Source organism: Aquarana catesbeiana, linkage group LG12, assembly GCF_042186555.1.
Source record: "Aquarana catesbeiana isolate 2022-GZ linkage group LG12, ASM4218655v1, whole genome shotgun sequence".
Classification (NCBI taxonomy): Eukaryota; Metazoa; Chordata; class Amphibia; order Anura; family Ranidae; genus Aquarana; species Aquarana catesbeiana.
The window spans coordinates 65,636,162-65,708,250 of NC_133335.1; the positions used below are offsets into that span (position 1 = coordinate 65,636,162).

The 72,089-nt window shown below is 43.2% G+C and overlaps 1 protein-coding gene across 2 annotated transcripts; it reads left to right on the plus strand.

The window, feature by feature from the left end:
- The first annotated feature begins 27,724 nt into the window (after positions 1–27,724).
- TNS4 (tensin 4) lies at positions 27,725–53,219 on the plus strand. Of its 2 annotated transcripts, none has more exons than XM_073607972.1 (13): positions 27,725–27,985; positions 32,791–33,348; positions 38,464–38,851; positions 39,031–39,419; positions 39,585–39,671; positions 40,099–40,212; positions 41,834–41,926; positions 42,029–42,106; positions 45,016–45,081; positions 46,710–46,878; positions 46,965–47,033; positions 49,888–49,914; positions 50,808–53,219. In XM_073607972.1, the coding sequence occupies exons 2-13, from the start codon at positions 32,826–32,828 to the stop codon at positions 50,947–50,949; spliced, it is 2,145 nt and encodes a 714-aa protein (XP_073464073.1). In that variant the 5' UTR covers positions 27,725–27,985; positions 32,791–32,825; the 3' UTR covers positions 50,950–53,219. The 2 variants fall into 2 exon arrangements, with proteins under 2 accessions (XP_073464073.1, XP_073464074.1); XM_073607973.1 differs by lacking the exon at positions 27,725–27,985 and adding an exon at positions 29,404–29,531.
- Positions 53,220–72,089: the final 18,870 nt, after the last annotated feature.

A 72,089-nucleotide genomic window follows, 5' to 3' on the forward strand; every position in this document is an offset into this window, starting at 1 on the left:
TGATCAGCCGAGTCTCATAGACTCACTGATCACAGAGCGTGTCGTGCACGCCCTGCAGGGGGCGCGCAGGCCGCTCGAGCATGGGAGGACATCTATGGACGCCCTCCTGGCAAAGTAGGTCCGTGCTGTAGCCGTCTTTCGGCTATATGCAGACGGGAAGTGGTTAAAATTGCACACTTCCAAAGAATGGCAACAAACTACAATATATTAAATTATCCATAGACAATGATTTAAAAGGCTTTACAGATTACCAATATGGAGTTACACAGGGGGTCTGGTGCTATAGTTATTGCTCTCAGTCTGATGTTCGCAACCATTCCTCACATTTGTGGCGCGATCACCGTTTACATATGCATGTAGGACGATGTGCACGTTTGCATTTGCACAGAGGGCTGGGGGGAGCTTTGAAGCTGAATTCCGGGCAATATTTTTTTTTCCCATGCAGTGGGGCTGTGCCTGCACTGCATGGGTTGGTTGCTCATTTTTGTCTAGGGGGTTGGAGAGCAGAGGTATATTCACCTAATCCTTTGACCCTTCAAACCCAAGACCGGTCCCTGCAACTAATGCTCCCCTCGGTCCAGCGGTCTTGGGCGGTGGAAAGTTCCTGACATCATTCCGCCCATTTGCCGGCTTTGAAGCCATCAGAAACAGTCTAACACTGGACATGGGGGAGCGCCGTTTTCCGGAGGATGGAAGGATCGGGTGAGTATAGGCTCTGTGTTCACCCCTGGACAAATCGAACAGTTAACAAAAATTTGCCCAGAGTTGGGCTTTAAAAATTGTATTTATTTATTTATTTATTTAAATGTATTTTTTTTTACACTGTTTCTTCAATTTTTTTATTCCACTTTATTGCTATGACAAGGGGTAAAGAACATTCCTTGTGATAGCATGGAGAGTGACAGGAACTTTTTTATGGAGAGACCCCTGATCACTCCTCTGCCCTCCAAAGCAGTCAATAGGTTTGATCGTTGATTGGCTACTTCACTAGCCAGTAAGGGCTAGTAAACAAACAACTGAAATTGGAAGTGAAAAATTCCTTGCTTCTTACGTCAGAGAAGAGATCGGGGCTTGGAAGTTCTTCTCACTCCTCAGTGCCTTTCAGATGCAACAGGTTGCATAGGTCCTGGACTCCACGGTGGAACAGGAGAGCCCTGGAACAAAGCCAGGCAGGAGCGTGGGAGGGCCTTCCAAGCTCCTTAAAATTGATCAGGCAGATATAGAGTCGCCCGGATCACTTTTACCAGATAGCCCATTGGCTGCTGAAAAACCTGACACCAGAAACTACATACATGACCCTGCTATAACCACCTCTCTTGGAAGGCCCTACGAGCATGTATATATACATACATACTTGTAGTTGTATTACTTGTACTTGTTGGTGGTAGACATGTGTTCAGACTTGTTTTATGGACGAAAATTTAATTTTTGGAGATTCAGATGTAATCGAAATTCTGAATAGACATATAGTAATGAATCCAAAAAAAGTTATAACAGAATTTTTGGATGCATTGAGAAGCTGGTTGTTAAAGAGCGGGCACTGGGCAGCCACCGCATCCTTAACAACCATGACTTATCTGCTGTCAAATAAGTCTGACTTATTTGCTGTCAGTGGCCGCTGTCAGCAGAATGTAGACAAAACAAGAGCCGGATTAAAAAAACAAAAGCGCGTGTCCCCCCCAATCCAGCCATACTAGGCCCCATTAGAACCACTATAATGTTTGATTCTCACATGATTGCATTCCCTGCCTGGTCCCATGTATTGATGAGCGCACACGCGTGAAAGGTACCACACGTGCAATGTGAGCCCCACCCACATGGCCTCTTGCACAGTTCCTGTCCGAGCACCCCTGGAAGTTGAGGGTCTGCAGGGGCGAAGGAAAGGCACAAGTGCCAAAGTGCCGACACTACGGACTGGAACTTGAGAGCACCGGTATCAGGTGAGTACAACTAGCAGTGCACCGTGGATGTGTCAAGTTCAGTTAAAGGTAGAGTCAGGTCCCAAGCCTGGTCTAGTAACAGCTGATCAGCAAGACACCAAGGATCTGACTTAGGGACAGGCAGAAGTTGGCATCACCTGGGCAGATTTACTGGGCAGAAGTTTGGTCAGTAGTCCAGTCTGAGGTTGAGAGCGGAAATAGACAGTAAACGTTAGCAGGCAAGGGTAATCAGAAAGCAGGTCAGGTAGAAGCTGGATCAATAACAGGATCGGGTAGAAAATCAGGATCACAGAAGCAAAACTGAAGACCATTCAACAAGGAGCTTGTGCGGGGTTCAGGTTTAAATAGTCCACTTAGCAGCAGTGAACGTGCAAGCAAGTCAGCGCCAGCACGTGTAGATATACGTGCATAACGATGTATGTGCAGCTATTTTATACCAGCAAATATGTGATGGATGGTACGTTGTTCCTGACTAGCAGACATGTTATACAACATACACAGAAGATTGCTCTCATAAACCCCTGAAAAGGTAAGTAAGCCATTATTTTACAGAGTGCCTTTGTACTATCTTTATTACAGAGGCACTTGGGTCTCTTTAAAGTCATTTATGATGTACACATTTTTAGATCCTTGCTCTTCCATGTTATTATTATTGTGAAGGTAGAGATTTTGACAATAAGAAATCTCAGCTCTTTCTTCATGCTGTTTGGCAACTTGCTGACTTGATAAAGATGACCGCTTTCCCTTTAGAAGAGAAAGACAGGGTGTGCCCCTCCTCTGAGTCATTCGGCTGTCTATTTTTAGCCCAACATCTGCAGCAAAAAAGCTGTAGAGAGAACTGCTGTTGTTAAATCAAATCTATCAGCCTTCTTGTGTCTACAGTAGAGCCATTTTGTTATTTATATGCTTTCTTATATTAATCTCTTCTTTATCAAGACAATAAATCTTAACCACTTGCTTACTGGACACCTAAACCCCCCTCCTATCCAGACCAATTTTCAGCTTTTGGCGCTGTCACTCTTTGAACGACAATTGTGCGGTCATACAACACTGTACCCAAATTACATTTTTATAATTTTTTTCCCACAAATAGAGCTTTCTTTTGGTGTTATTTGATCACCTCTGGGTTTTTTTATTTTTTGTTAAGAAAATTAAAAAAGACCGCAATAAAAAAAAAAAATACAAAACCATTTTATATTTTGTTAATAATTTTTGCAAACAGGTAATTTTTCTCCTTCATTGATGTACGCTGATGAGGCTGCACTGATGGGCACCGATAGGCTGTATTGATGGGCACTGATGTTCACTAATAGGCGGCACCGGTGGGCACTGATGAGATGGCACTGGTGGGCACTGATAGGTGGCATTGGTGGGCACTGATGGGCAGCACTGAAGGGCATTGATAGGTGGCCCTGAAGGGCACTAATAGGTTGCACTGATAGGTGGCACTGATGGGCACTGTTAGGTGGCAGTGATGGAAACTGATGGGTGGCAGTGATGGGCACTAATTGGCACTGGTAGGTGACACTGCTAGGCAGCACTGCTAGGTTGCACTGTTGAGGCACTGATTGGCACAACTGGTGGGCATTGATAGGTGGCACTTGTGGGCATTGATAGGTGGCACTGATTGTTGGTACTATTCTGCACTGGTGGGCACTGAGGGCACTGGCAGGTGGCACTGGCAGGCGATACTGGTTGGCACAGATGAGGCCGCTTCCTATTCAGGGCTGATGTCCCTTGCACAGAAGACGGTGATCTGCTTTTTTTTCTCCTCGCGCTGTCAGCGTGAGGAGAAAAAAAAAAAAACGATTACCAATCTTCTGTTTACATCACGTGATCAGCTGTATTTGGCTGACAGTTGATCACGTGGCAAGGGGCTGGGATAGACCCCTTACTCCAATTTGTGATCACCCGAGTCTCATTGACTCGGTGATCACAGGGGGAGCGCTGGGAGTGTACAAAGGGGAAGCCGTCTATTGATGGCCTCCCGGCAAAGTAGGTGTGTGCTGTAGCCGTCATTCGGCTATAGTGCAGATCTGAAGGAGTTAAAGAAGTTACTCCTCTCCAATCAAAAACAGCTATACCAACCCCATAGCTCCCAACTGTCCCTGATTTCGAGGGACTGTCCCTGATTTGGAACAAAGTCCCTCTTTCCTCCTCATCTGTCCCTTTTTTTGGTCTGATCTACTGTATATAGTTGTATATAAAATGCAACATTTAGCTTTCCAAAAGTGTTTCCCAGTTCATCCAGTTTCTAAAGTGCTGCAATTGTAAATTTCAAAGGCCAGTATAAAGGAATAGTAAAAAAAAAAAAAAAAGCACTTGTGGGTTAAAGCGGAGTTCCACTTAAAAGTGGAACTTCTGCTTTAAGGCCTCCTCTCCAGGTCCTGTTTGTGCCAAAACGTGCACTGAAAAAACACCCAACGCTACGTGTGTGGCAAATGAGGTTTCATGTTGATAAATGTAAAGTTACCGTATTTATCGGCGTATAACACGCACTTTTTTCCCCTTAAAATCAGGGGGAAATCGTGGGTGCGTGTTATACGATCCTGAGTTGTCAGGTCTAAAAAATCGCCGACCGCGATTTGAAAATGGCGCCGCCGGCGCCGAAATACACAGTACCGGTCCTCGGCTCTTCTCGCCCACTTTCGGCTTCACTCGAGCACCGCCCGAACCTAGCCGAGTGTACTCGGCTAGGTTCGGATAGCTCCGCTCACAGTCACGCCCATCCCGAGTGGAGCCGAAAGTGAATGAAAGCCGCCGAGAAGAGCCGAGGACCTGTGTCTCTGTGTATTTCGGCGCCGGCGGCGCCATTTTCAAATCGCGGTCGGCGATTTTGAAGCTCAGCGAGCTGCAAGGCTGCACTGGAGCAAGGCTGCACTGGGGTAAGGCTGGACTGGGACAAGGCTGCACTGGGGCAAGGCTGCAATGGACACTGGGGAAGGCTGCACTGACAAGGCTGCACTGACAAGGCTGCACTGACATGGCTGCACTGACATGGCTGCACTGGCAAGGCTGCACTGGGGCAAGGCTGCACTGAGAAGGCTGCAATGATGGGCATTTAAATGTAAGTTTTTTTCCCTTCAACTTCCCTCCTAAAAGTTTTTTTTTCCTTAAAATTCCCTCCTAAATTGGGGTGCGTGTTATACGCCGGTGCGTGTTATACGCCGATAAATACGGTATATACTTGGGGGCTTTAAACATGCATCATACATACTAGGAGGAGAACAGCTGGAGGAATCAATTATTATTATTATTATTATAATACAGGATTTATATAGCGCCAACAGTTTACACAGCCCTTTACAATATAAAAGGGAGACAATACAGTTATAATACAATGAATTACAAGAGGATTAAGAGGGCCCTGCTCAGAAGAGCTTACAATCTAATAGGGTGGGGCAGGTGGTACAAAAGGTTGTAACTGTGGGGAATGAGCTGTTTGAAGTGGTAGAAGATTAGTTGGAGACGTGATAGGCTTTCCTGAAGAGATGAGTTTTCAGGGATCGCCTGAAGGTAGCAAGAGTAGGGGATAGCCGGATAGATGGAGGTAGTGAGTTCCAGAGGATGGGAGAGGCTCTGGAGAAATCCTGGAGATGAGCATGGGAGGTGGAGATGAGAGAGCTTGAAAGCAGGAGGTTTTGAGAAGAGCGGAGAGGTCGATTTGGGTGATATTTGGAGACAAGATTGGTGATGTAGCTTGGGGCAGAGTTGTGAATGGCTTTGTATGTTGTGGTTAGTATTTTGAATTTAATTCGCTGGGTGATTGGGAGCCAGTGTAGTGATTGGAGGAGAGGGTTGGCAGACACTGAGCGGTTGGTAAGGTGGATAAGTCTGGCAGCAGCATTCATAATAGACTGAAGAGGGGATAGCCTATGGAGATGTAGGCCAATGAGAAGGGAGTTGCAATAGTCAAGGCGAGAGATAACAAGGGAGTGAATGAAGAGCTTGGTTTTTTCATTTGTTAAAAAGGGGCGAATTTTAGAGATGTTACGGAGGTGAATTCTACAAACTTTTGACAACGATTGGATTTGAGGCTAAAATGACAAGTCAGAGTCTAGGATTACACCTAGTACCCTGGCGTGAGGGGAGGGACTGATGGTTGCATTGTTGATTTTGATGGAAAAGTCATGGAGGGGGGCACGGGCAGGGGGGGGATTTTATTTAGCTCAGTTTTAGAGAGATTTAGTTTAAGGAAGTGGTGCGACATCCATGCTGATATGTCAGTTAGTAAGTTAGTAATGCGAGAGGAGACTAGGAGCGAGGTGAGGAGTAGACAGATAGATTTGGGTGTCATCAGCATATAAGTGGTATTGGAAGCCGTGGGCGGTTATCAAGTGACCAAGGGAGGAGGTGTAGAAAGAGAAGAGAAGGGGTCCAAGAACAGAGCCTTGAGGGACCCCCAAAGAAAGGGGCAATGGAGAGGAGTTGTAGGTGACACTGAAGGAGCGCTGTGATAAATAGGCAGAGAACCAGGATAGAGCAGAATCTCAGAGGCCAAGGGAATGTAGTTTATTGAGAAGGAGCGGGTGGTCAACAGTATCAAAGGCCGCAGAGAGGTCAAGTATTAGGAGTATGGAGTACTGGCTGTTGGTTTTAGCAGTTAGTAAATCGTTAGTGAGTTTTAGTAAGGCAGTTTCTGTGGAGTGCTGCGAGCGAAAGCCAGACTGTAAGGGGTCAAGAAGGTTATTTTCACTGAGGTAGGAGCTAAGATGGTTGTAGGCTAAGCGTTCTAGAAGTTTAGAGGTGAATGGGAGCAATGAGATGGGTCTTAAGTTGTTCAGGTTGGTAGGGTCCAGTAAGGGCTTTTTAAGAATGGGAGTGATCTGCGGATGTTTTAGAGGGGAGGGGAAGATGCCACTAGAGAGGGAGAGATTGAAGATGTGGGTGAGGGAGCATAGGATAGAAGAAGAGGGTGACCGTAGTAGTTGTGAGAGAACAAGATCCAAGGGACAATTGGTTAGGTGGGCAGCCGAGAAAAGTTTTGTAACCTCTTCAGTAGTAGCCAATTCAAAAGAGGAGAGTGTTGAATGTGCTGCTAGGCAAGGTATGTTGGGTGGGGAAGACGTATGCACAGTGGAAATGTCCTCACGAATTGCATTGATCTTGTCTTTGAAGTGATTGGCAATCTCTTGGGCAGCGAGTGAGTTAGTGGGTAGAGGGGGTGGGGGACGAAGCAGAGAGTTAAAGGTTGAGAAGGGCAGACGGGGACTGGATGACAAGGAATTAATAAGAGAGACAAAGTAGGCTTGTTTGGCAGCATGGAGGCATGAATTGTATTTTAGAATGGTGGAAAAAGATCTGGCTGTTCTGGTAGATCATAAGCTTAATAGGGGCATACAATGCCAAGCTGCAGTTTCCAAAGCGAGTAAAGTCCTTTCTTGTATTAAGAGAGGTATGGACTCCAAAGAGAGAGAGAGAGAGATATCATTTTGCCCCTGTACAAATCATTAGTAAGACCTCACCTGGAATATGCAGTTCAGTTTTGGGCACCAGTTCTCAAAAAGAACATTGGGGAAACTGGAGAAAGTGCAGAGAAGGGCAACCAAACTGATAAGAGGCATGGAGGAGCTCAGCTAGGAGGAAAGATTAGAGGAGCTGAGTTTATTCTCTCTTGAGAAGAGGAGATTAAGGGGGGATATGATCAACATGTATAAATACATAAGCAGGGCCGGCCCAAGACATTGTGCTGCCTGGGCCCAAGAATGAAATGCGCCCCCCCCAAAAAAAATCACGCCCACCAAAAGGCCCCCACATTCATTATTTTATATCATGATAAATAAAATTATTATTTTTTTAGAAAATCAGATTAAAAATTCCATAAATCTATTCCCTATTTTGTAAACGCTATAACTTTTATGCAAACCAATCAATATACGCTTATTGCGATTTATTTTAACCAAAAATATGTAGCAGAATACATATTGGCCTAAACTGATTAAGATATTTTTTATAGCCAATATCTATAGGAGGGGTTTCCACCATCTCTGCTAAGTTTCATTTTATACAGTTATTCAGGTGTGAATGTGACCTAAGGGTGCTTCAATACTCAAAATCCTTCCATATAACTTAGGCTGCAGTCACACCGAGCTTCGCATTTTTGCGTGTTTTTTTGGGGTTGTTCTGTCACGCATTTGAATGAATATTCTTGAGCATTTTTGTACAGTATTTTCCAAGCGTTTTGGAGCTTTGGTGCTTTTGTATAAGGCAGTAGAGAAAACTTTTGTCTGTTACATCATGTGTTTCTGCTTTCAGCTGGTTAAAAAATACACCAGTCTGCCCGAATTGATCTACAAGAGTATCTCCAAAAATGTTATGAGTTTTAGTGTCATCTTGACACTTTTGGATGCCCGTTCCTGTTCTGAGCACTGTGGTTCCAACTGATAAACCCTATGTTTCTACAGGACACAGTAATGACATTGAGACCTGAGAAAGGATCCACCGGGCACAGCGGAGGACCAGATAGATATCTGACACACCTAAAAGAAAAATATATCTATACAAAAAAAAAATGATATATATACATATATATATATATATATATATATATATATATATATATATATATATATATATATATATATATATATTATATATACAGTGCCTTCAGTATTCATACCCATTGAAATTTTAAACATTTTGTCATGTGATAGACCAACACAAATTGGCACATAATTGTGAAGTGGTAGAGCTTTGTAGAACCATCTTTCTCTGCTATTACAGCTGCAAGTCTTTTTGGGGATGTCTCTACCAGCTTTGCTCATCTAGAGAGTGAATTTTTTGCCCATTCTTCTTTGCAAAATAGCTCAAGCTCTGTCAGATTGGATGGAGAGTGTCTGTGAACAACAATTTTTGTCTTTTGTCTTGCCACAGATTCTCAATTGGATTTAGGTTTGGACTTTGACAGGGCCATTTTAACACAAGAATATGCTTTGATATAAACCATTCCATTGTATCTCTAGCTGTATGTTTAGGGTCGTTGTCCTGCTGGAAGGTGAACCTTCTCCCCAGTCTCGGGTCTTTAGCAGACTCTAACAGGTTTTCTTCTAAGATTTCCCTGTATTTGGCTCCATCTATCTTCCCATCAACTCTGACCAGCTTCCCTTCCCTGCTGAAGAAAAGCATCCCCACAACCTGATGCTGCCACCACCATGTTCACGGTTGGGATGGTGTGTTCAGGGTGATGTGCAGTGTTAGTTTTCCGCCACACATAGCGTTTTGCTTTTAAACCGAAAAGTTTATTTTGGTCTCATTTGATCAGAGCACCTTCTTCCACATGTTTGCTGTGTCCCCCACATGGCTTCTTATAAACTGCAAATGGGACATCTTATGGCTTTCTTTCAACAATGGCTTTCTTTTTGCCACTCTTCAATAAAGGCCAGATTTGTGGAGAGCACGACTAAAAGTTGTCCTGTGGACAGATTCTCCCACCTGAGCTGTGGATCTCTGCAGCTCCTCCAGAGTTACCATGGGTGACTTGGCCGGGGATGTGTGGTGAGGTCAGTTACTGGTGAGGCACTGGCTAGCATCAGAGCCAGATACACACAGGTTACATACACCGCGACCGTTAGAACAAGAGCAATAATTCTAGCATTAGACCTCCTCTGTAACTCTAAACATGTAGCCTCTAAAAAAATTTTAAAGCATCGCCTATGGAGATTAGAACCGAAGTTTGACGCCATGCTACGAGTGTGCGCAATTTTAAAGTGTGACATGTTAGGTACCTATTTACGTGGCATAACATCATCTTTCACATTATACCAAAAAATCAGGCTAACTTTAATTTTTTTTTTTTATATTTATGAAAGTTTTTTCAAGGCACTGTGTGTATATATATATATATATGTATATGTATATATATATATATATATATATATATATATATATATATATAAAGCATCACACAAAATTGAGTACACCCCTCACATTTTTGTCAATATTTTATCTTTTATCTTTTAACTATTTTATCTTTTCATGTGACAACACTGAAGAAATGACACTTTGCTACAATGTAAAGTAGTGTGTGTACAGCTTGTATAACAGTGTAAATTTGGTGTCCCCACAAAATAACGCAACACACAGCCATTATTGTCTAAACTGCTGGCAACAAAAGTGGGTACACCCCGAAGTAAAAATGTCCAAATTGGGCCCAATTAGCCATTTTCCCTCCCTGGTGTCTTGTGACTTGTTAGTGTTACAAGGTCTCAGGTGTGAATGGGGAGCAGGTGTGTTAAGTTTGGTATTATCACTCTCACTCTCTCATACTGGTCGCTGGAAGTTCAACATGGCATCTCATGGCAAAAAACTCTCTAAGGATCTAAAAAAGAGAATTCTTGCTCTACATAAACATGGCCTAGAGCCTAGGCTATAAGAAGATTACCAAGATCCTGAAACTGAGCTGCAGCACGGTGGCCAAAATCATTCAGCAGTTAAACAGGACAGGTTCCACTCAGAAAAGGCCTCGCCATGGTCGACCAAAGAAGTTGAGTGCATATGCTCAGCATCATATCCAGAGTTTGTCTTTGGGAAATAGATGTATGAGTGCTGCCAGCATTGCTGTAGAGGTTGAAGGGGTGGGGGTTCAGCCTGTCAGTGCTCAGACCATACGCCGCACACTGCATCAAATCGGTCTGCATGGCTGTCTTCCCAAAAGGAAGCCTCTTCTAAAGATGATGCACAAGAATGCTCGCAAACAGTTTGCTGAAGACAAGCAGTCTATGGACATGGATTACTGGAACCATGTCCTGTGGTCTGTTGAGACCAAGATAAACTTATTTGGTTCAGATGGTGTCAAGCGTGTGTGGCGGCAACCAGGTGAGGAGTACAAAGACAAGTGTGTCTTTCCAACAGTCAAGCATGGTGGTGGGAGTGTCATGGTCTGGGGCTGCATGAGTGCTGCTGGCACTGGGGAGCTACAGTTCATTGAGGGAACCATGAATGCCAACATGTACTGTGACATACTGAAGCAGAGCATGATCCTCTCCCTTCAGAGACTGGGCCGCAGGGCAGTATTCCAACATGATAACAACCCCAAACACACCTCCAAGATGACCACTGCCTTGCTAAAGAAGCTAAAGAATACTTATTTTAATCACTGTATATACACTGTAGATTTCCTGTGTTACTAAACCCAGGACCCTGCATTCACTATATCTGGTCTCCCACATTACACAGAACATGGAAATGCAATTATTTTTAGTAAATATAAACTGCTAAATACCTTTTATCATCAGCAGTATATAGCAGTCTTGTGACTTCTGTCAGTGTCCAGCTGAGCACTGGTTAAAGCTTGTAGGAGCAGTTTTCATTCTCCTCTGACTGTCCTATGAGGCTGTATCACCCCTGACTCTCCGTATGGACAGTGCTGATTGGCCCTGTGTCGATCACATGTACCCTCCCAAAAACCAAAAGAACCATAAAAAAACTCTCTAGCAATGCACACCAAACTGAGCATGTGCAGAGTGCCCCCAAGGCTCTGTTCTATCAGCAGAAGGATTGGGGCCAGTGGAAGAAGAGGAGGATCAGGGAAGACAGGCTCAAACAGCCTTTTTACACAATGCGGAGGATTAACCCCTTAGGTTCCACAGTGATTTTACTGTTGTGGGTTTAGTAACACTGTGACACCAAACTCTGGTTTAATAAGAAAAAATATATACAGTATAAGTATATATTTTTTAACTTTAAAAAAGTCCCTTCCATTGCTCACATCCTCTTCCAAATCTCCAATTTCCTTTTTTGCTGCTGTGAACGGACTTCCTGTTAAAGCGAGGCTACGTTTGTTCCCGATGGTCCCGCTGTATGTAGGAACGTAGCTATTCTCTCTTGCTAGCTCCCTGGATGGACTATGGGATGTGTAGTGCGCATAGAGCAGTGCACATGACCACAACTAACGTGCACTACTCATTCCAAACAAATGGAAGAGGAGAGGGTCGGGAGCTAACCAAAGTCATTACAAAGAGGCAGAAAAACACAGTAAGAAATAATTTAATGGACAATAGATTACAGGGCTATTAGGTAGTGGATGTGTATGGACTATTTCTGGAGAATACAGATATCATTTAGTGGAAGCATACAAATTGAAGTAATGAGCACATAGACAGTGTGGCGCATACAGGAATAATAATAGTGTGTGATTCAGGGTGCATACACAATGGCCACTGGACAAACATTGTGGGTGCATACATTGTTATCTTTTATTAAACACACCCAAACACTACACCTTCTAATTGACTGCATTTAGCACAAGTTATTCAGTTGAATATATAGTATTTCACTTGCCTTTTCTAAAGTTTTCTTTGCAGGAAGTCCTTATTTTACATTTTTTATTCAGTGACAGGATTGCTTGAATAATGGCTTAAGCTGGCAATAGATGGGTCACCATCTCTTTTAATAATTCCAGTTAAGCTGGCCTTACCTGTAGAATTTCATTAGAAAATTGTCTTTTTCAAAGCGTTCGTTTGATTACAGATGTAGCAATGGTGGACTATAATCGTAATACAGTATGTTTCCTCGTCATTCTCTACCTATAGTGTTTTTTTAATGCTGGGCTCCAGTGACTGTCATCATATTGGTGAGCCCAACCCAATGGATTGTGGGATTAGTAGTCTTTCTGACCAGCCTAACGATACACCGGGGACTACACATTCCAGGGATCCTTGCTACCACTTGAGGAGGTTTTGGGAAAGCCTATAAAGGAGATCAGAGCTCTCTTCTTCCAGGGCCTTGCGGAATGCATACCTCTCCATGAGAGAGAGGTTGCGGCCTACCACGTGGTGTCCAAGTGATTCCAGCCTGGCCTTGGAAGGCCCAACTCTGCTTGCTGTTCATTAGACATATACACGGCACCAACTCAGCAGCCCAACATCATGTTCATCCATGAGGTCATCGCTGGTGGTTCCATTGATGGACGTCTATTCCTAGGTCGCTGTCTGCAAGGCATCTAGTTTGATTCAGTCGTTGGTGAGAGGACAATCGCCCAGCTTCTGGTTTTTCTGGTTACTTAATTTGAACACTGTACACAGACACCTTTACCTACAACTATTTCAAGAATTACCATTAGCCTGTTTAAATCAGTCAGTCTGTTAATGCATCACTGTGCCTTATTGGATATAATCGAATGAGCTCCAACTGCCGGTGAAGACTATCAGGGCTGCACCTTGGACATTGCTGTTGTTACTATTTAAAGGGCCTTACACTATCCTTATTCGGTTTGATCTCTCTTTAGGATTCAAAGGCTTAATAGGCGGGCCCGGGGTTTTAGAGTGTAACAAACTGCATTCAACATTTAACCCTTTATTGTTCTACAGGTCATGCTTCAGGTGGTATCTCATTGTACATACGTGTGTATTGTATCCCCTTGCTGTTAAACTTTTCTTAAGCTGTATTTGGGGGAATTCTTCTACCGGGTCTGGGCTGTCATCCAGAACTCGGTTGATCTATTGCCCTTCAAAGGACAAGGATGAAAAATTTTTGGCAAGTCTAATGGAAACAAATTCATTTCTAATCATTCTATTAGCTCCTGGATGAGGAAAATCGAAACTAGTCTTAAGCACTCGTGCTAGACCATAGGCGTGCGCAGCGGGGGTGTCGGGTGTGCCTGGGCACACCCTAATCCCCGACATACTTGTCTACACCTGGATGAGAGGGGCAGCAGGCGGCAAATAGAACAACCGATGCTCTGCATTTTCTGCCCTACAACCGTTGAATGCCTCCCAGCACCCCCCTGACTCCTTCGTTCTAAGTAACTGCTGCAGGACCGCCCACCCAGCTTCTCCACGGCTCCGCTCATTGAATTTACAGCAGCAGGCAAATGGGGGCATGGCGTCCTGGGGACTGGAAGAGCCAGTTGATCAAGTAAGAAGAGCGGAGGAAGTCTCCACTGTGTGAGGAGATACGTGAAGCCGGCCTGGAGGGAGCCGGAAACACAGCAAACATGGAGTCCACACTGAGAGCAAGTGAGTGCCACCAATCCCATCCATCCCCCACCCAGCACTGCCACCGATCCCATCCATCCCCTGACCCAGTACTGCCACCGATCCCATCCATCCCCCCACCCAGCACTGCCACCGAGCCCATCCATCCCCCCACCCAGCACTGCCACCGATCCCATCCATCCCCTGACCCAGCACTGCCACCGATCCCATCCATCCCCCCACCCAGCACTGCCACCGATCTCATCCATCCCCCCACCCAGCACTGCCACCGATCCCATCCATCCCCCCACCCAGCACTGCCACCGATCCCATCCCCCCACCACACTGATGCCATGCCCCCCAGCACTGCCACTCATCCTATCTCCCCCACCAAGCACTGTCACTGATCCCACCCCTCCACCACTGCTGCCACTGATCTCATGCCCCTCAACACTGCCACTCATCCTATCTCACCCCGCCATTGCTACTGATCCTTCCACTGCCACTCATCCCCCCCCAGTACTGCCTCGAACCCCCCCTACTGCCACTGACCCCATTATCCCCCCCACCACAACCACCATCAACACCACTGATCCCATCAACTTTCCAACACTTCCACTCATTCCATCCCCCCACCACTGCCACTGATCCCATCAATCCCCTAGCATTGCCACTGATCCCCACCCCCCCACCACTGCTACTCATCCCACCCTAGTACTGCCACCGATCCCATTACCCCCCACCACAACTGCCACTGATCCCATCAACCCCCTAGCACTGCCACTGATCACCCCCCCTCCAGCACTGCCACTGATCACCCCCCCCTCCAGCACTGCCACTGATCCCATGCCCTCCAGCACTTCCACTCATTCCATCCCCCCAGCACTGCCACTGATCCCATTCCCCTCACCCCACCATCACTGCCAACGGATACCATCTCCCCCCTCTCTCGCCCCCACTTTCCCACTTTCTCCCTCTGACCAGCTCTGCCATAAGATGTAAAATGTATTGAAATATTAGAAATTGTTTTAACACATTTCAAAATGTTTGTTTACATTTATTTAAAAGTGTGTGTCTGTATATATGTCTATATATATACGTGTGTGTTTGAGTTTTGGGGTGCACACCCTAATCCAATAGGCTGCGCACGCCTATGCGCTAGACAAAGTTAAAGTGGTTCCAAAGTCAAACTGCTTTTTACCATTGGCTGCCACTCCATAAGCGCCGCCGGGGCGTCGCACCTCTAATCCATGTGCCTACATGCAGGGCCCTGGACGCATGGATTTTAATAGTCTTTTTTTGGATGGGGTAAGTGCAGGCTGGTGGGCGGACAGGCGAGCGGCGGGGGGGGTGTTCGCCAATAGACCGAGCGATAGGGGGAGGGGTTTGACCGAACGAGGGGGGGGTCATGTGGTTTGTTTGCTGTTATTCCCCTCCCCCAAACAAAAAATGGAGCATCAGCCACCACGGCCTTAATGAGTCCAGCTGTCCTATGGTGGTTTAAGTCTACATCTCTCTCACTTGGAAGAGCCTGGTGGATATCAGCAGAAGACAACCGATGATCTCTTGGCTAGGAGAGTAAGCAAACAATTAGTGACTTTGTGTAGAGATCTTGTGGGACATTCAGCAGTTTGGAAGTGCAGCCAGAAATTGAGGAGTCCTCAAGTTATCCAGTTCTACAGCTTTCAAGGTATCCCATGCTCCCTCTCCCTATTCCAATTCCTCATTCTCAACAAAAACCCAAAAAGAAACCCCTTGGCTGTTCTTTGGAGTCAGTGGAAGAATGCAGGAAATGCTGTGTGCCTAGCTGTGTGTGCTCTGAGGGGGAAAATAGGACCAACATTTCCAACGGCTCTTTGGGGGGGGGGGGGGTCACTACATATGCTACGTGCAAGTTCTTTTTTAATTGAGGAGCATGGATTTAGCTTTCCATTCCCAGTTCCCCATTTTCAGTGCATGATCAGTGTGTTGCAATTGGGGAATGTATCAATGTGCTTCTCTATCAACATATGAGAATACAAAGGCCCAGCCCAAGGAACTGTGGCTAGTACTGCAAGAGATTTTTAACCTTTAGGTGAACCCTATATATACAATATTCATTGTAACAACTAAAGACTGTTCATAGTGAAAATGCTATAAATAGGAAAAGAGAACTCAAAATAAGCCCAGTACAAGAAACTCCCTTACATTACAAAACGCCGTCATCATCATGCACAAGGGTGACCTTGTGAGCTGCTCTTATCTTTATAGTAAGAAGTAATGTATATTTTCTCAGAATCTTTATTGTGTTATTGTGGCTTTGTGTGTCACACTGTTATGTTGATTAGTGTTTCCAGGTTACCAACATGGCGTATATCTGATATAGTATTCCTTTATTATCTGTAGTTTTGGTGTATACGTGTCTCATAACAATACACTGCTCTGCTGTTATGAAGCTTCACTTTTGTTCTTTAAATGGCATCTTGAAGACATAGACTCAGGACAAGCATCATTCTACTGGGCCTCTGCCACATTGTAAAAATTAGATTATGAAGATATTTAGGGTCAAATAGTTCACATACATTATCATTTTTTGAAGATTGTAACCTTGTTTAAAGCGGGGGTCCACCTATCTATCGTTTTTTTTTTTTTTTCGAGTTCATTCACAAACTTTTCTTCTCAGCATTACATACTCACATATTGTGTGTAATATGTCCGCCTGTGTCAGATTTCGTCGGAAAGAATAACTTATATTATTCACTGCAGGCAGTTTCCATCTTCATTGTGGGCATTTGAAGCCCACAAGCATTTATTTCCTGGATGCGGTGAATGCTGTGCTCCCAGCATTCACTGCTCGTTCCCGCACATGCTCAGTGGCATCCTGGGAAGCCTGAGACTAGCTCCCAGGAGTCTGTGCGGAGTCTGGGAGATGCTAGAAACACGCCTACTCCCACGGGAGGAGAACCAGGAAGTGCAAAGGAGAATAGAAAAATAAAAGGTAATTACTGCGATTTAAATTTTTTTAAACGGCATGTCAGCATCTAGGCAAGGAAGAGAATACATACAGATATTGTTCAAAATTTGGGTGGAAACCCGCTTTAAGTTTAAGTGGAACTCCAGGAAGAAATGTACTTTTTGGTTCAGAGAAATTATGTGTAATACTTTGCAAAATGCATCCAGATGGCAGCTGTATTCTATTCTACCAAATATTAGCAGCTCCTGTGAGCTTTGGCTGCTCAGACCTACAGTTCCGACTCAAGTATAGTGATGATAATGGGTTAGATAATGGGTTCTTCAACTTGCCCATTCACAAAATGTCGTTGTCACATACCTGGTGATGGAGCCTGACATGGACAGAAAGGCGATCTCTTACACCTCTGGCTCGGTACCCCTGGTAAAGTAACAGGAGGCACAAGAGCCTGGCAGTTCTGGTGATGATCGCTGAGATGAGAGGTCTGTGCACAGCCGGATGCTGACTAAATTGTGACACAGGGCAGCAGGTACAGTAGGCTGGAAGACAGTTGGCAGACACTTGGCAGCTGGTAGGTCACAGGCAGCAAACACTTGGCAGGCAGGCAGGTGGCAGACAGCAGGTACTTGGCAGGCTGCAGGAGTAGAGATAGCCTCCACAGGCTGAATCAGGCAAGCCGGGTCGGTAACTAGCAGGCAAATCAGGAACAGAGCAACAGGCAGAAGAGTAGTCATGCTCTGGCAGAAGTTGGCAGCAGTAAGCAGAAAGGCAGAAGGTACAGGCAAGGATGTGGTGGAAGAGTAATGCCGCGTACACACGAGTGGACTTTTCGACCGGACTGGTCCGACGGTCTATCCGACGGACTTTCGGCGGACTTCCGACAGACTTTCGTAACAAACATACTTGCCTACACACGATCACACCAAAGTCCGACGGATTCGTACGTGATGACGTATGACCGGACTAAAATAAGGAAGTTGATAGCCAGTAGCCAATAGCTGCCCTAGCGTCGGTTTTAGTCCGTCGGACTAGCATACAGACGAGCGGATTTTTCGACCAGACTCGAGTCCGTCGGAAAGATTTGAAACGTGTTTTATTTCTCGGTCCATCTGACTTTTGGGGAAAAAAAGTCAGCTGGAGCCCACACACGATCGAATTGTCCGCCGGAGTCCGGTCCGCCGGACCAAGTCTGCCGGAAAGTCCGCTTGTGTGTACGCGGCATAAGCCAGGGGTCGGTTCAGGCAGAGTTCAAGCTTGGTCAGACAGATAGCAGAACGGAAACAAGAGATCAAGCACAGGAACAAGCAGAAGGTAGCAGAACGCTGCAGACCATAGGGCAAGGTCCTAGTGGTTTACTCACCCCTCCTCTTCTCTCAACCATTCACAAGTCACCTCATATTAAGTGAAAAGAGTACAAGATATTTTGAGAATGGATGAGGTGGAGAATGAGCAACCCACTAATATTACTGTGCTATGGTTGGAACTGTTGGTTTGCGTACACAAAGCTCACAGTGTGCTAGTATCCAGCAAAATAAAACAAAACTTTTAACATCCTCAGACACCATCTAGATGTAGTTGGCAAGGCATTACACATAACTTCGCTGCACCAATGGAATGCTCTCATTTTTCTCTCCCTTGGGGAATTGCTAGAATTGTGAAAGAACTGTGCCACCCCTGGGTGCAGTGCAGAGAGAAAAGTGGTGAATGGTGAAGTGGTGATATGAACATATCCATTAGTGGTTAGTGGAGAAGTCCCCTCTTAAACTGGTGGACAGTAGTAAAGAGCCCCTTACATTGGTGATCAGTAGTGAGTTGACCCCTTATGTTGATAGTCAGTAGGGAAGATACCCCTTATATAGGTGGTTATAGTGAAGTGCGTTGGGAGGTAGAGGTGAAGTTTCCCTTATGTTGATGATCATGGGCGCAATGCTCATTCCATTGGTGGTCAGTAGTGAAATGACTCCTTATATTGGATTATCAGCAATGAAGTTATGTTTGGAGTTGATGATGACGTTCCCCTTATGTTGGTGGTCATGGGTGCAGTACCCTTTACATTGGTGGTCAGTAATGAAGATCCCCCTTTTAGTAGTGGTAAGTGGAGAAGTTCCCTATTTCATTGGTGCTCAGTGGTGCAGTGTCCCTTACATTGGTGGTCATTTGTGAAAAGTGCCCCACATTGCTGGTCAGTAGTAGTTTAGCTACAGATCATTGGCCTGAGGGGTTATTTACCTGAGATAAAAGAAGCCCCATAGGCCACCCACAGCTGCTGCCCACTCTGCTATGTGACACAGGCATTGGAGTTATGCAGGTATCATTGGACAGGATGTCACTACTCACAGCTCATTTATATCTGAGTGTTAATAGACTCAGGGCACCAGGCTAGAAACCCAGGGCATGTGCTCCAAGTGCCCAGTTCTAGTAATGTCCATGCCTTCCCCTTAAACAAAAACATGCAAGTGACCCAAATGCAAACTTGGTTGATTGTACGATTGGCCAGAGGCTACATGCACAACCAACTTCTAGCATCTGCAGGAACCTAAAATTGTGATATAGTCAGCATAATCTATCGAGGGGAGATGGGCGGAGACACAAAATAAATCTGTTGTTGGGTCCTGAGCTGCTTAATTAAACTAAACTGGCCATATACTAGTAGATTTTCAAACAAATGTCCATACAAACATTCGTACAAAAATTCTCATCAGTACATTCGATGACAAATTTTGTTAGAAACAACTTAAAAAATGTTTGCTTATAACATTCGGTTTTTTGGTGAATGAACTTTCCCAAATGAAAATGACACACACTACTAAAATTTCAATCGCTCAAGAAAAATTTCCATCCTGCTTCTTTGAATTTTCTTGTTACTGCGGTAGAAAATGAGCATCCATTTGACCCCTACAATTAGAAAATTAAATGAGCATTCTTAAAGCAAACATTTTTTATTGCAATTCTACGAGTGTTTGGCCTGCTTTAATCCACATTGTAGGGAAGGTAAAAGTGTTGGTTTTATCAATGGCTCCCCATTAAAATAAATCATACTTTTCCATGCAGTCTTGAACTGCACAACCTCAAGGGTATGTAAACTTTTTCCTTTTTCTTCTTCTTTTTATAGTATGTTCCTTATCTGATCTCTCTGTTGTAAGTTTATAAAACAGTATTTTATTATACCATAATCCTTGGTCACATGTTTGAAAAAGTTGCATTATTATGTGAAATTATATTGCTATCATAGGCTCAGTGTATGCGACACAGTCACAATACTATGCTATATTATAAGACAGTGCCAGGACTTTCTTTCGGTAAATGACAGCAATGCTACAGTGTAATGTAATACTTTAGAGGTTAATTTCTGTAGCTGACATTGTCACAATGTTGTGCTATATTTCCTCACACTTGTGTGTAAAAGTGAATAGTTTGACAGCTGTGAACTACAGTCTTATCACCCAGGCTGTAATTCTCCTTTATGATGACATTTTGCTTTTACTGACGGAGAGAGCAAAGTGCAAAAAGATCAGGTAACTGCATATGTATGGGTACGTGGCTTTTGTGTGTTGATCATGGTCTAGTAATGGGATATTCAAACGTTATAAACATAGGGCCAGCACTCTATGTTTGGACTTTAGAGGGGTACAGACATTGGTTAGTGGGAGTTAAAAAATGCCCAGGCGTTTTTGTTTGGTGGGAGTATAAAATACCCCAGAGTTGGTGCCCAGTTAGAGTACAAAATGACCAAATACGTGAGGTAAGTGGGAGGAACAATAATGCTTCATTGTTGATATTTGTGGAAGGAATAGTGTCCCATCATTGGTATCACCAGGAGGAATAGTGCCCTACCATTGGTATCACTGGAAGGAATAATGCCCCATCACTGGTATCACTGGGAGGTATAGTCTCCTACCGTTGGTATCACTGGGAGGAATAATACCCTATCACTGGTATCACTGGGAGGTATAGTCTCCTACCGTTGGTATCACTGGGAGGAATAATGCCCCATCACTGGTATCACTGGGAGATATAGTCTCCTACCGTTGGTATCACTGGGAGGAATAATGCCCCATCAGTGGTATCACGGGGAAAAATAATGCCCCATCATTGGTATCACTGGGAAGAATAGTGCCCCATCATTGGTATCACTGGGAGGTATAGTGCCCTGCCATTGGTATCAATAGGAGAAATAATGCCCCTCATTGGTATCACTGGGAGGAATAATGCCCCATCTTTGTTATCACTGTGAGGAATAAAGACCCAACGTTAGTATCCCTGAGATGAGGTGCCTCATCACTGGGAGCAATACTGCCCCATTGTTGGTATCACTGGGAGGATTAATACCCAATTGTTGGTATCACTGGGAGGTATAATGCCACTTTAATGGTTTCACTAGGAGGTAAAGTGCTCCATCATTGTTATGACCAGAAGGAATAGTGCACCATTGTTGGTTATACTGGGTGGAATAATGCCCCATTGCTATCAATGAGAGGTATAGTGCCCCATCATTGGTATCACAGGGAGGTATAGTGCCACATCATTTTGATCACTGGGAGGAATAGTGCCCCATCCTTGGTATCACTGGTAGGAATAGTGCCCCATCCTTGGTATCTTTGGAAGGAATAACGCCTATTTGTTGGTTTAACTGGGCGGAGTAATGCCCCATTTTTATCACTGGAATTAATAGTGTCCCATCGATGGTTTCACTAGGAGGTCTAGTGCGCCATCATTGTGTAGCACCCTCTACATAGGTAGGTGCTAGATTAGGATTATTTTGTGAGTGTAGGTACATTTAAGCAGGCCTATTTTGGTTTGTGTGGGCTGGGAGTGGCTCAGAGTTTAGCAGCTGGTGACACACAGGCAGCCTCACTGAGACCTTCCTATTTTCTCTAGAGGATTCTAGAAGGAGAGGAGGAGAGGAGAGGTGAAGCTGCCTTGGGTGTTCTAAGGAGCCCTGACCCATCCCCAACCTAGATTGGCAGGGGGCAGGCCTTCTTATATATCCAGTTAGCCCAGCTGGGGGGAGTTGTCGGGTGTAAGAACTGGAGATGGAGTATGAGGCTGTCGGGGCCTTTGAGGGAGCTTCCCAGTCTAGGGGGTGAGGGGGGGGGATCTTGGGCCTGGGGCTCCGGTGCAGGACGGAGCCCTTCTAGAAAGCGTGAAGGTTCTGGACAGGGGGCACAGGAGAAGCAAGAGAGGACAGCAGGAGCTAGTACTGCCAAGCAAGTCTTCAGGAGGAAACCACCGGTTGCAGCCAGGAGGGCTGGTAAGTGAAATGTGCAGTCAGGAGAACTGGGGAGGCACGCCTGAGAGGAATGAGAGGAAACAGTCAGAGATGGGTGCAGAGCCAGTAGTGAGGACTGCAAAGTCATGGGCAGTGGTGTCGGGCAGCTACAGCCATGAGGGCTGGCAGGGCTTGAGGAGGGCTGATTGGGAACAGTAGTCCATCAGTAGGACAGTTATCACTAAAGACTTCTATTTCTGCTACACTATAGGGGCCCGCTGTCCCTGCCTGTAAAAGGGCAATTGTTGAGGCCTGGCTGAGCCAGTGTCAAGCCTAACCCTACATGTGCTAGCTGGTCCTGAGGATTAAGAGTTGTGCAGGAGGAAGGAAGAGGAATAGTCTGCAAGCAAGGAAAGTGCTGGAGGAGACTGAAGTGGTAACGGAAGTGTATATAGTTGTCCCAATTGATTGATATACAATCCACCAATTGATTGATACACAATTCAAAGGGCATCCCATATTTCCCTCACCCCATCCAAGTTAAATTCCCTCAATAAAATAAACAAAAACAAGCATATGGACTGTTCATTGCCTTGAAGTGACTGAGCAGTGAATGCTGGGCTGGGCAGGGTGACAGGTGGACCACAACACTCAGCGGCTCCTTCGGGGGCACCTCCACAATTGGTATTACTGGGAGGAATAATGCCCCATTGTTATCATGTTATCACTGAGAGGTATAGTGCCCCATCAGTGGTATCACTGGGAGGAATAGTACCCCATTCTTGGTATCACTGGGAGGTACAGTGCCCTGTCATTGCTATCAGTGGGAGGAATAGTGCCCCATCCATGGTATCTCTGGGAGAAATAATGTCCCATCCTTATCTTAGTGCCCCATTGTTGGATGTAAAGGCAAGCAAAGGGCCGCAGTTTGGGAACCACTGGTATGAATTAAAAAAAAACCCAGCCAGCTCTGTTTAACATAAGAAAGTTATGAACCAATGCCTAGAGTTTAGATTGGATAGAACCAAGTTGTAAATCTAAAACATTTTTCATTTTTCCCCCACTCACCCACCACCTCTCGAAATTGGTGGTCATGTCCAGCATAAAAACTGCCAAATCTGCATTGTAGAGTTGCAGAGATCACATGAGGGGAGTCATAGCATACTTCCTGCAATTGTGTATTATTGTTTTAAGGAGTCCAATGGTGTTTAATTACAGACCTGTTGTAGGTGATAAAGTTCAGGAAGCATTCGGAAACATCCCAATCATTACCCCATTATGCTAAAATTGTCAAAGTCAGTTGACCAGTATCTAAAATGTATGTGTATGCTATAGTACTCCTACACAAACTATTATTCAGTATGAGAGATTTTGATCTGCAAAAAAGAGATCGCGCATGATTAGGCATGTCTGTCGAAGAAACAGGAAATTTTGTTTGTTCATTATCATGAATCTGTCATAGAAAAATGCAAGAAAAGTTGATAGGTATGGGAACACAGACAATTCTTATTTCAGCTGTCACCCGAGACCCATTTTTCTTTCAAGAAGCCTGTTGAAGGAAACAAATCAGATGATTCCACACACTCAATGTGGATGGTGTAATCTTCCCGCTGTGCTATTGTATAGCAGAATCTATACATTTTACTGGTTCGGTCCAACAGAAATTGAAGCGTGTTTGGCTGGCCATACACATATAGATTTCTTTCCTTGAGCCTGCAGGCTTAACAATAGAACTCTAATGCCGCGTACACACGAGCGGACTTTACGGCAGACTTGGTCCGGAGGACCGGAGTCCGTCGGATAATTTGATCGTGTGTGGGCTCCAGCGGACTTTTTTTCCCAAAAGTTCGATGGACTTAGAAATGAAACATGTTTCAAATCTTTCCGATGGACTCGAGTCCGGTAGAAAAGTCCGCTTGTCTGTATGCTAGTCCGACGGACAAAAAACAACGCTAGGGCAGCTATTGGCTACTGGCTATGAACTTCCTTGTTTTAGTCCGGTCGTACGTCATCATGTACGAATCCATCGGGTTTTGGTTGATCGTGTGTAGACAAGTCCGTTCATTCGGAAAGTCCGTCGGAAAGTCCATTGAAAAGTCCGCCAGACCTAGTCCGTCGAAAAGTCCGCCCGTGTGTACGCGGCATAACAGATTCCTCCATCCTTGATAAACTGCGTGGATGGATGGATCTCCCTGCCGGCTATTGTATTCTGACAACTGGCACAGATGGCAGTTAGAACACCTGAACGGTGCCTGCATGTATTCAGATGCAGACGCTGTTTAGCTGGCTCCTGTTAACATAGCTCCCAACTGTCCCTGATTTCGAGGGACCGTCCCTGGTTTGGAGCAATGTCCCTCCGTCCCTCTGTCCCTCAATTGTCCCTCATTTTGGTCTGATCTATATAGTTGTATATAAAATGCACTTTTTATGTTTCAAAAACTGTTTCCCGGTGCTAAACCTTTCATCCAAATTCTAAATTGCTGCATTTGTAAATTTTAAAAGCCAATATAAAGGAATAGTAGTGGTAAAAAAAAAAAGCCCTTGTGGATTTAATTAACTTTTTTTTTTTTTTGGTTAATTCTTCTTTAAGGGGGTGTGGCAGGAGGCGTGTCCTATGCCTACATACGTTTGCTAGTAGGTGTCCCTCATTCCCATCTCAAAATGTTGGGAGGTATGTGCTAAATCTATTTTTGTTGATCCGGTTGATGCCTACAGAAGCACCCAGGCTCAAACTTTGGATGACTTAGCAGGAATCACTCGTAACTCGAAACCTGTGAAGAAATTCACTCATTGGCTGGCCCTGCTCCACTTGCTGGAAAATTGGTTTAACAGCAGCTGCATCCAATCAGGTGCAGCTGCTGTTCGGGTATTCTGATAACCGTTGCTGCATAGCCCAGCAGAGGAATTCATCCATCCACGCTGTTTGGTGCGAATTGAGGAACCTGTTAGATTTTTTTTGTTTAGCCTGCAGGCTAAAAAAAAAATCTAACAGTATATGGCCATCTTAAAGTGATACACAACCATACACATCCACTACTTAATAAAGCAGAACTTTTTTCACCTTTACATCTATTAAATCTTCTGCCCTTGTTGTTTTAACTTATTTTACTTAGTAAAATATTTTTTTTCTGCCTGTAAATACCTTATACAGCCCACTTCCTGTTTCTTGTCTGAAAAAAAAGCCTAGGCTTATGACATCATGCACAGCTCTCTCTCTCTCACTCTTGTGAGAGTTTGCCAGGAAGGGAGGGGGGATGAGCCATAGGAGGGCCAATGAGAGCTGCAGAGCTGGAGGTGTGTCTGTGTAAATCCAGGAAGTAAACAGGCAGCAGCTTCAGGTGCCCACAGTTAAAATGGTTGCAGCCAGACTCAGTGGAAGGAGATTAAAGTACAGAATCACAGTATATATAAAATAATATGCAAAGTGGTTGGGGGGAAGCTTCAGAATGGTAAAGATGTTTTTTAGTGCAGATTATGTGAGCAGACTGCAGTTCCTCTTTAATGGTCTACATGAGTAGACTTTTGTTCAACTGTTTTTCGCTCCAAGAAGGTTGTAAGAGCATTCATTCAATTTCCTAATCATTAGTGGGTCAAATCAACATTCGTTTTCAACCGCATTGATGAGAAAGTTTGCAGAAGCAGTCAGGGCTGCTGTTAGAAATCACAGGACCCCATACAGCCTACCTGACTGGGCCCCCCACCCGGACAAAAGTGACTGAGGACATTGATTTATCAGTCCCTTTCTCTACAACCTCAGCTGCACAGTTGAATGAATAGGAAGTGCTCTAAGGCTTTCTGCTCATTCACAAATGGAAGCAGAGTAAATACAGTTTACTATGCTTCAGTGATGAATGGACACAGAAGTGATTGGTACCAATTCCTCACTGTGTTAATTCTGGAGAGGAAGGGGCCAGAAAATGACATATTTACTGGCCCCTTCCCCCACTCTCCATTCTGAAACATCCATCTGTGTGCCTGCAGCATCTGCCAATGGGAGAGGAGGGCAGCTGGTAGTCCTGCGGGAGAAAGGGGGCCTGGACAGATGGAAGTCACCCATGTGCTAGAACCAATCCCCCTGCAGTGCAGCCGGAGGGAGAAAATGGAGAAGCTGACAGCACTGCAGGGGGAGGCAGAAGAGGATCGGTGTCTGCAATAAGACAGTACAGCCAGCCCTCTTGCTCAGCGGGTGCCTGGGCCCCCCTTTTGAACTGATGAGGCCTGGGCACAGTACAGGAGGGCTGGCTGTACGGCCTTATCAGCAGCCCTGGAAGTAGTATTGAAAATGTTTCTTGAATGTACAAATTTTGAATAGTGAATGTATTTTTTTATTCTGTAAAGTCCAGTCATTCAAAAATTAAAGTGTTACTAAACCCATGATCCTGCATTCACTCCCACAGTGCACAGAACATGGAAATGCAATTATTTTAGTAAATATAAACCACTAAATACTATTTCTCATCAACAGTATATAGCAGTCTTGTGACTTCTATGAGTGTCTGGTTAAAGCTTGTAGGGGGAGTTTTCATTTTGCACTAACTGTCCTATCAGCATGCAGGACCCCTGGCCCTCTGTCTGGACAGTGCTGATTGGCCCTGTGCTGACCACATGCACCCTCCCAAGAAAAAAACAAAAACTCTCTTAGAATACACACCAAACTGAGCATGTGCAGCCCGTCCCCTGGCTCTATATTATAAGGGAATATATTGGGGACAGTGAAAGGAGGGGAGGATCAGAGGAGACCTGATCAAACAGCCTTTTTACACAATGCAGAGGATTAACCCCTTAGTTTCCACAATAAGTATGGCAAGCATGCTTTACCGTATACAGTATACAGACTGATTTTACTGTTGTGGGTTTAGTAATGCCCTGTACACACGATCGGACATTGATCGGACATTCCGACAACAAAATCCATCGGATTTTTTCCGACGGATTTTGGGCCAAACTTGTCTTGCATACACACGGTCGCACAAAGTTGTTGGAAAATCCAATCGTTCTGAACGCGGTGGCGTAAAACACGTACGTCGGGACTATAAACGGGGCAGTAGCCAATAGCTTTCGTCTCTTAATTTATTCTAAACATGCGTGGCACTTTGTGCGTCAGATTTGTGTACGCACGATCGGAATTTAAACGATCGGATTTTGTTGTCGGAAAATTTTATATCCTGCTCTCAAACTTTGTGTGCCGGAAATTCCGACGGAAAAAGTCTGATGGAGCCCACACAACACAATCCGATCGCACTTTTTCCATGGGAAAATCCGACCGTGTGTACAGGGCATACCACTTTAAATGTTAAAAGCAAACAAAATCTTGAACTATGTTTGATGGTACTGAGAATTTTCATACAAATTTTCATTTAAAATTCTACTAGTGTATACCCAGCTAAAGGCAAAAAGAGGTGGCCCCCTTAAGTCCCTTAGCTGGTGGGGACGCAAAAAAGGGCAGCGCCTCCAACCTATGCCCTTTGGCCTTTTCCCTTGGATGCTAAAGGACCTTGTCCCTGATTTAAAAGATGAATTCCCCTACAACTGTTCCTAACGTTTGCTTTCAAATGAATAGGATCAGTTCAGTGACAGTACTGGGCGTTACTGTTTATTTCTTCGTTGTGTTGGTTTCCATGCTGGATATGTAGGGAATCTCCACTAAACAGTCCACCCTGACGTCACGGTGCATTGGGGCTGCCTCACACCTCACACCTTCCCTCTCCAGAGGGGTGGATGCTGTCTGTCTTGCCTCCAGGCACAGGAAAGACTCAGACAGTGTGGGAGGCAGCTGCATTAATACCGCTCTATCCAGCCCAGCTGTGTCACAGCCGCAGTCACCAAGCCTGTGTCTATGTGTGCATAGGCAAGGCAAGGGTTAGAATAAGGGTGGAACTTCTTCCTCTATATAACCAACCTACAAGGCAAAGATTTCTCAACTCAGATTAAGACAACTGCTGAACAGTAGACAACCATCAGGATAACACAGCAGGTACGTTATATTCTTCCAAATCTATATCTGCCTTTCTGGAATACCATTTTATATACAGTATACTCTTGGAGTCGAAAAGAAGAAAATTACAATAATACAGCAAAACTACAGGAATATTCCCAAAAGACTAAATTTTAAATATAATTTTTCTATTTTAATATATGCAATATATATATATATATATATATATATATATATATATATGTATATACATATACATATATATACATATATATATATATATATATGTATATATATGTATATATATATATATATATATATATATATGTTTGTGTTTAATATAATATTATTATAATTAATATATTAATGATATATGTAATATATTATAATATATACATGTGTGTTTAGTATAATATTAATATAATAGCTATATGTTTTATATATGTGTATATATATATATATATATATATATATATATATATATATATATATATATTGGTGTGTGTGTAAATGTGTGTGTTTATTGTTAATAGTATAGTATTTAGTATTAATATTAAGTATTATTTAATGCCAAATATACATTTAAATACATATTTAAGGCTTTAAATATTTAGGAGAAGTAAAGCGAACCAGCCATAGGTGTGAACAGCCTATTGCATTAGGGTGTGCACCCCAAAGCTCAAACACATTGAAGCATAGTAAACTGTGTTTACTATGCTGCAGTTTGTGAATGAACACAGTGAGTGTGTTCAATGTGTTCATTAAGAAAAGGAAGGGTTCCACAAATGACATATTGACTAGCCCTTTCCCCACTCTCCATCCTGAAACATCCACCGCAATATAATGTAATATATACATACATGTGTGTCTAGTATAATATTAATATAATAGCTATATATGTAAATGTGTGTGTGTTAAAATATTAATATAATATAATGGTTTACATATTAATATATATATATGTATATATATATATATATATATATATATATATATATATATATATGTGTGTGTGTGTGTGTGTGTGTGTGTGTGTTTATTTTGATATTAGTATAGTATTGATAATGTTAATATTAAATATTATTTAATGCCAAATATACATTTAAATACATATTTAAGGCTTTAAATATTTAGGAGAAGTGAAGCATTGTTCTCAAAAAGAGGAATACTTGCACATTTTCAATTTCTTTTTGAAAATGCTAGTGGCTTGATGTCATTGCTATTCAACCAGCTTTGCGACTAACACTGGCCATACACTAAAATTTTTCATTTTAAAGCGAGTTCCACCCAAAAATGGAACTTCCACTTTAAGTGAAGGTGACCCCCTGACATGCCACATTTGGCATGTCCTTTTTTTGGGGGGGGGGGTCGGATACCCTCTTTTTAGAGGGTCCCAGCTCCTACTTCCTCCCGGGTCTCCACGCCGGAAGGAAGATCACCTCTCCCCCCCTCCCTCTCGACAATCATCTGGGACACGTCACAGTGAAGCCACAGCCGGGTGCCCACAGTGACAATGCTGGCGCCGCAGAGAGGAGGGGGAGACAAGCAGGGCTTCGTCCCCCCACATCGCTGGACCCTGGGACAGGTAAGTGTCCAATTATTAAAAGTCAGCAGCTGCAGTATTTGTAGCTGCTGACTTTTAATTTTTCCTTTTTTTAAGTGGTTTAAGAACATTTGTTCGATTTTCTTATTGGCGTCTGATCGACCTTTTTTTTACAACCACAGCTTTCGCATGTATTTGTAAATGTGTGCAAACTAAACCCCTGTTGTTAACCCATGCTGTTAGACAGAATAACTTGGTTGGTTGCAGACTGGTCAGTAAGTTGAGCTGGGAATATTTTTTAGTTTTGTTTGACCTGCATCGCTCTTTAATGTGCTCCTTGCTACAAAGGCCAGTTATAGGTGGGGGGCAGTGGGCATTTGTTTGTACTGTTATTGACCGCAGTGAAAGGAAATGTTTCTCCAACGAACAAATTTCTAATATTAAGGACTGGTTTACATCAGGATTTGCGCATTAACACGCTGTGCCTTCTTGTGCGATTTACATGCAGTGCGATTTCAGCCCATTCATTTTAAGCACGCACTACTTTTGGAAACTCACTGCCACTGGATCACATGGTAGTTCTCTACCATGCAATCTGGTGCCAGCAAACGCACGGCCTGCGTTTGGGGTGTCATTAGTTTAATATTGACACCTGTCGCAGAATGCAAATGCAGTGCGTTTTGAATGCTGGGAAACGCGCACAGAACGCGCACAGAACAGCGCAACAGACATTGCATTCTGGTGTGAAATGGCCCTCCATGTGGTTCAAAATCAAATGTTACAAGCAAATACAATTTTGAAGTACATTCGTCAAGTCGTTGAATGCATTGACAATTTTCAATACAATACAAACGTTTGTTCAAAAATCTACTAGTGTAAGGCCAGATTAATATTTTTCTTGTTCAGTTTCATAATCTGAACAACTGAAATGTTTTGATTCCTCCATCCACCCTAAAGCAGTGATGGTGAACCTTGGCACCCCAGATGTTTTGGAACTACATTTCCCATGATGCTCATGCACTCTGCGGTGTAGTTGAGCATCATGGGATATGTAGTTCCAAAACAACTGGGGTGCCAAGGTTCACCATCACTGCCCTAAAGGAATCCACTCTACTGGCTCTTGTATTCTGACAGCCAGCAGCTGCGGCTGTCAGAATACCTGAACAGTGGATGCATCTCACTGGATGTAGGCTGTGTTCCGCTGACAATTTTCCACCTAGCTCCTTTGATTGTCAGATTGAAAAATATCAGACAGGAGGTTGCCATCTACTGCTTGAATTTAGCTTGGTTTATTAGGAACTGGTCAAAAATCACTCCTTTTTGTGGCCAGCTTTACTGAGTCACTAACACAAAACAAGTGTACCAGCCTGGAGTTCAGCTTCACAGACAGTATACTTGTTCCAGGTCAGTGAATAAGTAGTGAAGCCAGAGGACCAGCATGACTAGCAGGCAAAAAACATTTTCTAGAAGGAGTCCAGGAATAGTTCTGTTCTGTAAAAAGGTGAATGGATGTAAAACCATAAAATATTGTTTGCATAATATCTTCTTTTAATTGCTAAATAATGGTCAGCATATGGACATTGGTGATATCAAGGCTGTAAAACTGAAGGAACTGAAAAAATATTTCTTGATCATAGCAGACATGAAGGTCTGTTGTTCTCTAGGGCAGTGGTCATCAACCCTGTCCTCAGGGCCCACTAACAGGCCAGGTTTTATGTATTACCTTGGGGGAGATGCAGACTAGAATACTGCAATCACTGAGCAGCAAATTATATCACCTGTGATGTATTTCAGTTATCTTGCAAACCTGGCCTGTTAATGGGCGCTGAGGACAGGGTTGATGACCACTGCTCTAGGGGATCGCAGTTGGTGAGATCATCCCTATTGCCACTCAAGTCACAATTGTTCAGATATAAACATGATTTTACATTTTTTTAAAAGGATTTGCCATTTCAATGTGTACGCACATTCCAGCTCCCTCCTCATAGCCATGGCCAATTCAGATACCCTCACACATGGGATAATAGTTATTTGACTCAACCATTTGTTGTGCAGATCAGGTGACAATCGTTAATCAGCACTTTTTTGGGGAAATACTAAACAAATGGGCTAAAAAGCCTTTTCCAATAGATAATTTCCTCCATAAGGACAGCATATGGCCGCTCTTCCCCACTCTCTGCTGTTTTCTCTTGCGAGCCCCAAAAACCCCCCCAAAGTTCTAGCTGTGGTACATCACCCAAAACGTGAGCATCTCTGTTGTTTAGAAAGACCCTGCCTGTTGCGTTGAGGGATGCATTTAGAGCTCTGGACCTGGTAATGCATATTTGCATACTGGGTGGTCTGATATCTGGGGTTTCCTAAAGATTTTGGAAAAATAAAATATAAATTCAGATGCCTTTCATACTTTTAAGACCTAGGATTGCCTTTACATCTTAAAGCTCAAATATCTTCCACAAAAATTAAATGGTTAACTCAGAGTGATGAAAATATCCATCCTGCAAAGTCCTTCTTTTCTATGACTTATATTTCAATGGCTAATGCAAAGTTAGAACAAAGTCACGTGCTACTGATATCGGTGTAAGCAGGGGTCTCTCTGCAATTGTTCAACATGAATGGTTCTACATGCCCCCTTGCTGAGTCAGAACTTGTGCTCTCCAATTGGTAGGGAGTGCGAGTTTTGCTGATTGCCTAGCTCTAGCTATGACTTAACAAGGGAGGGTGCTGGGCTGCTGCAGAGAGACTGCTGCTCTTGCATAGATAGCAGTGGCCTTTTCTTCAGCCTATTAGCTAGCCACAGATTTACAACAAGCATGTGAATTTATTTAATAGAAAAATGAATACTTTGCAGAAGAAGTATTTTAGTACTTTTTTTGTGGAAAGTACCGATGGACTATAATATTTTATTTTATATTTTTATTGTTTCTTTTTTAATTATTATTATTGCTTGTTACTTCTTTATTGCCTGTCATGAGCTTGCAAAAAGTAACCAAGTAAAACTCCACATTTCAAAAAAGTCACCTCTCATCTCAAATATGCAATCCTACACCTAGCTTGTAATTTCTAGACTAGGCCAGCATGTAAAAAAGTCGTTGCAAATCATATAAATAATATAATATATGCAAATAGTGAAATTTATGTATTATTTATTTTTAAAGCATATAAATAATCATTTTAATGAACCCTCTAGGCACAATTAGCTCTGGCTTTAGCTTTATACAAGAATTTAGAAGGCTTCAGCACACACTTAGGAAGGGTCTGTATCATTAGCTTCAGTATAAGACCTTTTTTTTTTGTTTTTCAGGAATCCCAAGTTCATATTTAAAAGCGGAAGCTATCATGTCCCAAGTAATACCTAACCATGTGTTGCGAGTGGGACAGACGGTCTGTATGACACCCAAAGAAGACGGAGGTGGGTTCAGACAAGTGGCACACCCAAGAGGTCTATCGATGACTACCAAATGCTCCTATTACACCTCAGAGCGGTCTGTTGGGCAGATGACAACACAGGTCAGTGGCCACAGGTTGGCTGACACAGCTCTTTATGGACCAATGAAGCCAAACTCTAGTTCCTTTAACAAGGCTGCCGAGAAAGGGCTTCACATTGCCATGAATGGTCAGCAAACATTATCAGGGAACAACAGCACTAACCAACAGAAGGCTATGAATGGATCAGAAGTAGAAGTCAACGAGGAAGAGGCAATATCTCCATCACTGGATATATCCATAGACAATCTCAACCAGCTTATCTTACAGTTGGATCCCACCTTCCAACCATTGCCTGTTAACACCGATCTAGTAAAGAAAAAACGGGAACCTGTACCCTGTAGACCAGTTACAGCCAATACCACAAGCCCTCCAGGTAAGGAAAGTCATAGACTAAATAAAAAGTCTGTTTTAATGTACTCTGATTCTGGTTCTTAATGCATATTTTTACCTGGTTATCCTGGGTATAACACACTTACTGTCCCTGGTTGGCTCCACTCACTCTTGTGGCAGGAGCCATGGTTGTCACCTAGATTTTATTTCAAATATGTCTTCCTCCATTAAGGGTGAGTAATTATTTTGTAGAAGGATGACAACGTTGCTTGTGCTTAAACTTCAGCTCACAGGAAGTGACTAGGAAACTAGATTTCGTGCAATATCAACTGGTAAGTTTTCTGCTTGCTGAAAGTGTTCTTACCATGATAAAGAAAAACTAATGCTGCCACCACATCTAAGGGCTCCTAATCTTCAGTAAATTACATTCATATTCTTGGATTTACATTTCCTAAAAGGTCTAACTCAAGCCAAAACATATTTTTTGGGGACTGGGGAACAGTAAACACTTTAAGGGGTGATAACACTTAAAAATAAGTTAGTTCCTCTTAAACATCCCTCCCTTTTCCCTTTTTCCTGTTTTTAAAGTGCCAAAGAAAAAAATGCTGACAAAGAATATGAATATGACATTTCATAATCCCAATACCAGTATTAAAACACCATAAATCACCAAAAAGGCCCACAGGCAGCCCATAAAAGATAATTTCTGGCATATTTGCCGTCGCCAGTGAGTCACAGGTGCTTTATACAGACTCACATAAAAGTAAATGGAATTTTCCATCACCTAAGGATCTATCTTCAAACACATATGTGACTGTAGGTATGTACCGGTGTATATCTCCGCACAACCGTTGGCTTCTATGGAAGGCCATACTCAGCACCTGTGGCTCTCAGGGATGGGGGTGGGGATACATTAGGATTTACATTGTATAGGGTTCAGCCACCCTTGTGCATGAGGAGTTATTTTTTTAAGTACCTGTATATCTAAAGTCCAAATTTTATTTTGTTTTGGATAGAGTAGAAAGTGGTTATGTCCCACTTGGGAAATTTTCCTTCACCCCCTGTTTTCAGAATTAACTGGGGGTAAATGGAGATTTTTCCAAAGTAAGAAATCAGTTTGTAGACAACAATCACTGCAGTCCTTATTGGAAGATTTTCCCTCTACTACTTATCCATTGTCTACTCAAAATTTTAGACTCTTTCAATTCTGGTGACAATGGCCACCAGGGCAAATACAAAGGGGTGACCCTCCCCACCAGGGACACAGACGGCATATAAAAAGAAAAAACCTTCTTGTTACTAGCAAGATAACGCCCCTGACGTATTTAAGGAGTTTAATACAGCAAACAAAATATTCAACAACCTGAGGGCTTGGCAATTTAGGACAGTATAGGTACAGTAGTGACTTGTTATAAGTCTGTAATTATTACATAATATAATGCCTGGAAGGCTTGCTTGTCCTCATTAAGTCAGCCCTGCCCAGTGAGGCAGCGCATGCTATTAAATGTAAAATATATTTCTTTTGGTAAGGTGTATAACAGAGCCATCATATTCCTAAATTATGCCTGCAGGGGTAGGATTGGCCTGTGATGTGAGCGGGAGAGCTGCGTATTAGTGTAGGATGTGGCTCATGGGCATAGCCAAGCCATGTTCAACTTGGGATTTTCAGCAGGCCAAATTGTATGGGGGTACTTATTGCTTGAACATCTACTATTTTAATCATTTAAAATAAAATTCATTATAACCTGATAGGCTTAGTCCTTGTAAGTAGCTTTATTATTAATATGTATTATATAGCATCATTCTCTCCAGTAGATGATAAAATGGATAGTACAATACATAAAATGTTACAATGACAAGTACATAGACTAATCTACTTTAAACTCATCATAGTACATATATTTAAGAAAAAGAAAAGTATAGATTGTGTATAAATAATGAAAAAAAGGTCACATTTTTCAGAGTTGAAATAGGTCGTCTATACTGGTCCATGGCAATCTAATCATCATTTTGCACAAAAATTGCGAGGTACAGCACTGATGATTTTTCCAACTCTGATAAATAAGAGACAAGAACTTGGATAAAAGGAAAGTCAGCAGTGTTTTTTTCATTGATTTTCCTGGATGTTAGTAAAATCCCTAATTTTCACGTAAAATCTACCTGAATTGTAACCTCTGCTAAATTGAAACTTCAGCCCAAACTTTTTTTTGCAGATTTAGCTAAAGTGGGGAAGTATGAGAACCCCTGTTGGGTGTGTATTACTCTGTGTGTCATATACCTGGTGGAGGCTGAGTTGGTGAAAGGGCTTCACTTACACCTCCTGCCCGATACTCTCTCCTGGATTTGGTGACAGGGCATAGCAGGACCTGGCATGGCATGAGTGCCTGTGGTGGGTCAGAGTCCAGCAGATTATATGGAGACTGTCCGGATACTGCTGAGATACTGGGAAGGTTCGGACTGGATCTGTGTAGAATGTTAGTTTGTAGAAAGCAAGCAGGAATGAAGTCACAATTCAGACTGAGGTTGAAATTAAATGGGCAGAAGATGTACTAAAAGAGCAGACAGTTTAGACACATGGCAAGGTCAGTAGCGAGAGATACAGGTACAAGAGAGTTAGGAACCAAGCCAGGTGAAGCAGAAGCACAGGTCAGGTCATGAGTCACAGAGGCTAACAATGACTCAGCAAAGTATCTAGGTTTTACTGAGTTTTAATTAGGGCAACTGGCACTAAAGCCAATTTTTTGAGAAGCCAACTTCATAATAATGTATCCCACTGGAGATATTTCCACTAATTTTTTGTCCCGGAGACATATCAGAAAATGAGAGGAAATCTCCACAAAGTAAAGAGAAATCCACCTTTTTATAGTTGTCACAAGAACATATGTCCCCACTTGGAGACACTCTTCTACAAGAAAATAACTGTATAGCATTGGATTTTTCTTCATATTCTGTCCAGGTGAAAATGGTCACTAGGTAAGACTGAATTGCCCAACAGGGAGACAGATGGAAAAAAACGTGATGGAGGATGTGACCCTTCCCTACTTTGCTTAAAAAGCTTCAACATTTTTTTTTAATTGCCAGCTGTTCCCACTACAGGGGGTCCCCTACTTACAAACATCCAACTTACAAACGACTCCTACTTACAAACGGAAGGAGACAACAGGAAGTGAGAGGAAATCTACCCGCTAGGAAGGGAAATTCTCTCCTGTAAGAGTTAATATGGGAAGAAGGTGTCTCCACTGATGCTTTATCACCAATCCTTATTTCCCTAATAACCCCAAATTTTCAAAATCCAATTGTCATTGGGACAGAAAGTGAGGTGAAATCTTCTGAACAGGGGCACAGACAGCAAAACAAATGTTAAAGGGGTGATAACCCTTCCCTATGCTATCTACAAAACTTAAAAATAGATTTTTTGGCTAGAGCTAGACTTAAAAAATGTACCTGTTCCAACTTACAAACAGATTCAACTTAAGAACAAACCTAAAGTCCTTATCTTGTTTGTAACCCGGGGACCCCCTGTATACCACCAGTAAACAATAGTTAACCCTTATTTATTAACTCCTTATTCCCCTTATTCATTTAGTTAAGTTCATTTCCATTTGTATGAAAACATTTTTAGCTTTCATTGATTTTATTTGCTTGTTTTGCAACACTGCGTTAAAAACACGGTATTTAGTTTTCCAAAAACCTACAATTAGTGTCTTTTTACCACTGAAAAAAATGGGCCATTTTGAAGAGTTATAAGCTAAATTAGCACCCAGATGGAAGAAAAATATTTTGGTTATCATATCGCTAATCAAAACCTGCCTCTGTTTCACAATGCTCTTATGACTTAGGCTGGTCAGTAGAATTACGTTCAAACAATTGTACAGAAATTCTGAAAAGTTGTTTACCAGAGCCTTCAAACTTGCTATCATTGATTTGAATTATTTTCATTCAAAAGCCCTGGTATATACATTTTTTTTGCATAGAACATGCCCATTACATTATGTATAATTTTTTCCTGAATAAAAACCACATCCACAGTTAGAATATCATTAGTTTGAGAACATTTTTCTATCTTGCTCCTTGCTAATTCTACTGATGTATGGCCAGCTTAAGTCAGATTGGTTTAACCACATGGCACCAATCTTTTTTCTCTATTCTCTCTACCCCAAGAACCCCCCTTCACCCAATCTTGTTCAGTCTTCCATGGAGCAAAACAGTGGCTATCATTGTTTTGTCCTGCACTGGCCCAATTACTAATACATGCAGATATACAAGAACGATATGCTAGCTTCGTAGAGTAGGTAGGGGGTAGACATCTTGCCATATGTTCCTTGAGTTTCAGAGGTCCTTGACCCAGTGCTAAAAGGAGAGCTCTTAGTAGTAAGAAAAGACAAATAGCTCCTGTCTCTGTATGTAGGTTATGTCTGATTTTAAGGGAAGCACATGTGTCTAGTCTAGCCTGATTTAACTTTGCTTTGTTTCTTAGACATGATTGCACAGGTAATGGCACACCTGAAATACTCAGTATACTGAAAAGAATTTAACTTTTTAGACATTTGACTGCACTTTTCATTTGGACTTATCACGGCAATGTTTGCTTGAGGCAGCAAACATTTTGTTGTAGTATTTTAAAAAAATGGACAAATCATCTTCTGCTATATGTTTAAAAAAACAATTGTGTGATGGCTGAAAATGCTAAATAAATTAGAACCACATGTTTAGGAACTATTGTGTAACAAACCAAAGAAATCAGTCCAGTGATCATCACCATCTTCATCGGTCATCAACTTCAGTCCACAGAGTTGTCACATAATATGGCAATTCATGCAAAGCTTAAGCTACCCATTCATGGGTTTGGGCAGTTTGACCATATACAGACCCGATCATAAACACATATGGCCAAAACAGACAGCTCTAGAGGTTTTTCAGCAAACAGATATTCTGTACTGGGGAGAAGGCAATAAAAATATTTGTATGATGACGACTCAGTATAAGGTAAATGAGGTTAGCGATTTTAATATTAGAATTTTAATCTCATCTGTTCTATATTTAAAGCTTAACTCCAGACAGACATAAAAGACACAAATTAATTCTGCTCTGTATTCATTAATACATCTTTAAATAAAATCAAATACCTTTAATAAATACATTGTTGCTCTTTTCTCAGCAATAAAATGCGTGGAGACTAATCCTACCAGAGCAGTGGCTCATGAGAACATACAACGATCTGCAAGTCCCACACCAAAGTATGAGGGCATTCTCATTTCACGGGGAACAGATAATAACTGCACCCCAAATGGCAGTCTCATCTTCTGTGAACCTCAATCCCATGCCAGCAGGCGGCAAGATCAGCATCAGGGTCCATCTAATGGAGTTTTCCGCCAAGCTGCGGAAACCATCGCTGTCCCGAGTACAAGGTCACGTCAACCAAATTCTGTTTTGTCCTCATCACTTGGCTCGGACAGTTCATTCTACACAAGGCCCTCATTCCACACCAGTGATATGTCAGTCATGTCCACAAGTCCAGGATCAGACACCAGCTATATTTTGGGAAGGTAAGTGACTTAAAACCTTGACAACAAATTAGAGGAGTAGCAATACTTGTACTGCTAATAGTACTAATTCAGGTACTTTATACTGCAGACAGCACTCGTAACCAGCTTTGGCTTTTAAGTAGATAAAAACAATTCCATAAAAATCTCATGCAACTTTTTTTTATTTTAATTTACAACAGCGCCCATTCTCTTACATACGATGACACAGATGGCCACCAATTTTCTTCAAGAATGTCAGAAAGCCCAGTTGGGTCAGTGGGGTCCTTTTCCAATTTAAACAGTCCTGCAATAATGTCACCTACCTCTCACATTCATCGCTTTGACCATGGCAGTTTTTATCACTCCAAAATTTCTACTCATGCTTCTACAAAAGGTCACGCCAACAGCTGCCCCCCATCTGTCAATAATTCCAGCATGGACATCCCCATCCTTCTGGTCAATGGTTGTTTAGAGAATGAAGACCTCTCCCCTAAATCCTCCAGAAACCTAATGAATGGACCCAAAAGAAGAGGCTCCTCTAGTTTCAACAAAACATACTCCGAGTCTTCCATCCCAACATGTTCAGACAGTAAGTGCCTTATAAATTCTATATTCAGTTTATATGCCAAATGCTTAATGGACTCACAATTATACAGTAAATAATAACCTCACTAAAGCCAGTATAATTGAAGGCACTCTTTGCCTGTGCATATTACATTTCAAATAAGCACAACATTTGCTATTGTTTTCTCAGGCACTGTAAAAGATGGTCAGCCTGGCATGAAGTTTGTTATGGACAAGTCCAAGCTTTGGTTTAAGCCTAGCATCACTCGTGACCAAGGTAAGGACATCTATCCAAAAAATGAAAGCACAAATAATTTAGGAACTTTTACAAGATTGCCATAAAAGCATTTTGTATTCTTTAGCACGAGAGGAATTGTCTTTGAGATAGAGATTAAAGATACAAGGGCTTCTTAATGGACTTGCCATGGGACCCTATTAAACATATGGTAGTTACAACCCTACTGTTAGTAAATTTACACTAAATTTAATGTTTAACTAAACCCAAATAGAAAAAAAAACAATTACGTCTTACATTGCACATATATCTAATTATCCATGGTTGCTCCTGTATTTCTAAATATTATTAGATCCTCATTTTTAGGGTGGTTACGCTAGCCCTACATGGTCTTACTGTAGGGCTGGCATAGCTACCTTCGCATTCTTGTTGACACAATAGCTAAAAATATCTATTGGTTTGATTGCAGCTATCGAGTATTTAAAGGACAAGGAGCCAGGAACTTTCATTATCCGTGATAGCACATCCTACCGTGGATCTTTTGGGCTTGCTATGAAGGTTCCAGGAACACCCTTAAAACCAGGTTGGTATGCTGTGCAATGAAAGACCCCATCTGAGGTGGTACATTTTCCTTGTGTTTGTGGTGGTTTCCTCCAAGTGCTCCCCCTTCCTCTCAAAAACCAGAAGCATACTGGTAGGTTAACTGGCTACCTCCTAAACTATGCTGAGCAAGTGTTTGAGTTTGTAAGGAAATTACATTGTAAGCTGCTTTTTAGGTTAATAGCCAGATGCTCTAAGATCTGCATGCTATTTTTGTGCTATATAAATTCTGGAAATAAAAAAATAGTAGAGAAGAACCTGACCTTGCCTAAAACATTTTTAGATAGCATGTAACATGTTTCTAGGTAAGGACCTTTATATCAGCCTGACATCTTGTAATTTTCAGGCACACAAGTTTCAAGTAGATGTTACATAACTTTCCTGGGTAAGCACCAGACTTCCTGTTAGGTTCAAGCCAAATTCCAGCTTTTCAGGCACCTCTACACAAAGTTCCTCCTTGGTTCTCTTTCTTGGGATTGGTTCCACTCCTGCTGGGAAAAAGCCACCTCTAGTCAGCCATCCCAGACCCCAGGCCTAGTCTCACAAGAACATGGGTTCCCTCAGACAGCAGGCCTAGGAGAACTAAACATCTAGCACACATACAGGGGCTGAGGGGAAGAGAGCTTCACCAGGTCATAACCAAATATTTATATCCTATCCCAGTTTGCACGGTTGACAAAAAACGACCTAGTGGTTGGCCAGGGGGTGCATAATTATTTATAACCTAGGATTATTGGAACCTTTTTCACTATTATGAGGGACACTCCCCGACAGCAGGCAAAAACAATCTATAACATTGGGCTTAGGGAAGACCAAGCAAATACCAAGTCAATTCAGCTTAGGCTGACTGCAGCCAAGCAACACTAAATTTAAAGAGTCATGTCTGCTTAGGGTAGGGTGGCTATGTTGTAAATGTTTTTGCCCAGGTTAGGTTAATTTTAAGGTTTCAAATTTAAAAGTTCACAACTTTTTCTAAATTGTGTGATATAGTAAAATAAATCAGTGTGCCATATTGTATCTTTCATTGAAGGTAACTTTTATTGCTAACGTCTAAGAAAACACTGTATTGCAGAATTTCAGTGGGCGAATTCGATAAGAGTCTCTTATGTTATGTTTTGGCATTCCTACTAAGGGCTTGGCACATTCTAGAACAAATGGGGTTTTGTCTGTTAAGTGGCCTAGAAAACAGAGGTGACTTGTAATCATAGGCAGTAATGTAAGACAACATTAGTCACTGGGAATCTGGAATAGAGTAATTTGAGATGAATGATGCCAAACCTTCACTGTAGCATACTTTATGATTCACAATGACTCACGTCACTACGGCTTACCAAATGATTAACGTTTTCTCAAATATTGATGAAAATCTGTAGCTCTCATAATACGTTCCTTCTAGGTAATTTTATTCAGTGATAATTGTACAGACGTTATGATGTTAAATGCCTGTAGCTTACAATAATGTGCACAGAAAAATAGACAAAAGAAAGAAGGACATAGACAACCAAGGGGAGAGAGAGTTGAATAAAAGGACACCCAAATTTACAGTTTTCAACATTTAGACGTCACTCAGAGGAGTCATAACACAATTTCTACTGTACCAACAGATAACACAACAAATGAGCAAGTCCGACATTTCCTGATTGAATCGTCTGCAAAAGGAGTCCATCTGAAAGGTGCCGCAGAAGAGCCTTACTTTGGTACGTTTTTTGACCTGAGTTTTCTTGTCATATATAGGCAGATTTATGCATTTCATGTATCAGTTCAAGTCTTACATATTTTGTTCTTATACTTTATTCTAGGGAGCCTCTCTGCATTGGTATACCAGCACACTATCAACCCAATATCTTTACCCTGCAAACTGCACATTGCTGACAAAGGTATGTATGTCATTTATGTTCACATTTAGGTAGAATGTATCAACATAGCTATGAGCTAGTGGCTTTAAAATTCCTAAGCACAGGCGCCATTCTAAGTGTAGTATTAGAGTAAATTTATTACACATGTAGATGTGTGTGCTCACAAAAGTAAAGTGACAATAGGCATTGGGCAAAAAGTGCAGGGCATCTGCGGAGAGGGTACATCCGGAAGGCTTCTGTGGTGAATGCTCCGAGCGAGCAGCGCCGGTGGTAGCCGACACTTCCTGGAGTCTGGAACACACAGGGAGCCAGGGATGACATCACTGAAGAAGGAGCGCACACTCCATAAATGCATCGCCTATTTGTTCAACGTGTCACGGAAGTGACGTCATCCCCAACTCCCTGTGCGTTCCAGACTCCAGGAAGTGTCGGCTACCACCGATGCGGCCTGCTCTGAGCATTCACCTCAGAAGCCTTCCGGATGTACCCTCTCTGCAGACGCCCTGCACTTTGTGCCCAATGCCTATTGTCACTTCACTTTTGTGAGTACACACATCTACATGTGTAATAAATGTACTCTAATACTACACTTAGATTGTGCTTTATCCCCAGCTGTTCCAGAAGTTAATTCTTACTTTTCACTGGGCTGTCTCTCCAGGTGCTTTTGCATGGACTATATGGACTTTCCGTTAGTCAGTTTAGGCCTTTTTTGATTATCCCTATCCCCCATGATGTCCAACAGACCGGTGGGCCAACACACAGCTTGATGGGTGTTGGCACCGTCTGCTATGTGTCTAAGATTCCTAAAACCACTGGAACAGCAAGATGGCCAAGCTACTGGTATTTTCAGAAGATCCTCTATATTATTATTATTATTATTATTATTATTATCATACAGGATTTATATACCACCAACAGTTTGCGCAGCATTTTACAACATGAGGGCAGACAATACAGTCCCAATACAATTCAATACAGGAGTAATCAGAGGGCCCTGCTCGTTAGATCTTACAATCTAGGAGAATCTTTATATTCTCAGAGTACAGGCTTACTTTTAATTTCTATGGTTTTACTAAAGCCAATAGGGGAATTTGGTACACAAAAATGTACCGTTTTGGAGGAAAGTCTTCCAGATTTAAAAACATATCCAGGTGACAGAAGTGACAGGAATGCCAGAGATAGCCCATCTGTTCACGCTCCTAGTCTCCCTATGGCTCTATAAAGGACATTGTAGAACTATTCCTAGTGGCCGTCTGGTCCACTATTTCCAGATACTGGAAAATTCCAGACACTCTTGAACCACAATTATGAATGATTTGAGGCTTATGGAGAGCCTGATAGCAGAAGAGCATGATAGAATGGAATCCTTCCTCATGACATGGACATGCTGGTCCTTGTTTTAGATGTCAGGGGTCTATAAATGATTACTTACCTCCGAGGCCTTCGCTAGCATACACCCATCCTGAGCCAAAAGTTACACCATATTCCTGGATGCCTGCTGACCCTCTCCTCTTCCCTACTCCTCTCTTAATTCCGCTTTTTCTCCCCCTACTTTCCCTCACTGCTGTTGGGTTAATGTTTGGAAGACAAGAGTACTTCTTCCAAGTTGTTCACTTAGTGGACCAAGGCTGTTGCATTGTACTAATTATATCCCAGAAATGGACATTTCAATCTAGGAAGTTCTGTTATTGTATTATTAAAGGTCTAGTTCTCCAGAACTCAGTTGGCCTTGAAAACAATTCCCTGCATGTGGCATATTACTGTCAAGTACCCTATTTACACCAGATGCTTATTGGTAATGCTGGTGTCACCACTTGTGACAGGAAAAGAGCCAGTAAAGCCAGACCCATTATACAGCTCTTAAAGCAGAACTCCCTTTTTAACAAAACAAAATAACATGTATAATTTATACACAAGCTATTTTGCAATTTATTATTACAATAAAGTCACATTTTGCGATTTTGCAGTTTAATAAAACAAAAAATATCCCTTTCTTTTGACCATTGCAACGGTTTGTAGATGAAGTCATCTTCACCACACTGTAGTTGGTTGGCTCACTGTGTCTTCCAGATATCACTATTGTTCTTTCAATTAGAGGCATTACTTACTACCTCTTCCTCTAATGCCGTGTACACACGACCGGACTTTTCAACAGCGAAGGTCCAATGGAACGAATCCGCCGGACAATTCGATCGTGTGTGGGCTTCATCGGACCTTTGCTGTCGAAAAATCAGACGGACTTTAGAAATAGAACATGTTTCAAATCTTTCCGACGGACTCGAGTCCGGTTGGAAAATCCGTTCTTCTGTATGCTAGTCCGACGGACGAACAACGACGCAAGGGCAGCTATTGGCTACTGGCTATGAACTTCCTTATTCTAGTCCGGTCGTACGTCATCATGTTCGAATCAGTCGGACTTTGGTGTGATCGTGTGTAGGCAAGTCCATTGCGTGGGAACTCTGTCAAAACTCCGTCGAAAGTCTGTCAAAAAGTCCTTCGGAGTTCAGTCCGTCGAAAGTCCGCTCGTGTGTACAGTTTACATTTAAGCATTTTAGTGTGTTGCTATTTTAATTCTTCTTTCTGTATTTTTGGTGTTGGTTCAGAAAGTGCATCTTCCACATGAACCACATTCAAAATGCATGTTTTAAGGTTTATTTTAGTCAGAAGAGCTCCCCCTCTATTGCCCTGCTTTGTATAGCACAGTACACAGTTTAAAGAGAGATAGCCTGCTCTTTCTTTTTAGAAAACCCAGAATACTAAAACTGGTGCTAAGTTGGGAACTTCTTAGCAACAGTATATAATACCAAACACTATTAACTAAAAAAAAAAAAAAAAACCTGACAGAATCTTTTTTGTTTGGATTTTACAAACTCTTTGGGTTTCATGTAAGAAAGTCATTACAGTAAAACATTTATTTTGATTATTTACAGGGAGCGATGGAGACAGCAGCCCAGAATGTCTGCCAGATGCTACATCAGAGCTCAAGACTTCAGCCGGTAAGACAAAGATTCCAAATGTATAGCTAATATATATATAATGTCTGTGTTATCCTTTTTATTTTTTTTTTTTCATAAACCTTTTATTCTTTTTTTATGTACTTCAACAGAGAATGCTAGACAAGACAAAAAGCAAAAAATATCACATCAGATTATGGATATAGTGCATCCTAAAGTAACACTATCACATAAAAAAAAATCTAGCAGGAATAAAGTGCTGGAGGTGTTTTTAACTACCTGCAATGAGTAAAGCTTGCAATACACTAGAAAAAATTTGAACGAATATTTGTACAAATACTCTTATGGAAATTTGTATGAAAATTCTTAATACATTTTGATGACCTGACAGATGTTGTTGAAAAGTTCTTCAAAATTTTGTTTGCTTTTAACATTAGATTATGAAACAAGTGAAAAACACATTTACCGTTACAAATTCCTGCTCCTTCAAATTGTCTCATCGCTGCGGTCATAAATTAATATAAAATATTAATATCAAATTGACACCACTGACCATTGGAAATCTAGTGAACATTCTTAGAACCAACATTTTAAAGGAAATTCTACTAGTATATTGCTAGCTTTAGGGACAGTATCTCGTACACAGGGGTGCTTAACTAATTTTAGTGGGCCATCATTCAGTCTCCCATCAACCATGGTAAACCAATAAAAAATATGAAATTAGCATGCCAACTATAGTAATCTGAAGCTATGCAAAGGTGTATTAAATAGTTAACATGTATGTTGGTGATAGAATGTATAGTACAATCAAGTAACAAAATATGGAGACACTTTCTCATGGAGGTCTGAGCACCCTGATAAATCAGGTCACATTCTCCCTTTCTGCCACTTGTGGCCACTATTGTCAGGTAAGATCATTCTTTGTTACTAGATACTTTCTACGTATTTGTTACTCAATTATACTGTACATTATATGGCAACTATAATGTTCACTATTTATTATACCATTTGTAAACCTTTATTACATTTTTATAATACCTTTTTTGCGCATCAGAAAAGAAGTGTGCTAACTTATTTCCATTTCCTTGCCTACAACAATTTAAATTGCTTCCTTCATGGCCAAATTCCCTACATTTTGGGTAGTGTATCTTGCTGATTCCCTGTTTCTATTGGGAAATTGCTATGATGGGCTGCCTCACTGACCAAATGTGGCTGCCCACTCCCTGCTCTCACACAGAGAGACACAAAGGGAAGCAGACTTGATCCACTCTTGAGCAGCGATGTATGCCGTCCACAACTCAGGTGTGGAAAATTGGCAGATTGGTAGGACTTTCTCAGCCACCAACATCTAGATCCAGGGAAATCTACTCTCCAACCGGAGGTATTTCAAGCCCTTTGCCGCAGATGGAGCACTCTGGATGTGGGTCCTCTGGCATCCACGTTCAACAACAAACTGTATGAAAGCCGGGAGTGGGCGGCCAAGCTCCATCAAAGCAAGGAAGTGCAAGAAAGTCAATAAAGATTAACAGTAAGGGTCCATGGAATCTAGAGCCATTTGGGCTTTTGTGCTTTATGTGCCAGGGTGCTTCTCGCCAGCAAATCCAAATTTACAACATGGCTTCAAAATGTCATCCTGTAAACAATGTGTTGTGCTTTTTATTTCCACACAGCATGCAACGTCTTGTATCTGAACTCCATCAATACTGAAACCCTGACTGGATCCAGTGCCATCCAGAAGGCAGCGAGCGTCACTTTAGAGAAGGCCGACCTTCAGGTGCCCACTATCGTAAACTTTAAAGCCACCGAACAGGGAGTGACCCTGACCGACATCCAGCGCAAGTAAGGAGTTTTCACTGGTGATGTTGCTGTAATAAAGTAAATTTCTGCTTGCCCAGGGATTGACCTTTGTATTTTCTATTCCACAGAGTGTTTTTCAGACGTCATTACCCTGTGTCGACCCTCAGTTTCTGCAGTGTGGACCCTGACTTTAGAAAGTGAGTAGAGTAGTTTTCTTGGTCATAGTATGTAAAATGGAATGGAAGCCCTTTCTCACTGATCCTGCTCTTGCAGATATTAACTACAGCACTACCTGCTGGTGGAAGCTATTATTGCATGTAACTAAAAATATAATGGTTTCTGAGAACCACTGCCTTGTTGAAAGTGCAGTCTTATAGGGCGTACACATGGTCGGACTTTGTTCGGACATTCCGACAACAAAATCCTAGGATTTTTTCCGACGGATGTTGGCTCAAACTTGTCTTGCATACACATGGTCACACAAAGTTGTTGGAAAATCCGATCGTTCTAAACGCGGTGACGTAAAACACGTACGTCGGGACTATAAACGGGGCAGTGGCCAATAGCTTTCATTTCTTTATTTATTCTGAGCATGCGTGGCACTTTGTCCGTCGGATTTATGTACACACGATCGGAATTTCCGACAACGGATTTTGTTGTCGGAAAATTTTATCTCCTGCTCTCCAACTTTGTGTGTCGGAAAATCCGATGGAAAATGTCCGATGGAGCCCACACACGGTCGGAATTTGCGACAACACGCTCCGATCGGACATTTTCCATCGGAAAATCCGACCGTGTGTGCGGGGCATTACAAGTGATTTAGTATGTACTGTAAAGCAAGACATGTGACTATTAAACGTTGAGTAAACAGCAGCTTTGTACAACTCTCCATGCATTTCTCTGTGACAGAGGGGCTCTGAATGTGTAGGCAGTGATATCAGATATGCTCATACATCAGATCCAATGATGACAACAGTTATTAGGAATATTGGTGTGTGAGTCAAAAATGAAACAGATTTGGCACAGCAAGTTTAAAGCTTAATCCACGAGGCAAATCCTAAGGTTAAAAAAAAAATTACAAAAAATGACATGTATTTCTATAAAAGCATTATCAATACCCCAGTTAATCATGATATTAACCCCCTGCAATCCTCTGCGTGGCAGCACTCAAACTGGGAGAGGGAGAGTCCACACTGTCAGCCAATCAGAGCTTATTTTGCCAATCATACTTACAGTAGCAGAGAGTTTACAAATGACCTCATCATTGTGTTACTCCTTCATTTTTCAGGGGCTGGTGTAGATCCTAGTCCAGTCTGCATGACCAACCTACAGTGTTGTCTGTGGGGAGGTTCAGAATAAATCCGGGTCATCTGGAAGACGTTTTACGCCTAGATTACGAGATTAGCTGAGCTAAATTAAAATTAAAAGTTCACAGCATTAAAATTTAGGATTTTAAAATCTCGGCAAGTGAGGTACATTGTCTAAAGAATGTAACACAATAAAAAGGGGGAGCATATAGAATTATTTATATATTGTTTATATATATATATATATATATATATATATATATATATATATATATATATATATATATATATATGTCTCTGTGGTGTAAAAAAAAAATGAGACAAAGATAAATCATTTCAGAACTTTTTCCACCTCTAATGTGACCTATAAACCGTATAACTCAACTAAAAAATAAAAGAAAGAAGAGTGGACAAATATTGCCAAATCAAGATGTGACATGTTGATAGACTCATACCCAAAAAGACTAAGTGCTTTAATAAAATCAAAGTATTAGTTTAAGGGTGTGCACACTTATGCAACCATATTATTTTAGTTTTTTTAGTTTTACTTCCCTCCACCTAAAAGATTTCAGTTTGTTGTTCAACTGAGTTGTACAGTTTATAGGTCACATTAAAAGTGGGAAAAAGTTCTGAAATGATTTATCTTTGTCTCTTTTTTTCCATCACAGAAACCTGAAATTTTAAAAGGGGTGTGTAGATTTTTTATATCCACTGTATATATATATATATATATATATATATATATATATATATATATATATAATAAAAGCAGCAGTATGACAGTGTAAGAATTTGGTGGTTATAATGTGGAGATCCTGTTGGGACTTGGTAAGGGTGGAGTCCTGATCCCCACCCTATTACACAAAGTGAATAGCCTTAGGCAGTGTGAACAAAGTGTGAGTAATAACACCTACAGTCTGGATGCAGTCTAGGGATTCTCAACTGCGCACATGTAGCTCCTACCAATCATGATTCTCAAGTGAGGTTAGAATCTACGTCAAAGCATCACAAAAGACCATAATTAAAACAAGCTGGTATAATAACAAGGACCCTGAATTGGTGTGGTACTCTAATACATTCGCCCGTAAAAGAAAAGTATAATAAATATATATGGGGGAAATAAATATATATATCTATATATATATATATAGATATATATACATATATATATACTGTATGTATATGTGTATATGTATATATATCTATATATATATAGATATATATATTCTTTTATAGCTAGCTAAAAACTTTTTATTGTTGGATAGTGTAGAAAAAAGTTAAAAACCCATGGTCAGGTTCTTTTTCTGGAGAATTTCCTATACTTTCTGTACTGGCGGCATCACATTTGGCCCTTGTCACACAAGGCAGTGTCCTAATTGAAAGATTTCTTCTATGTTCCAGTTTCAATGACAACTGTAAAAATGTGTATTCCCATCAGTCCCTCTTCTTGTGTCAATGGTTACCAGGGCAAATAGAGTGAACTTTTGCGATGTGAACAAAGACCAAAATAAAAACTTGACAGAGTTTCTATCCCCTCCCTATCTAATGGTGAAAGAAAAATGCGGGTTATAGATATGCTTCAAGTATACTAGTTATAAAAACATTTCCACTTCTAAGATTTGATAATTTCCCTATACAGCGATGTTCCATAAAATGTGAGTTATCAATTTAGAACAATGCATGGGAACAAAACGGCAAGATGTTCACTGTATGAAACTTAAACATATGTTTTGTTTTTTTTCAGGTGGCAGAGACAATGTAAATCTTCAAGGTAAGATACTCTATAGAATTACCTTGCTCACTTTAGGCCAGCCTTTCTCAACCTTTTTATCTTAGAGGAACCCCTAAAATAATTGTCTGGCCTCTGGGAACCCTTACTGAAGCCAATTCATCAGAGGTCATTAGCAAAAACTCCCCTTACATTGGTGGTTAATGGCAAGAATGCAAACCTTATAATGGTCGTCAGAATGTTCCCCTAACTCTGAAAAGATCATTGGTGTCATGCTGCTGGCTTTGATAAGTAGTTTTGGTCCTGGAAATATATAAGAACCATCTAATGGGAGGTCATCAACGACAGTTCAAAGAAATCCCTAGCAACTTTTGAAGGAACCCTAGTTGAGAATGGCTGCTCCAGGCAGATAGTAAATGATTCTTTGTTTTAGGGATGGTCATGTTAAAAAAAAAAGTAATATTTCGTAAATCTGAAACATGTGATCTGTTTGAGTACAGCTGTGTAATATCAAATTTTCTTTAAAAGGGATTAAATATAGTCCCATATGTTGGCATCTGTGTACTGAAGAAAAGGCTCTCCTAATGATTCACATAGGGGATGGCTTATTTTCCAAAAAATATCCTCACTGCATTTCTGTAGCGCTAGAGATCAGTATGTGTCAAAATCTGAGGACACTATCAATTAAAGTTAATCTGAACTCAAAAAGTGAAGATTTATTATTTGCTATTTTCAAAACCCAGTACAAAACACAAGTAGCGTTTAAAAGAAATAATAAAAAAAAAATTGGCGGTTTACCAGTCTTTTGCATCTCAGAAAGTTGGGAGTTATGAATTTGCAGTGAAGATCTTAGCATAAAAATAATTAATGCCTGATTATTGTCAAGAAAATACATAGTCCTGTGAGATGACTTATTTGTTTGTGTTTCATTTTAGGATATTTGGCTTTGTGGCAAAGAATCCAACAGATCCATCAAGCAACGTGTGCCATGTCTTTGCCGAATACGATGCCATTCAGCCTGCCTCTCCTCTGATTAGCTTCCTAACAAACTTGATTCAACAGCAAGAAAGAGTCTAGCTGCTGTTTTCACAGCTACAAGTGTATTTTTTATATACGGATTCTTATTTATTGTATGGGACAGCAGTGCTGCACACTCCAATCTCTTTTGTGCTCTAGCCTCAAGCATCATTGTATCACTTTTCTTGGATTCCAAGGGCAGCAAAGTACCAATGGATGCCTTCATATACCTTCCACCAGAGAGCAATGGGATATTTATTTTTCAGTAAACGACATTTGGTCTTTTTGACCTCAAGAGACAAACTGGTTCGGAAGCATTGAAACTATTCATCTTCTATGTCCTCTGCCACTCACAGCAGGAGTAGTTATGGCACATGAACCAATATTCAACCCCAAATGGCTGAGTTAATTGTATGTAGAGTATTACTGAATTTAAATATGTCCAGGAAATAAGACTTTCCTATAAAACTCAATTACAACTGAGTACTTTGATTAAAATCTAAGATTTTACCTGCAGGTGGCACTGCAGGATCTGAAGTCAATTTTTCCAGCTGCTCAAATGGGGAAGGTGGGGAAAGGATTTAAATTTTCATATATCGTATTACACAACTTGTTAAGAAGTCAGCATCCAAAACAGCCTTTAATGGCTTCTCTAGCTAGTACAATTAGCAATAACGCAATGGCTATGCAAAAAATGTAGAACAAGTTTAAAAAAATGAGTCATATTTAAGTGTCCATGCTTAGCAGAAATTATCATAATTAAATAATAGATCATAGTGCAGCTTAACATATAGGGGTGCAGATTAGAAATACATGTGCTATTCACTTAAAAGCAACCCATTTGTAGCTAGGACGGGTCTGAAGCTACGATTAGTAGGTAGGGTCTGGCTTAAACTTCCTGTCCACCTAGGCAAAATGTCTTGTGCCCAGTCCAGTTGACTGGCAAACCTTATTATATTATCAAGATAAGAAATCATATTCAGACAAAGCATGCCATGGTTGAGGACAGAATTGAAGAAAGACTCAATTTTGTGTCATGGCTGGAACCAACTAGAGAGAAGAACAAACTAACATGAAATGATCGTCAGCCAATTTTCAGCTAGATGTGAAAACAATCTATATCAACCTTTCTCAGCCAGGGTTACGTGGATCACTAGATTTCCTCCAGAAGTTGCTAGTGCTTCCATAAGGAATTTGCAATTCCTATCAGATAAGTAGCCACTGACACTAATAACCTTTTTTAACTATCTGTAAGGGGGCATTCTTGCCACTGTCCACCAATGTAAGGAGCATTCCTCTCCCTGGTCGCCAATGTAAGGAAGCATTGTTCCCATTGATCACCAATGTAGAGAGCATTGTGCTCACTGACCACCATGTTAATGTACCATGAGCTAACAATAAAGTAATTAGTGGTAGGAGTTCCCTGAGAGCTGAAAGTTATTTCAAAGGTTCCTCCATGTTAGAAAGATTGAGAAACGCTGATCTAGATTATAGGGATCTTTCTTATTGCTTCCCGTTATTGCTATTTTTTTACCTATTACTGGTTGTACTTTGTTAGTTAAACATTTTAGGTATTATTTTGCCTATACAATCTTCCCTTGTCATCTATCACCATGGAAGATTTTGAGATTGTATAAATCAATTCAAATAATGATAACAATTCTATATTTGGGGCACGATCAGGCATCCCAGGTCAACCAATCTTGAATATTAGGCAACATTAAAAACTTTGCTAAGTCATTATAGTTTCTCTGTGCTGCTCTTCGGAGCATCGGCCTCTCCCTCTCATCGTGCCTATATGTCCAATTGCCATCCTATGGCCACCTAAGAGGCAGTTTATTCTCTGTATGGCTGTCTAGATAAATGTTTGCTTTATAAATGACATTTTAACTGATAGAAGCTGTGGTTGGCATACTGTGGCTTCATTATAATTCTTTCATATTTGATTGGTTGCTATGGATAACACCCTCCTCTTCCTCACAGTTGCTGTAGGTGTTCCATAAATTCCCCTGTATATAGGGAATAACACTCAGTGTTAAACCCGTAAGCACAGAGTTGACTGCAAGCTTTCTGGGATAAGGTTCAGGACTTAATCTTATATGAATATATTTCCTCCTCTCAACACCACATCTATTTTTACCAGTTTATGAAACTAAAGATATGGAGAACAAATCAACCGGCACACTATTTTCCTGAACTGGTTCCTTCAATGCACTTTGTCCATGTTGGACTTTGTTTTGTTTAATAGTCTTTTATTCTATTTATTCTTTTTTATACTGTGTAGAATATTGCTTTGTATTTACTAAATAAATATTTGTGTGGACCATGTACATTGTCGTTTATCTGTTCAATGTAATGTAAGACTTTCTATTATTTATCTCAGATAATGCAGACCACAGAAAAATCCCTATCTTCTACCAGTATTGTCTTCTTGTTACTGGTTAAATTAGTTTCTTTCAAACCAAAGGACATATGGGGTGGCACAGTGGTGTAGTGGGTAGCACTCTCACCTAGCAGTAAGAAGGGTTGCTGGTTCGAATCCTGACCACGACACTACCTGCCTGGAGTTTGCATGTTCTCCCTGTGTCTGTGTGGGTTTCCTCCGGGTACTCCAGTTTCCTCCCACACTCCAAAGACATGCTGGTAGGTTAATTGGATCCTGTCTAAATTGGCCCTAGTATAGGTATGAATGTGAGTTAGGGACCTTAGATTGTAAGCTCCTTGAGGGTAGGGACTGATGTGAATGTATAATATATGTAAAGCGCTGCGTAAATTGATGGCGCTATATAAGTACCTGAAATAAATAAATATGTTAATCAAGTTTAAGTGTATCTCAAGGCAAAACAGAAAAGTGACTGTTGTGTAAAAAATATAGAAGAGAATTTACCAAACCAAGCTGAAGATAGAAGCTGTTTGATTACCATGCACAGCTGCTCCAGATTCAGCCTACTCCAGTTTTAATAAATCCCCTCTGCCCTAGTATGCGCCTACCTTCCACTTTCACATGACAACGCAGCTCTAAATTCCTAAGCATGTGGTGTCAGCCTGCCTACTTAATTACTACTGGATTACAAAACACACAGATCTCTCAGCTTCGCCCCTTCCAATTCATCTCTATAACCCCTCCTTGTGCACAGGCAGAGAACACAGGAAGTTATCAGCTTACAAGATTTCTGGCAAAACCAACTGGTATTTTCTGCACATCTAATACAGATATACACTATATTGTCAAAAGTATGGGGACACCTGCCTTTACACGCACATGGCATCCCAGTTTTAGTTCGTTCTATACTGAATTGGCCCACCTTTGTGGCTATAAGTACTTCAACTCTTCTGGGAAAGCTGTCCACAAGGTTTAAGAGTGTGTCTATGGGAACATTTGACCATTCTTCCAGAAGCACATTTGTAAGGTCAGGCACTGATGTTGGACGAGAAGGCCTGGCTTGCAGTCTCCATTCTGATTCATCCCAAAGGTGTTCTACCGGGTTGAGGTTTGGACTCTGTGCAAGCCAGTCAAGTTCCTCCATCGCAAACTCCTTCATACATTTCTTTATGGACCTTGCTTTGTGCAGTGGTGCGGAGTCATGTTGGACTTTGCAAAATTATCCATACCTAAACATCAGCTTTAAGGTTTACACATAATTTAACAAGAAAAGTATATGAATCCCTACATCTTCCTTAAGAATGTCAGATGATGACAGACCTGGAACAGGGTCAAACATAGACTGAAGCAATGCAGCATATTTTTTTGGTTATGCGATTTATAGATTTCTTTGTTTGGCATTTTTCAATATTTGTGAGCAAGATGTTTTAGTTTTGTAGGAATTTGGCAAGCTATGGTACAATCTGGACCATGTACAGTATGAACTGTTTTATTCTCTTATGTGAGCAGGAATGACAGTATATACATTTCTCATATTTGTAAAAGTACAGCTTTCACCATTGACCATAACTCAGTGAAGTGATTACAGTAGGTGGGGATTAGAGGGAAGGGGTATGTGTCAATAAAATGTTACTCAAATTTCTCTGGCGTAGGGGAAATTAATTGGCCACTACCTGTAGGCAATTTATGCAGTAGTGCAGATTCACTATAACACTTCAAAAGTTCCATCTGGGTTAATATGTTTGACAGAAAAAAAATTCTATCTGAGCCACTCACTAGGTTAAGATACCAACATGGCTGCTGGAATAGGTATTGGTATTGGAGAAAAAGTAAAAGTCATTGCACCCTTTGAGCTGTTCCCTTTATTGCCTTTTCCCACCTGCACACTTCTCAATGGACATGAATAGTCTGCTGCATGTAATAGTCTCCTTATAGATACTTCATGTAAACATCTGAAGACCATTTCGGGAATATACCGTGTCAGCAGAATAATTGGATTTTGCTCCTCCCCTACTGCCGAGAGGGTTAAATACAGCCATAACCAAAGTTTCCTTTGTAAGCAACCACTTTATGCACTTTGGTATCCAAGACTAGAAACACATTACGACTGTCTACTTTAGATTCACAAACGACTATGTAGAGCAGCCATTCTCACCAGGGTTCCATGAAACACTAGGGTTCCTCTAGAGATTGCTAGGGGTTCCTTGAGCTGTGGCTTATTGACCTCCCATTTATTGGTGACTGCATTGTTCCAGGGCCAACACTACTTGGCAGAGCCAGCTGCATGACACCAATTATCTATTAGGCTGTTCGTAAGCATGCATTCTTCCCACTGACCACTATTGTAAGGCTGCCATTTTTCTAACTGACCTCTGATAAATGAATTTTAATGGTTCTTCTGGGGTAAAAAGGTTGAGAAAGACTGATGTAGAAGACGGGCCTATTTGATTAGATATTATATATAGATCTGGCCAAATATTTCTGTTTGCCGTTATCCCTTAAATACATACATAGAACAGATACCCCTCTTGGGAATGGGACTAAATTAACTATTGTTAATACTCTTTAGTTTGTGCCTTTATAGTCCCATTCCCAAGAGGGGTATCTGTTCTATGTACAGTATTTGATTAGATAGAATTTTTATTGAATAGTTTATGTCAGTGATGGCGAACCTTGGTGCCCCAGATGATTTGGAACTACATTTCCCATGGTGCTCAACTACACTGCAGAGTGCATGAGCATCGTGGGAAATGCAGTTCCAAAACATCACGGGTGCAAAGGTTCGCCATCACTGGTTTATACCCTCACATTACATAGTTGTTGAACCTCAGTGCACATACACCACTTCATGCAAATATCAGTGCATACAGCAGTCCTTTCCCCAATCATATCTATGAGTAGCTCTATGCTGGGGGTTCTCAAACACTAAAATATGCTGTGCAGGTGAATGCACCCATGTGCACAGATGTTTTATTTGATGGAAGAATTCAATTATATCTAAAACTCAAACTATTTTTTTTTTTTTAAAGCTTTGAAAATAATTTATGGAGTGCTTAACCCTGAAGGAGCTGCTGATGTACTGTATGGGTCCCCTGGTTCCAGATGACATCGAGGATTCATTCGGAAAGTATTCCCAACAGGCAACAAAGTAGAACAGCAATAACAATAAACAATTTTAGATAATTAATTTGTATAACGGCACTAATAAAGTATCAGATAATAAATTTGTGCAACACCACAAATAATGGAAGGACCCAGTGTCTCTGCACCTGAACCCCGAGGCCCCATGCACACTGGAGCTTATAAACTGCAGTTTTTGGGAGTTTGGGCGTTTTTTTTTAACAGCCCATAAACTCCCCTCTATGCTATTCTATGTGTCCATGCACACATGGACGTTTTTGGATGTTTATCAGCAGTGGAGTTTATGGGCTGTTTTCTGAACACCATAAAATCGCGTTCAGGAGTCGTTTTTCAGACCACAAAACACGCCAAATGCTCATAAACGCTGATAAAAGTTGATAAATGCTCAAAAACATGGCTCACCAGCGTTTAACCTTTTTGATCCATTGAAAAAAAAAACGTTAAAAAACGTTGAAAGACTCACTGCACAGCTACTGCCGTTTTTATAACATTATTTTAATGTCCAGTGTGCATGGGGCCTAAAGGGGTGGCATTGGGAGTTAAAGGTCCTTCAGTCTTTCCAAATCTTTCCCACTGTCCAGTGTAGTTTAACTATATGTGCCCAAAGTTCCTGCGTTGGAGCATTCAGGTTTAAGGGGATCCCACAGTACAGGGTGTATGTACCCCAATTGTATATAACCCAAGTTGGGGGTGACACTGTCTTATTAAGTACTGGGAAAATTCATGGCCAGCAGCCTCTCATAACCAAGAAGTCTGTAAATAAGCCTCCTATCGCTCTCTGGTATCCAGAATTGATGATGACCAAGCAATGGCATTCCTTCATGGAATGGGTGATGTTCTCTGAGAGCTTTGACCTCTGTATAGGTGTGGCAGCCCAGTCTCTGTCCAACACAGCGAACAGTACATCAGGCATCTCTCCAACACCTCAGCCCACGCTGATGGTCACCTATCATGTTCCTCAGGAGACTCCCCCGAGACCTGGCTTCTCCTTTTCCTTCTCTTTAAAGCACTCAGCTTCCGGAATTTGTAGTCCGACACAGTTCCACAACACCATGCCCAGTCGCTCTGGGGACCACCTCCCCCACAGGTCTTTGCTTATCCTAGTAGTTCCCAGCATTATTTTAATTCACAAACAATGTTTACTGACCATTTTTTATGCATACTGATTCTCCCCGTTACCATGTTATTGATGGTAGGGCATTCTTTGCACTTACAGTTCTGGGATATAAGCAGTGCACATGAAGGCCTCTTGAGCCCCTATAGGGAAAGAGAGCCTTGACTGATGGGGGCATGGCCAGGTGCTGGACAAGGTGGTTCAGTGATCACAAAGGATTGGTTGAACTATGGTGGATGGATTCTCCCTGTCACCATGTTATCAATGGAAGGTCATTCTCTGCACTTACAGTTCTGGGATATAAGTAGTGCACATAAAGGCCTCTTGAGCCCCTATAGGGAAAGAGAGCCTTGACTGATGGGGGCATGGCCAGGTGCTGGACAAGGTGGTTCAGTGGTCACCAAGGATTGGTTGAACTATGATCGATGGGCTGGGCCTGAGCTTGGAAAAGGTTTTCCCAAGGGCATTCTGGGTCTTTTGAGGAACGTGGTTGGAAGAGCTGGGAAGAACTGATGACCCTTTCCCTCCACCATGGACACCAAGCTCCTGTTGGCCAGGGTCCACGAACTGGCACTTCAAGGTCATGCAGACTGGCTGTTTACCCTCCTCTCCCCAACACCTCTGCCACCTGTGGACTCTGCTGCGGGGTCCCTTGCACCCAGGGCCCGGAGGCATCCCGTTTGAGCCCCAGTCCTTCTAAGGCCACTTACATTCCAGCTTGCCCTCCCTGCTCCCCCGGAGCCACTGATGAGCGGCTCTCCCCCTCCTAGGATGCCCAGAGCGTCTGCCTGTCACCACCGGGGTTCCGCCCGGTGGGCATCCCCCCCGCCAGTGAATGCCATGGTCTGGGTCTCCACCCTCTATGCATGCTCCTGGAGCCTTAGAGCCATGCTATGGTCCCACCGGGCTCCTCCTGCTGCCTCTTCCCCTGTTTGCCTCCCTGTGGGGAGGAGCTGCAGCGCTTCCCACCTCTGTCCCATGCTCGCGGGTGCCCGCTGTTGCTGTACCTGGGTCAGACCCCACTTCCCTGGTGCGGGGTGGTGGGGGCTGGGGAGTTCCATGGAGATACTCCCGTGTGTCCTTTTCCAGGCCTACCCATCCCCTAGCACACCGTCTGGGAGTCTATGCAGGGTCCCCTCCGGCCGCCCGTTCACGTCTCCCTGCGGAAGATTCCTCTGCTCTCCCAGCATCTGCGTTGCTGTCCCCGGTGGCTCCTTCTTTCCATACGCCCAGCAGGGCAGGAGATTTGAATATGCCAGTGCACGCTGCCTCACCTGTGCTGTCTGCTCCGCATCTCCCTGCACCCGGCCGGGTGGGAGATCGCCATGCTTCACCTGTTGCCCACCCTTGCCTCTGTCTCTTGACTGCCCGGGTCTCCCTGCGCCTGGCTGGACGGGAGATGGTCAATCCTTATCGCTGACTTCTGCATACCCACATCTCCCTGCACCAGGGCTGGGCGGGAGATTCACGCAGGCCGCCTGCCACCACAGCCCAGCCTCGGTCTGCTGCACGGCCTTGTCTCCCTGCGCCCAGCAGGGCGGCAGATTCCCACTCTATTCTCAGGATGTCAACTGCACCTGCCATGGGTCCTCTGTCTGGAGTCCACGGTTGCTCTTGTTGCTGCTCGGCTGCTGTCCTTGGCCCCCTGTCCTCTCCTTCCGTCATCACCATCCTGCCTCGCAAGGCGCCATCATTCCACTAGGAGATGGATGACTCTGGCCTCTGGCAGCCCCTACCATGGACGATCCTGCACCGAACGTTCCACCTGGATCTGCTGCTGCTCGCCCTTCTTCAGCTCTGCCTCCGCACATCAGTGAATATGACTGTGATTTAATTTGGGGTAGGTCCAGTGACCCTGCCGCATCGGGCCCGCCAGACGAACGCATAGTTATGGTCGTGAAATCGGTCCTGTCCCGCATGGGGGTATAGGGTCCAGTGGTTAGTTTGGGCTCCATTGCAGGTGGCGCTTTGTGGGTGGTTTCGCCAACTGGCACGCACCTGTCAGAGTAGGTAAAGGACAAAATCTGGCGTCACAAATTTATTGATTTTCTCGCGCTAGTCCCTCCCGATAGGGAGACGATAGACAAATCTTGTTGTGTTGATGTTGCAAACGGCTTCCTCGGACGTTCGGGAACTGGGTTCTGTGCTTACGCCGGACTGCTTTGTGAGCGGTTCCCGGAGTTGGTCGCATCTCTCTTTTGCTACTTAGATCTTATTTGGGGTGCCTATAAGGTTTACAGGGGTCAGTGTTGGTTTCACTACGACACCCAGTTTTGCCAAAAAATTGCGACACGTAAGGAGTTTCGTTTTGATTGCCAGGGCGGTAGCCTGTGGTTATTGCTCATGTGCCCCCACGGGCCTTTGTCCTTTCAGTCCTCGGCCGGTGCTCTCTCCGGAGTGTCGGCTGTCCCCAAAAAAGGTCTATGCTGGCTGTTCAATGAGAGCCACTGCAAATGGTACACTGTGTGCCGTTTTAAGCATGGATGTTCACTTTGCAGGGGAGCTCACCCTGCCAACCGGTGTTTCCGGAAGGGAAAACAACTGCTTCCCAGGCCAGGAGCCAAGCCTGACCTTTCTAAACCAGAGGATGCCAGTGAACGTCTTAGAGATGCTTCCCTGGCTAGACTGGTACCCCCTTCATAGGGAGGCCTTGATCTTGAGGGATGGTTTGGACCGTGGTTTTTGGATACCCTTCACTCCTTCTGACGTGCCTACTCTAATTTGAAATTCTCTGTTCAATTTGAGTTAGTTGTGGCTGAGAAGCTTCAAAAGGAGCTGGATTTGGGACATATGGCAGGCCCGTTTGATTTTCCCCCTTTCCACAACCTGAGGGTGTCTCCCCTCGGTGTGGTCTCGTAAAAGGCGGAGGGAAAATTCCACCTTATCCACCATCTGTTCTATCCTTCTGGCTCCTCGGTCAATGATGGCATTGATAGGGAGGAATCCAGGGTCCACTACACTTCTTTTGAAAAGGCGCTTCACTTGATCAGGGCTGATGGTCAGTCGACTTTGCTGGCTAAGTCGGACATTGAGTCTGCCTTCCGCCTCCTCCCGGTCCACCCGGAATGCTTCTATCTGCTGGGCTGCTACTTTCAAGGAAGCTACTTTTTTGACATGTGCCTTCCCATGGGCTGTGCCATTTCATGTTATTTCTTTGAGCTCTTCAGTAGCTTCCTTGAATGGGTAGTTGTCCAAGCGTCTGGTTTCCATTCCGTATTACATTACTTAGATGACTTCCTCTTCGTAGGCCCAGCTGACAGTGCTCGGTGTCAGCGGCTCCTTTCTGTTTTTCAGGACACCTGCGAGCGGTTTGCAATTCCACTGTCAGCTGACAAGACCAAGGGCCCTATGACAGTTTTAGCCTTTTTGGGCATAGAAATAGACATGGTGGCAATGGTTTTTTGGCTGCCCAGTGACAAGCTGGCCAGGCTCCTCTCCCCGGTCCTCTTGGCAAAAGGGGCCAAGAAACTGCAGTTGAAACAGCTTCAGTCCTTGCTGGGTCATTTGGTCTTTGCCTGTAGAGTAATCCACATGGGGAGGGCTTTCTGTAGATGCTTGGCGTGGACCATGAGGGGGGTGGCTGCCCCCCACCATTATGTCCGTATCACCAACCCATGCGGGACGACTTGGGGATATGGCTATCCTTTCTCCAGTCCTACAATGGCCAGTCTTGTTGGCTGCTGGAGGAGGTACTGAACTCACAGCTGGAGCTATACACTGATGCGGCAGGCTCCTGTGGTTTCGGTGCCTTTATCCAAGGGGAGTGGTCTGCCAAATGTTGGCCGGCCTTGTGGGCCCGCATGGATTTGTTGTGCAACCTCACTCTGCTGGAGCTCTTTCCGATTGTTGTCGCCATTGAGCTGTGGGGCGAATGGTTGCGCAATTGCCAAGTGGTTTTCTGGTCCAATAACATGAGTGTGGTGCAGGTGGTTAGCCAACAGTCTGCTAGATCCCCTCCGGTCGTATCGTTACTGCGTTTTTTGTTTCTAAAATGCCTGGAGTTTAACATTTGTTTTAGAGCTGGGCACGTTCCTGGGATTGCTAACAATATTGCTGATGCTCTCTCTTGTTTACAGCTCGATCGCTTTTGCTCCCTGGCCCCAATGGCTTCCCTGGAGGGCCTCCCCTGTCCGGCCTACTTGTGGAACCTCGTTTTAGATGTTTGCTAGACCTCCTCCGTCTCGTCTCAACATGACAGACGCATGGCTTTGTTTTCTTACCTCATTTATTTGCCTACAGAAAGGTTCTTCGGGTTCCACGGTTTCGTCGTCTATGTCTGCATTGTCCTTTTGGTTTCAGCTCCTTGGGTGGAGACATCACGAAAGTGTTCCCGTCCTGCGAGGTTGGGGACGCATTACTCATTCCCCTGATTCTCAGCGCCCCGTTTCCCTTCATATGCTTTCCGGTATCCTTTCACTGTTACTCTCTGTGTGCTTCTCTATGTTTGAGACCTTTCTTTTTCAATTGGCCTTCTCTTGGGTGTTTTTTGGTGCTTTTCATATCGGCGAATTGGTTTCCAAATCCACGTCCTCGGCGGGCGGCGTTCTGATGGAGGATGTAACCTTCTCTGAGTGCTGCATGTCAGTTATGTTGTGTACCTCAAAAACTGACAGCTTTGGCAAGGGAAGAAGTGTCGTTCTGTACCCTTGTGGGGACCCCTTTTGCCCTGTTTCTACCCCTTCATGTCCGCACGCCCCTGTCCCCCACCTTCTTTGTCCATGCTGATTCCTCTTCCCTGAGCAGGTTCCAATTTTTGCGGGTTTTCGTTGTTGTCTTGAGAAACTGGGCCTCCCTGCACGTGATTTTGCGACCCACTCTTTTCGCATCGGTGCTGCCACCGCTGCTTCTGGTATGGGTTTCTCCGATATGGAACTCCAGCATCTGGGGAGGTGGGAATCGTCTTGTTTTTCTTTGTACGTCCGCCCACACCTGTTGTTTTGAATTCCAGGTTGTTACCCGGCTCTAATCTGGATTGTTGGAGATTCCTTCATTTACTGGACCGCTCGTCGGTCAGAAGTTCGGAGCTACGGGAAGAATTTGGGTTTCACCTATGATCTTGCCAAGTTCCATTGGCTTGGGCTCCGTGGGTTAAGCTGCCCTCAGGTCCTTCCAGAGTGTTTGCACCTTTGTGCTCGTGTTCTGTGGACTTAAACTCCGCTATCAAGTGAGACATTTTTCATTGTTATGCAATCTATACAAACTTGGTTCTTATCTGGTCTGAAATCGTGCCTCGCTTGCTATGGGCTCAGGAAATGCCTGGCCCCCGCCTGGAATGGTTCTGTTGCAAGGTTAACGCCCAGGTCGCCAAGTTTGTTTGGCAGATCGGGGGGTTTGTAATCCAGCACAAGGATTTGGAGGGTGCTAATGATGATCTGCTGAGATCGGATGGCATTCACTTTAATGATATCGAATTGGATAGCTTTAACCTTGGCCTTCAGCGTGGTGTGGAACAGTCGCTGGCTGCGGTGGGGCGCCCGTCAGTTATCCACTAACAGGCGGGTGGCGGTTTCTTGACCTTGCCAGCATAAAAGTTGCTGTAATGGGCTATGCCCTTGATGGAAATTGGAAGTAGGCTGTCTGTCCAGCACTTATAGTAAGGCCACCCTCTTTTTGGAATTGCGTACTCACAGTACAACTGGGACTGGGACTGGTTTAAAAGTGTTCACATGTTATGTGTTGGAATTTAAATAAAGCTGTGGCCTTGCCCTTTCCAACCTAATGGCTGTAAGTGTGTTTATTTAAATAGGGTGAGGGGGCAAGGGTGGGGGTTTCTATTCATTTATGTTACATTTGATTTGTATCTGTGCCCATTGCACCTCAGCAGTCATAAAGGCCTCTTGAGCCCCCATAGGGAAAGAGAGCCTTGACTGATGGGGGCATGGCCAGGTGCTGGACAAGGTGGTAAAGTGGTCACCAAGGACTGGTTGAACTATGGGGGATATACTGGGCCTGAGCTCAGAAAAGTATTGCTCCAGGGAATTCTGGGTCTTTTGAGGAACGTGGCTGGAAGAGCTGTCCCCCTTACGATATGTCACCAGTGGCAGCGCGTCCATAAAGGGAGCAGGAGCGTCGCCCCCCCCCCCCCCCCTCTCCTGCACCGCTCTAATCACCATAGATAGAGTCATGCATTGCATGACTCTACCTATGGTCACTGCTGAAACCCTCTATTCAGGTGCCCGGCCCATATTCGGGCGCCGGGCATCTGAATTACACCGGCGGGCCATAGGCTCTAATAGGCACCCAAAAATGTGAGAAGTGGGCGCAACGCTGTGCGTTTGCTTCTCACTCAGCTGCATGTTAGCAAAGCAAAGGAATTCACTTTGCTAACATTGAACTGCCTCTCAGCCAATCAGGTTGCCGCGTCTGTGTTACCCGTCACCTGATTGGCTGAAATGACAGGCGCTGTGATTGGATGCCTATCAGGGGTCCAATCATAGCAGAGGACGAGAGGAGGAGCTGGCGGGAAAAGACATTGTGATCAGGGAAGAAATGGAGGACACTGGACACCGCTCGCCACCTGCCGCCGTCACCCGCTGCCCACCCGAGACAAGGTAAGTGCTGGGCAGACGGCGGGCGGGGGGCACAGTGACAGCATTTGGGGCACAGTGGCAGCATTTGGGGCACAGTGGCAGCACTTAGGACACAGTGGCAACATTTGTGGCACAGTGGCAACATTTGGGGCACAGTGGCAGCATTTGGGGCACAGTGGCAGCATTTAATGGGCACAGTGGCAGCATTTGGGGCACAGTGGCAGCATTTAATGGGCACAGTGGCAACTATTGGGGAACAGTGACAGCGTTTGGGGCACAGTGGCAGCATTTGATGGGCACAGTGGCAGCATTTGGGGCACTGTGGCAGCGTTTGATGGGCACAGTGGCTGCGTTTGATGGCACAGTGGCTGTGTTTGATGGGCACAGTGGCTGTGTTTGATGGGCACAGTGGCTGCATTTGATGGGCATAGTGGCTTCGTTTGAAGGACACAGTGAGGCTGCAATTGATGGGGTTTTTTTTTCAGAATTTTTCAGTTTGTTTGTGCCCCCCCCAAAAATTTTGAGCACCAGCCGCCACTGTATGTCACAGCTTGCTGCGGTTTCTTGACCTTGCCAGCATAAAAGTTGCTGTAATGGGCTATGCCCTTGATGGAAATTGGAACTAGGCTGTCTGTCCAGCACTTATGGTAAGGACAGGCCCCCTTTTGGAATTGCGTGCTCACAGTACAACTGTGACTGGCACCAGCTTAAAAGTGTTCACATGTTATGTGTTGGAATTTAAATAAAGCTGTGGTCTTGCCCTTTCCAACCTAATGGTTGTAAGTGTGTTTATAGGGGCAAGGGTTAGGTTTCTATCCATTTATGTTACATTTGATTTGTACCTGGGCCCATTGCGCCCAGGTCATGTGCACTGCTCTAAATTGACTGCATTTCCTAGGATTTATTGTGCCAGCATATTAAAATGCGCATGCAGGGCCATTAGCTTTAGCAGTCTGGTACCTCCCACAAGTGGCTGCCACTTGGTCTCACTTAGCCAGTAGATGGTGCTTCGATCAATGGGTGAATTTCAGAGCTTTCAGTTGTTGGCACTGGATGCCTTGGCACATATGAATGTAATCCATTGTGAGAATGTGCTGAGGAGGGTAGCTACATCCCATATACAGTGGGACCATGTAGAGTCAGTGTAGCCACCCATCATATTCTGGCACACACTGTACACCATTGCTATTCTAAGGTATGCATATTAGCATATATGGAGGTTTGGAAAATGACACTTGTTGATTGTTGTTTGTTGATTAGGTATCAGGGCTTTTTTTCTGCCGGAACGCAGCGGAACGGCATTCCACCACCTCTGGCACAGACCCCGTGCTTGCCGCTCACTGCTCCTCTGCTGTTACTGAGATATGCAGGACTGGGAGGATTCTGTGTGGGAGAGCTGCGCAGTATCCAGTGTTAGTGACAGCGCAGCTCTCCCAAACAGAATCCTCCCTGTCCTGCATATCTCAGTAACAGCAGAGAAGGGGGCGGGCCATGGCGTAGGTGAGGGGGTGATACCTCAATCTAGTAGGTGCCGATGTTCCGTCAGGACACCGGCAACCCATCACCTAGTGTTGCTGAGTGAAGTCTGCAAACTATGGGCTTCCGCAGGCAGGAGAAGTAGAGGCGGAGTGATCTGACACCGCTCTCCTCCTGCTCAAGTTCTGCCCACCAATGGGCAGCAGGCGGCAACAGGCTGGCTGAACACTGCAGGCGGCCTCTTCTCTTCTCCCCTCCAGCGTGCACGGGTGCGTTCTTTGATACTGGTGTCTTAGAATAATGAGAAGAAATAAATAGCAGGCTTTCCACACAGCAGAACAAGGGAGCAAGATAGAGCCCTGTCTACAGCAAGACTTTGCAGTGTGACCTAATGTATGTGGCTCAGCAGTTTCTTCTAGAACTAACTTGTAAATCTTTATTTTACCTTAAGGGAGGTAATAGTTTCTACAGAGGGAGTGGACTGGGGGAGTCAAACGGAGTGATTATCTGTGCCTCATGCAGGGCAATGTTTTACTGAAACAAGGATGTACAGGTGTTCCATACATCCCTATGCCGGAAGTCCCATTGTTATCTATTGGCACAAAGGACCTGTACCGACACATCTGCTGTTCTCAATGTGACATTGGTGCGATGTGTACAGCCCCGAAGCACTCAGGGTGAGTTCAGGGACAAGCACCCACACCCACATAGATGTCATATTGGGATACAGCGGCTGTGTCCATGCAGCCACCAATGAGACTGCTTGTATGGGAATGCACGGAACACCTGTGCATCCCTGTGTGGGTAAACAGGGCACAGATCAAATCACCCATGTGAATCAGGCTTTAGGGCTGTTGGGGGTGAGCTTTACTGGAGGTGGAGAGGGAATTGGGACTGCTGGCTAAGATCTGAGCTGGGGTGGATATGGGCTTGAGAGGGGTTTTTACTGGCTAGAGTGGTTCATTTTTGGCTGTATTCTGTACAGTGGCCTGGGCATCACTTACTGCACACTCTACACACTCCTGATCCCTGCACTCTCTACATTACTTACCCCTGCATATCCCTGCATTATCTGCATTGTACTTTACTCTGTGCGTTACTTTAAGGTCCTTCCACTTATCCATTTGGTCACACCCACCCTTTGAGGTACCACGGGGGGGGGGGGGGGGGGGGTCGTGGTTTAGTTTCTGCACCTATTTTCTGAGAAAAAAAGCCCCGTGTTTAGTCTTACTATAAATGCAGCTCTTTTTAGTTGTCTCTGTTCAATTGGAGAAATTTTCCTTCACTTTCAATCCCAGAGAGAACTGAGACGAAATACCCTCACAGATAAGTGCCCCATTGAATGTTATCCCCTTCTATTCCTTTTCCAGTGACAACTGTAACATTTTGGATTTCCTTCACTTTCTGTGCGGAGGGCAAGAGTCACCTGGACAAAAAGAGACAGGGAAGCTCCCATCAAGGGGGCACAAACACCAATAAAGACCTGACAGAGGCTTAAACTCTTTCATGCTCCATCCAAAATGAAGAAAATAGGTTTTGGCTATAGATACATCTTATTTAGTCAACATATAAGCAGGCTGTCCAGCTTCCTTTCACATGGCCGACACAGACAGCTGAGCCCTACCTACACACAGGGCCTTCAGGGCCACTCCATGGTACTCAGTCTCCACCCAAGCCCACACTCTGTACACGTGCATGGAGGTTGGTCCTAAACCTTCCTGTCACATCTCCCTGGTCACTCTCCACATTAACCCCTTTGCACCTGTAGCACTACCCCTGTAAGAGTTCGCTGAAGACACGGTTCCCCACACAGCATTTCCTTCTTTAATCCGGACACAGAAATCAGTCTCTAGCTTGGGGTTTTTATTTTTGTTGTTTTATTAGAGGATGATAACTTGGATGGGGTAAGGGATTATGGGATGCTCAGTGTGACAACAACAATGATTCAGTGACACTTCCTCCCTATTTACAGACTCCTCTTCTTCCTTCCACCTGCACAAACTTGGTTCCTCTATGTACAGCTTCCGCTGGCTCATTCCTGAGGGAACAAACAATCTAATTTCAGTTCAGCAACAGCCCATTACAGGCAGGAGCTCTCAGTCCCTTGGCTGAGTAACACATAAAGGGTGAGCAGCATATCACATCACCTTCTACTTTCCTGTGGCTACTGGTCCCAGTCCAACTGCTTGCAGAAATTGTTAAATCACCTGGCTGCCAACATTTTCCCAGTCCTCCTGACTGCCATGCACATGGAGGTCCCCCAGGGCAAGGTTTGATGAAGACTTGGCACCCCACCGTGCTGATCTACTCACTGTCTCTCCTTGCTCTCTCTGCTTTCTCTCTGGCTTGAATCCCTCCAACTGCCTCCTGTGGTGGGATCCTTCCAGGCCAGCCTCCCGAGCTCCAGCCCGAGGTAAACCCCCACGTGGGAGTCCCTCAAGGGCCACCGACAGCCTCCCCCAGCACTGCTTCTTCCACCCGATTCCCCTGCTGGCATGGCCCACGTCTATTTAAGGGCTTCTTTAGCTCCCTGCCAGGCCCCCAACCTGCAGATTGGCTAAAGGCCCCTAAATATTCAAAGCAACTCCTCCTAGCTTCCGCCCACTAATTTCTAGAATGTTCTCCCACTTTCTAGAAACAGGGGGAGGCACCAGAAGCTGCCAGGATGAGTCACCCAGCCCTGGCCTTTAATAACCCTGGTTTATCCCTGGGCCAGACTGTTGTTTGCCTACTCTCACTTCTAGTAGCGCACACTAGAGGGTGCTATGCATCCAAAGCACTTCTTTTGTAGGTCTACAATTCTTATGGTCCAGTTTAGAGCTCCAGGAGTCTGACCAAATACCTGGGGGCCATAGTACTCACTTATTGCTCTACTCACACTTATAGTATGCTTGTCCACATCCTCATTTGAGTATGTTAGTTCATGCCCTCAATTCCACATTCAAATGCCTAGGCCATCCAAGTCTGGCAATGCCTTTCCCCTGAAGGGAAAGTCCCTCCCACTGGGAGCTGTAACAGTTCAAGGGGCAGTAACCCTTGCCTACAAATGCAATTTGGTGCAAAAAAGTTTGCCTATATCAGGTGAATGATTAAAATTATATCAAAACAATATCAGAACCTCAAAAATATTCAGTGAATCTGCAAATTTCCAGATTGTCTACATTTGACTGTCCATTATACTGTATATACAGTGAGGGAAGGAAATCACGAGAAAATGCACCTTGTGCTATAGTATTTTGATAGCATTGTTACAGAAAGAGGATTATGCCTCATTAGCATTGTTTTATATGTGTAGTCTTGTTGTTGTGGGAGTTGCTGGGCAACATGAGAGGAAATGTCACCTGTGATTCATACTCTTGCTCTCCTTCCTGTTGCTCGGAATGTATTGTTCCACTGCTTGTGTTATAAACGTGGTCTATTGTTTTGTTCTTTTTAATACAATTAGCTTACTTAGAGTGTGCCCCGTCACTTCAATCAGATGCATGGCATATACAGAAGCAATGTCAGAATGCGCGATTGTCTGTTTGGGAGCTGGTCGGCAGACCTTTTTCTGTCATGACCCTTCGACAGAACCCGGCTGAAAGCCCGACTTCTGTCAGACCAGCTCTAGTACACACATGCCTGAAGCCATCCGACATTCGGCCCATGTGTACGAGGCTTAAGAGTCAGGAGTACTGTGTCACAAAGCATTGAATATGTACTGAAATGCACCAGGCAGGCTCCAGCAGTCAAGTAAAGTGCTGGCACTACAACCTAATTACAGGTATAAAATAGGCTAGAGCATTCTTCACTCACTGTGCCTGACAAGTGGCTGAACTATAATTAAGGCCCTGGTGGGCTGAAACATGTCAGTGGGCTCTATTTTGGGATGAATGTACTCCTTTGGATTGACTAAAGATTGATTTTATTAATAGTTACCTTGTTGTCGACTTCACCTTACCTTGGAAGCTCAAGAAGTGTGGTACGTTCTGGTGAAGTGGCAATCACTAATAGTGGGGTGTTGCAACAGTAGCCACAAAGAATCAGGACAAGACAGTGCCAGATTGCCCATACTAGTATCCTTGAGGCACTTTCAAATCATTTGTGCCTACTCCCTACTTCAGTAGCGCCTGTCACCCCACCCCTCCTCCATTCTCCATTTACAGCCCAACCAGGGATTCAGATGTAAATTGGAAGTTCACTCAAAAAAACAAAACAACAAAAAAATGCAACCATATTGGTCCACACACCCAATTCACCACATACAGATATATACTTCAGTCATGTCCAGGACCCAATACAAAATTATAACGCGATTTGTGAATTTTAATGACATTACTCTGTGCCCTCCTACATATGTTAGGCTCCAAAAAAATTAGACTGCTTATCAATTTCTTTTCCAAATCATTTTCTGAATTTTATACCCCCCCCCCCCCCCCCCCCGAAAAAATATCTATATTGCTGAATATGTCCCCAGTAAATGTGCCAGGTATGGAGTGAAATGGTGAATAAATACCACCAAAAGAAAGCTTTATCTGTCTCAAAAAATGATATAACACTTGTTTGGGCACAGTGACTGAGAAATTGTCAAAGTATCACAGTGCTGAAAACTGGTAAATGCCCCAAAAAGAAGGAAAAAAAAACCTGTGATATGCAGTTCAAATGTCACCTTTAATCTACATATGAATGAAATAAATTCAATATAACAATACATATGTCACAACAAAATTTTATACAGGAGTTGTACATATTGACAGCCGCTCCTGCTGTGTAATACAAAGCGATTCCCGGCTGTCATTCTGACAGCTGGTAATTGCTGGTAATAGAAGCAGGGGGGAGAAACAGGACATAAGACATAGGACATCCTTTGTTGCCATTTTTTTGGATATATCTCACATTTAAAACCCTCAAGGGGTTTAGATACAGTTGAAGGCTCAGTCAACACCTAGCTTCTTACATGACTTAAACACTCCAACAGCAAGAACTCCAGGTCACAATTCCTGATTCTGTTCCCACATACCTGTGAGTTTTGGGTGCCCCCATCCACCTTTGTGTCTTCCAGCATCTCCTGTTGTATTCTCCATAATATACAGTTGCGCTCATAAGTTTACATACCCTGGCAGAATTTCATTTTTCAGAGAATATGAATGATAACACAAAAACTTTTCTTTCACTCATGGTTAATGTTTGGCTGAAGCCATTTATTATCAATCAACTGCGTTTACTCTTTTTAAATCATAATGGCAACAGAAACAACCCAAATGACCCCGATCAAAAGTTTACATACCCCAGTTATTAATACCATGTATTGCCTTCTTTAACATCAATGACAGCTTGAAGTCTTTTGTAGTATTTGTGGATGAGGCTCTTTATCTTCTCAGATGGTAAAGCTGCCCATTACTCTTGGCAAAAAGCCTCCAGTTCCTGTAAATTCTTGGGCTGTCTTGCATGAACTGCACGTTTGAGATCTCCCCAGAGTGGCTCAATGATATTGTGGTCAGAAGACTGAGATGGCCACTCAGAACCATGAGTTTTTTCTGCTGTAGCCAATGACAGATCGACTTGGCCTTGTGTTTTGGATCATTGTCATGTTGGAATGTCCAAGTACCTCCTATGCGCAGCTTCCTAGGTGATGAATGCAAATGTTCCTTCAGTATTTTTTTATTACTGTCATGGAACGTCCCTCACTCCACTTGAGTGCTTCCGTCAGTATACCACTTCTTTGTAGTCTGAATACAGATATCAGATATTCCAAATGCTTATAAGCACAAAACAAGGCAACACTTGCTTAGATGCTAACATGAACTGTTTTATTTAGAATCAAATTTACAAGACTTTATATGCTGTTGGAACCTCCTCTAACAATACAACTGTAAACTAATTAACATGAGCTAATTATCTTATTTATACAGCCTAGGTGACTACGTCTCCTAGCTCATTGACTATTCAACACACATTACCATAAACATCAACACAGGGTTAATTAGAACAAACAACAATGAGTTGAATACCCTTAGAACCTGTGGTAAGCCAGACTAAACTCATTTACATTAAACACATTATAGCTGACATCAGACAGGTGAGTGGAGTTGATGACATTAGCATCTTCTCACAGTATGAGTCCCAACAGTATGACTCAGTCACTATTGCTACTAAGGCAAATACAGGGTCCCCAGAGTCTGTTTGTCCTGGGGGACAAGGACCCGAAGCCAAAGTAACAACACCTCAAGGGTACCCCAAATGCCAGGGCCCATAATCTGTAGGCAAGAGGCTCACATTCAGTCCTCTCCAACAGCCTCTGTCCCGGCTAGGTCTGTCACATTTCTCCCCTTTCGGCAGGAGACTAACACAGGAGGAGACCCCAAACGGGTTGACTCCGAAGTTAGTCCATAGTTCCAGTCCTCTACTGCCCGTACCCACACAGTACCCCAAACAAATTGTTCCAAACAGAGTATTACTCACCCAGCCAACCTCTGCCTCTCTCAGAGAACATATCCGCCGCTGGGGAGAGGCCCGGACTGGCCCTTCTCCCTGGAGTCCTTTCTGCCGCTGGAGAAAAGACAGGGGGACTGGGCTC

Bases quoted from the DNA above. Each gene is read 5' to 3' on its own strand.
- TNS4 (XM_073607972.1), top strand. From the start codon at position 32,826: ATGTCCCAAGTAATACCTAACCATGTGTTGCGAGTGGGACAGACGGTC. The intron at 42,107-45,015 runs GTATGTATGTCA...GATTATTTACAG, and splicing joins ACTGCACATTGCTGACAAAG to GGAGCGATGGAGACAGCAGC. The intron at 47,034-49,887 runs GTGAGTAGAGTA...GTTTTTTTTCAG, and splicing joins GTGGACCCTGACTTTAGAAA to GTGGCAGAGACAATGTAAAT.